The sequence below is a fragment of the Patiria miniata genome, unplaced genomic scaffold, assembly GCF_015706575.1.
Source record: "Patiria miniata isolate m_02_andy unplaced genomic scaffold, ASM1570657v1 HiC_scaffold_24, whole genome shotgun sequence".
NCBI lineage: Eukaryota > Metazoa > Echinodermata > Asteroidea > Valvatida > Asterinidae > Patiria > Patiria miniata.
The window spans coordinates 19,693,422-19,765,510 of NW_024037063.1; the positions used below are offsets into that span (position 1 = coordinate 19,693,422).

Below are 72,089 nucleotides of genomic sequence, written 5' to 3' on the forward strand. Positions count from 1 at the left end.
CAAACATTGGGATCTACAGACTTCCTATTGGCACCATTATTGATCCCCGGTAAAAGGTTGGAAAACATCACCAAATTCATGGCGATCAGCTGAAGCGTTTCGGAGCTATAACAATAACTTTCATGGGGGGAGGGGGGGGGGGACGCATCCCCCCGGCGGTTCTGATGAAGTGGTCTATCCCATATTACATGTACAGGTATAATCCAATGAGTGATATCTGGGAATCGAGTACGACACACGCATTATCCTGGATTTAATTGAGTCTTGTTGTTGAAAGAACTGACCTTTTTCCTCTTTCTTCGGGGAGAGGGAGGGGTTCTCCTTCCTGTTTGATATATTTTCCTTGCTCTTTCAATTAATTGTGTTCATGTCCCGTTCGATACTACAACAGTCGTATACTTAATTTTATACCTGTGGGCTATTAAATAGCACTTGTCCACAACCCTTAAGAGTTTACCGCCCATTTTATACATTCAAGCCACAACAGCTGTTTATTTCACGCGCTATATCTCTAAGCGTAACTGCCATTGGTCATACAGGCTGTGCTGTACAGTCAGCTGACTGCAATCCTCATATTTTTGTCACCGAATTCGTAACTGGCCTTTAATTTGGGTGTTTGTTGTGTCAATATTTTTCTGATCTTTTCCTGATTGAAAAATGGAGTAGGCCTATACTGGTTCAAAATTTTACATTTTGAAAAGAAAAAAATGCGATACTGCGTGGCCCGCTATACTTCCTCAAACCTCATTATTGACAATCGTTTTGTAAAAATTACCACACGCACAAAAAGCAGCAAAATTATAATATTCAGCATATTAATTAATTGTATTGAAAATATTTCTATGCTAAGAACGTTTGTGGTGCTGAATGAGGAAGCCTACCATTCTAAAATGGAATTTGTAGGGTCATTATTCAGTACAGGAAGAATTACAGAGCGTTTTGAATTCAGAATCCAAACGGACTGTATTTTTTCTTTCTATACCAGTTGCTATCAACCCGTGTGTTTTTTTGGTTGTTTGAAAATCCCTCCAAATTTTGGAAATCGTGACGTCATCGAAAGTTGCCAAGAAGAAACTTTTTGGGAAATTGTCTAGCACCTAAACGCTAAGCAGCGACTTACTTACTATTTCCACTATGGGCACCCGACTATTTCTGAACACGGTTCGTCTGCTCACAGAAGTCCGTCATTTTGTGACCGTATTTCGTTATTTTCGGGTATAAAATGTGCGGGTTTTGCCGTATTTTGGATCTCAACCATATTATCTTGATGCTGAGATAAGACAGTTTGAGAGAAAAACTTTGAAAATGGATGAAAAGTAGCGAAACGAGTGGACCAATTTAGAACCAGTGACTCTTGGTACGGACCGAAGACGGGAGAATTTGTGACAAGATTTGCACGTCTGTCACGTGAGTAATTTGGCAATTATGCTACCCTGTTTTGCTTTAGTTAAAGTGTTTTTATCAACCCAAAATGATTTCTGAAACCTTATATCAGCTTTCTTATGACTTTTATTTCTAATTTTGAGCACTAATCTTTTTAGGGCCTACTAAATATAACTTATAATATTAAGAAAAGGCGGTGGATATTTAGCCGGCGCCAGCTTTCTTAAATTGACTAGTAAATGATATTTGAAAAACAAATGTTGCAACCTGACGCCACTTCTGCAATTGTGTATAAAGTCTATGGAGAGTTTAGAATTTTTTTAAAGTATTTCCTAACAAAGTTGGAAAAGTTTCTCAGTCCCAGATTCATGTCATATCATTTTTGCAATGAATGACCTTCATTGAGATGATATGTGAAGAAAAAAGCAGCGTCAGGTTGCAATATTCTTTCCGAACATTTTTTAAGTATTTCCTAACAAAATTGGAAAAGTTTCTCGGTCCCAGATTCATGTCTTATCATCATTTTTGCAATATTTGAATGACCTTCATTGAGATGACATATGAAGAAAAAAGTTGCATCAGGTTGCAAAATTGTTTCCCAATATTTTGCTGGTAGGCATCGAGCATGCGCAGTGACTGGTTATGGGGACTTAGAAATGTTTACCGTGACAACTCTTAGTTTGGTTCCTCACCAACATTGTCTTAGTGACTTCATATTCATGAGATGGAAATCAGACCATTTTACAATTTTTAACTTTATTAGCCTTTAAAAAAAAACACCTCCAGAGCCAAGAATCAGAAAAAGAAAATGTGATACTCTGTAATTAAAAGTTGGAGTCAATTCAAGTTGCTAGGGAAGCCTAAAATCAATTTAAGATCGAAATTATTTTGTCACTTGAAAATCACCCCAGCTATAGTATGACTGCTAAATAGCTAAAAACCCTGAAGAAGCCGGATGCACTACACGGCCATGGGTGAAGAGCGCACACAAGAGGGCGCTGCAGAGAGCTCCAAAGATTTTGAATGACTGGCAACAGCCGCGGTGCACTTTGCCAAAGTTGACGCACGCTCGGTGGATGATTAAAGTTCCAGTCTGGTTCCCTGACCCCATTGGCCTTGTAACTATTTATAGGGGGGCCAGGAAACAGTCTGGTAAACATCAGAGACGCAATATGCTTAATTTTCAAAACCGTCGGAATTCGTTGCCGAATACCATGATTTTTGGATAACTAGACCTCTGAAGGTATGGAACTCTAGCTATTTAGCAGTCATACTATAGCTGGGGTGATTTTCAAGTGACAAAATAATTTCGATCTTAAATTGATTTTTGGCTCCCCTAGCAATGGACCTATCCATGCACAGACCGTAAATTGTGTGACTGTAATGCGGAGGTAGTCCAGTTATTTCAGTCGCATTTATGGGACTAGCCGGGAGTTGAACCAGGGATATCTCTCACTCATGAGATACACCCGCTACCCACACAGCCGCAGGTGTTGCACAGATGATGGTGGTAATACTTTGTAAACTGTAGGCGTCAACGAGGGTGCTGTACAACCCAACCGGCTTAATAACGTTTACTGAAAGAAACCGGCTAAAATATACACTTTCATAAGAAAATGTGATTTAGGTTCGCCTAAAATAAAAGAATTTTGGGGACATTTTTACCGGTCCTAAATTGGGGGGTCGTGTAGTTACGGGCCCCTCTTTAGTTTCGATCAAATTAGAGTCGAGGGTGCTTTTTTTATCATTCAACAATGACCTTTTCAACCTAAGGCAGACTTCTCCCAATCCCATTATGACATGGTAAATGTTGCTGGTATGGGTTTTGGGATGCTGATGTGTTGTGTTGAGATTCAAATGTAGTGTCAAATGTTATCCCGGGGTCAATTGAGGCTGTAACGGAACAAATGTGAAAAATCATGTTTCATAGAATGCTGCTTAGAATTATTGTTTTGGAAGTCTTGAGTTGAGGTGTGGTACATGTTAAGCAGTGACGTCAGAGGTAGTCTAGGGGTCATTAGAGGTCCTTAGATGACCTTTGGCCCAGTGGCGCACCCAGGATTTGACTTTGAGGGGGGGCTCACAATTTTTGTCAAATTTTGTAGAAGTTAAATTTTTTGAAAAAATTTTGCTGAACAATTTTTGGCAGCAGAAAAAACCTTTTTTTTTTTTTTTTTGGGGGGGGGGGGGCCTATTTTGACGTTGGTGGCGCCACTTACCCCCCTATTATATTACTCGAAAATAGGTCACATTCATATCACCAAGGTCAAATCATGGGACTAAAAAAAAATTACAAAAAAACACTGCTTTGGCCCCAACGCAAAACAGATAGGGACCACACAAATAGACAGGCTTGTATTTTTCAGTTGATGCCATGTGAATCAAAAGGATTCTTCTCAAATTTTAAAAACTTGTCACTTTAAATCCACTTGTTTGTTGGTTTTAAATCTTGCTAATTATTTGTGTGAGTCCAGTAACCGGAAAGTGGATTTTTGTTCTCTTATAGGAACAGGGCCCATAACTGCCTGTGATTTAATCATCAAGTCGACTCTCGTCGGACTGCAACAAAGGCACGCCACACATCACAGTCTCCCATGGCCGTCCTGATCTCGGCTGCGGAGGCTAGCCCAGTATCAAGACGCAGCTGGTCTACGTAGGTTAGCGTCTGCCCACCTCGAGAGGCTACTCCATGAGTGGGTTCCCATAAGATGAGTTGGCTGGCAGCTGTCTCTGGATGCCGAATGCAGTGACCAGCCAACCGCAGACGCCTAAGTCTGACAGTTGTAGAGATCCTTGGCAGGTTGCCATAGAGCTCCTCATTCCTGACTTTGTCTCTCCAATTCACGGCTCGAGCCATCCTCAACATGCGAGATTTAAGGTAAGCCCAAACATCAGTTTGTGATGAGAAACTCATAAGTGGCAGATCCAAGCAAGGGGTTGGCAGTGGTTGCTGCGGTGATGCCATGGAAGATTTTCAGACGGGGATAATCTATGAAGCATTGCAGTCAATTAATAAAATGGCACAAGTCCAGAAGCAATAAATCAGAGCAATATCGGGTGATATATCCCAGCGAAACTGAAGGAAATTTGGAATTATTTGTCCATTCAATATATTTTGGGGGGAGGGGGGATTATCCCTTAACCATCTCTTTTATTTGGATCCGCTCATGTAACTCTAGACTGACAAGATTACTGGTGACTGATAGACTCATAAATGTGACGAGAGGGAAGTTACCAATTAAAATGGAGTGGCCTGAATTTGTTCACTTGATATTAACAATGGAAGCTACTTACATGGCAGACCATAAACCCAGACCAGTCGCTACCGTTTTTTATGGTAGTGGGCCCCCCTAGTTTGTAGTATACAAATACAACATGGTTTGTGGAGAAATAGTGAAAACTATTGACCCCGAGGTGTTGGATGATAGTTTTCACTATTTCCCCGAAAATACGTGTTGTATTTGTTTTATTATACCTCATAAATATTTATCAGGCAGCTGCTGTATTTCATTGGTCTATTTCACCACGTTTTTGATCTTGCAGTATTTTTTAAACTAAAACTTTTTTTTTTTTATTTAAGGAGACAAACAGAATAGAAAGTTAACATTCACTTTCACACAAAACACTGGATTTATTATTACATAATTGTTTTGTCCAAAATTTCACGCAGTTCTTCCTCGGTAAAAATCGCAAAGCGAATACCACCGGTCGCATTGCCATAATAGACTGGCACAACTGTCCTCACCGGTGATCTCCACGGTATGCACGAAAGAGCCTGCGTCGTTGGTAAAAAGATAACACAGTACTGGAACAATTCTAAGGCTGCAACCCAAGTGTGTGATAGTACCTCCCTGGTTTTTGCGCGTCACGCGCGCGTACGAAGACACAGGGAAATAGTAAAAACCTTCGCATGGTTGAGTTGCTGGAATAGACCAATGAAATACCGCGGGATAAAAAGTGGCGACTAGTCAGGACAAATCCAGAATAAATTTTTTGGTCCCAAAAAAGTGGGTTAAAAAAATTACCTGCAGATACATTGTATTTCAGACAAACTCCATCCAAATTTCCCTTGAGAATTGCAAGAAAAGTAGACGAAATTCAAATTGTCATGGTTATTTACTAGGTACATGTAAGCACCTTCAATAATGAACATCAAGTGGAAATAAGATAAAGATTTACGGTGGCACCAATGTGACAAATCTCTTTTATGAGTTCCTCACAAACTCATAAAAGAGATTTGTCACATGGTGTTATCGTAAATCATTATCTTATTGCTTCACTATATGCAAACCTTCAAATCTTATATTTAGTGGAAAAACAGTCTAGATTGCAAATTCAAGAAACACACCTTCTCAGACAAAATGTAACGCACATTGCTGTGTGGCTCTAAATACAGAGGAAGTTCAATATTTGAGACACATTTATGGAACTAGTGTCTAGCCCCATTGTGACCCAGGCTGTAGGCCTACAGTATATACTTGTCCACCGCCACCAGTTGGGAAACATTGAAAATTTGCATAATTTTGCTTTGTGTTGCATTAGGCCAAAAAAAAAAGTCTCCGGTTTCTGGTATGGAGCCTGCCCAAAAAGTGGTGCGGCGACACAGCTTTTTTTTTACCGTTTTTTTCTTCAAATGGCGGCTGATGATTGCAAATGGTGCCCGACTAAACTTAGTGCAAATATATGGGAGTCCAGAGAGGCCACATAAAGCTTATTCTCGATCGTAACCCCATCTAAAAACACGTTAAACTTGTGCAGCAGCAGGATTCCAGTCAAACCAGTGAGTTTGGTGATTTTGAGACATCATCTTTCATTGAAAAAAAAAACCTTTTTCATTTTGCCGACGCGCATGGCTACGGCGACGTGTGCGCACACCAGAAACGGGAGACATTTTTTTTTGCCTCAGAGACTACTATACCACCTTATAAAGGTTTAAAAGAACCCTTAACTGATAACTAACACAAGAATATGAAGTTGCTCCGGGAGATCAATTTTCTGAGGAAATTTCCAAGGAAATTTTGATGGTCTTTTTAATTTTCTAAGTTGAACAAAGAGTTGACTGGAGCGGGGTTTGAACCTGCGACCACCGGTGCTCTAAACTGAGGTATCCAGCCCTATGTTGGCCGTTCCCCAATTTGTCGATTCAAGGGGCACTAGTCAGAAGCCATAAACTTAGAAACAGGTTTATGACCTCTGACTAGCACCCCATGATCAAAGACATTGACAAATTGGGGAACCGCCAACAAACCGATAGGTCTGGATAGCTCAGTTGGTAGAGCACCGGAACGGTAGTCTGGAGGTCGCAGGTTCAAACCCCGCTCCAGTCAATTTCTTTGTGCAACTTTGAAAATTATACTAACGAACCTAATCAGTTTGCCTTTAAGGTTTTTTTTTTATCTCAAAAACTACTATCCTTGAGTGACCAAGTAAATAGTCAGTAATAAGTATCAGACCTCAAATAAGGCTGTAAAACAGTCTATTTCAAAGCCCCAAAATGCAAAATTCCCTTATGTACATGTTTGTCCCCATAGATGGCAGTGTAGTGCCAAGTGGGCCTATATACAGAGGCAGCCTAGAATTTGTGCCCATTAATGAGCCATTTCGGTATCACGATGAAGTAGTCCAGGTCAAAGGTCATTCGGGATAAAATGGCTGACGTAATGATACGTGATGTAATGCGGACGCCCATTCTGCTTGTAATTAATAGGCAAGGGTCGTACGCCGTCTCCCTGCGCGTTCATGCGCCTTCGATGAGCCGTTCGATTATCCAAAATTTTACCCATGACCCATATCATTATGTGCATGCGCAGTTGAAATACCGAACTGGCTTATTGTACTAGCTGGCAGTGTGCTAACTCATTAACAACAATAGTTGGCAGGTTAATCAATAGCGGATCTAGAGAGGTACATGTAGTTGGGGGGTTGCACCCCCCCCCCCCCTCCCCCGGGTTCAGCCACTGACTATAAGAAACTATTCATAAATACCTAAGACAGATTACCCATTCCTATTGGTCGAGAGCCCTTCACGTGGCAGGTTTTAAACGGATGATAAAGATATGGCCACTGGCTGGTCTTAAACCCTTTTCCAGTGCCTCATGAAATCTGGACTCCCATGAAATTCGGTGCCTTTCAACGTTTCATTGGTTTAACTTCACATTCCTCACGTAGGCAAGCGCAATGCTACCAGTGGATCAGTATTTCAAATTCCAAAATTCACACTACAAGTGCGAATTTTGAAAAACGCCCAGCTGCGTTTTGCGCGACATCGCGCAGTACGCGCGACGCGCACGCCAATGTCCTTATAAGGTAAGGAATTGTAGAGGGACATTCCATATTATAGTCAGAGGGGTGTTTGATACAGCATGAAATGCATGTTAGCAATGTCTAGTTTTTGACTTGTTTTGATTTTTGGATGGAAACAATTTTTTTTTTGACCGAAAAGGTATTTATGAATGGGAATAAATTTGTATTCGGTCGGTATTAAACATTCTGTTTAAGACCGGTTGGGGTCTGGATGGGTGATAATTACCCATCCAGACTCCCGCCGGTCTTAAACAGAGTGTTATAATACCTTCCGAACACACATTTATTCCTTTAGTAAAATGGGGCCAGAAATAATAAATGGAACTTAAGTTCCCAAATGTATTATTGAATTGCCTTAAAATGCAGAAAAAAATTATCATATATTTCAAAATGACTCAACCCCTACCCTTTATAGCAACCCATCATTTCCTGAAAGCTAGATCCGCCCCTGTTAATTGCATACATTTTCAATTTCTGTCAGTTAACATTTTGTTAACATTCAGTAAGCCTACTCCAGACTTGGGAACCATTAAGTTTCCAAAATAGGATTGGAAAATAGACTTTCTCCTTGGCCCAATTAAATTTGATGTTATACAAATATTGAGTGGCTCAGAGTGAAAAGGGAGGCATATTATCGCAAGGTAAAATCTGGATCTTTCCATTTCACGAGGCGAAGCCGAGTGAACTGGAAAAGTCCAGATTGTACCGAGCGATAATATTCCTCCCATTTCACAATTTAAAGCTCTCAATATTTGTTTTATACAATTACTGACATATAGAAATCCTTGTCATTTGATATATTTGAATTTTTATTTCAATACAAAATTGGTGGAAAATGTATTTCTCTCTCCACGAAAATGTTTGAACCCAACTCTTTAGCGCTGGCTCTTTGGAACAATACGCGCTACGTGTAACGCTGAACGCGCACACCAGCATGCATTTTGCACGCCAATACCGCATCATGGGCAAAGGCGTAGCCAGTGGGGGGGTTGGGGTTGGCAGGGGGGGGGGGGGGGGGGGTAAGGAGGGGGGGGGGGGTAAGGGGGGTTTACCCCCCCCCAATATTTTGTAAAGACTGCCATTTTCCATTCAAATGCCCTTTTTTCAACGGGCTTAACTCCCCCCCCCCAATAATTTGTAAAGAGTGTCCTTTTTTTTACGAAGTGGCCTTTTTTTCTGAACAAGTGCCCTTTTCAGAAAAGAAGTGGTGCCCGTTTTTGTGGCATCTGCCGTTTTGGGTGCCTTTTTCAGAATTTTGCACATGTATCGCCCTGAAAAGCACCATACATTGGCCCTTTCTGTGCATAATTGTCGGTTTTGAACAGCGCCCCCATCGACAGATGGTCCTAGGCCCCCCCGCCCTTTTTGATTTTACGGAGGCCAAGTGTCCAAGTGTCTACATTTCACAACGGATGTGCAAGTGCCCTTTTCAAAAAATTTAACCCCCCCCCCCAATAAAAATGACCGTGCTACGCCCCTGATGGAACAAGAATGATCTTAACTGTATTTTCCATTCCCCATGGGCGAATGGGACTTTTTGAGCCCCGGTGTGAATGGGAGCAATAACGAATGTCACGTGATGAGAGTTCCACCAATTGAATGACAAGAATCTGAATGTCAGTCATAATAATACTGCTTTTTGAAAAATATTGCTTAACAACTTATGTTGCAAGCAAAAACAGCTGAGCACTGCAATGTATAACGTTTTGGCACATTACCCAATTTTGCTCAGCCAATATTTTCTGTTCTTAGCAAAGTCTGTGCAAAAGTTCGAACTTAATAGTCCTATATGTTACCTGAATAGGACCCCGAATTCAGTGGTTGATGTTACTTTGTTAAGATTATGTAATTTGCTATCCAATCTAGTGGTAAGGGCGGATCCAGAACACAATTTTTTTTAGGGGGTTCAAAATTTGTTTTGGCCCCCCCCCCCTCAAAAAGAAAATTGTGTTCTGGATCCGCCCTTGCCACTAGAATGGTGGGTCAAAAAAGGGTAGAAATTTTTTTTTTTATTCTAGATGCTCTTCGGTGCGATCTGAGGCAATTTCTGACCACTTTTACCAATTTTTTTTTGAGGAAAAGATGGTGGTGTACTCATTGCCTGCCTTTATTGCGACGTCACTTAAACAAATTTGGGTTCGTTTATTTTTTTTGGGGGGGGGGAGCATGGCCCTCTATGGTGTCTCTCCCCCCCCCCCCCCCCCCCCCCATCCGCCCTGGACTAGTGGTGGGAGAAATCGGATATTTTAAAATCTGGTTGTCCTACTGGTTTTTTTAAACCGAATAATGGTTATCCGATTTCACCGGAAGTTCCCATTCAGCTTGCAGTCATGCCAACAAAAAGTGACGAGTAGGGTACTGCATGCAATGCCCTCTCAATGATCGGGTACAGTTTGTACGCTTCAATGGCCACTGATTTAAAAATCTCTAACGATGAAGAATGGGTGGGAACTGTTTGATAAGTCAAATGTGCAGGAAATTCATATACCAAGAAGACCACTAGCAAGTGAATGCAGTTACAATCTAGAGACTGGAGCAAACTGGGGGATATTCCAGGTTTGTTTTTAGCCTGCTTCACCAAATATTTTTTGAAGGTTGCTTTTAAATATCCAGTTTCCAAAATCGGAACCAAAATGGTGGAATTCAAGCCAAATCTTGAAAAGAATCCGGATTTATGTCCCACCACTAATCCAAACTACAAAAGCTGAGGAATTGATTGTCAGAAAACAACCCTCCATTCTTGTAAAATAGTTATTCTACATGCGCGAGGGCAATTCAAAGCAAAAGTGGACAAGGCTGAAAAGTGGGAAAATTATGAAATTTTAAAGACTACAAACACCTCAAATGTGTTATCAAATTAAAGGAGGCATAGAGTGGTGTGTCAGTGGGATAGAGTAAGGTGAAGCTAGTTTTGGGGGCTAAAATAATTTTGGATTTTAGCCAGTCACTTTGGCATCTTGTTTATTGGGGTAGTCCAGCCAGTATGAAGACTCATTTACAACAAGAAAGAAGGTTCAACCCCCCCCCCCCCAAACAAAGTATTCCTTGTAGCCATTAAACTCTTGATAAAAAGCTGCAGTGGTTTCGATCAGGTATGGTTTCGCCCTATCAGATCTTCTGTTACTCTAAGTAAGTAATCATGCTAATTCTCGTCACTCCTCCCCATTCGCCTCCATCTTCTTGTCTCCTCACCCATCTCCTCCTCATCCTCTCCGCAGTTTGTCTTCGAGCCATCTTGCATCACCTCTGTCTCTCTAACCTTCTCAAGAGTCGCTGGCACGTGCGTAAATGGCCCATCTGTGTTCCAGGACGCCAGCTTTCCCACTCGACCCATTATACCCCCGGAGCAGAAGAGAGAGTAAAAAAAGGTAAGTTGCCTCACAGCGTCTTTGAACATCTCATCTCACTGGAGTGTATCTCTAGGAAAAGAAGTTGTTTTTCAATCTCTCAAGTTCACTCCTAGCTAGTTATTTTTCGGAGATACATTGTATATATTTGCCTGTTCAGTGAAATCCTACCTCCTGATAAAGGCAAGGTGTAACACAGGAGGACCGGAAATGAAAATGTTTGAACTCGGTCTGGAACTGACATTGCGACGCCCTTCAAGAACCTCTCTGAGAATCTCCCTGGTGTATATTACTTCTTGAACAAAAATGGTTTAGGCCTCAGTGCTTTTGATGTTAACTTCCTCCCTGCCAGGTCACTGTCAGCTACACGACCTCTTTTGTCAATTTCAAGTGATCTTTATATTGCAGTCTCTGATGTTATTTAGCCGGTTGTTCTACTTTTGGCTGCCTATAAACGTGGTGCTTTAAGAATTGCCCTTTTTGGCGAGGAGAGCTTCTGTCAAATTTTAACAGTTTGAAGTGGTCAGTGAAGGAATGCTTCAATACACTGTAGATATCTCAACTCAAAGACGAAATAAAATCGCGCCATTTAAACACACACAGGGCATCCTTATTCAATCATGACAACAGTATTTTGACAAGCTTTCAGGCGCCACTGGTGTTATGCATGTATTGTTACAGTCTTGTTACAACTTTGCCAACTTGTGTGAGAGTTAGCTTGTCTAACCTAAGAAACGATGAACAAATCAGATACTGTATTACTATCTTTGTCAGGTTTCGTCAAAATATTTGGAACTTCCATCATGAGTCGATGTTTGATTTCTGATGCATTGATAAATCATGTTAAGTTTATTGATTCTTGTTTACACATGCAGCCTGTTATGACATCTTGCAAGTTTCAAGATACATTTTTATATCTGTGTTGATAATAAGTGATGTTAAGTAATTCAGACAAATTATTACACAATATGCTGTTAATATTGCTCCGCTTTTACATCTTTTATGGTAAATATCTATCGAGATATATAATTTGTTTTCGCAGACGAGTTTCCTGGTGTATAATATTCTGATTATAAAGCACTTGGCCATAACAAGAATGCAGCTTTCTTCAAAGTACTTGTTTAAGCAAGCCCCAGTATAATATGTTCGATGCGGATGAGACACACCGGTGTCATATGAAACTTAAACTCCTATAAAATCTGGTATCTTTTTATGGACTCTATAACCATCGCTAGTCACCTGTCACTGTCCTAATTATCTTCACATAATCATGCGCAATACAACCCATAGGTCCTTTTTTCATAGTCCAAATTTCACCATTACATGCACCTGCAGTTCAAAATACTCTCCTTTACTTAGTGTAAAAAGGAATGCCGGCAGGTGATCACACACATGAGGCCTCTTCAATGGCGAAAGCAGTGCGCCAGCTATTGTGCAAAGGAACTGCCCCATGACGGATTATCTGTACAGTAGGTAGCACAATGCTTTCGCCATTGAAGGGGGCCTTCGTGATAAAAGTGACAGCGTGCCTGGATTGGTCTAGTGAGGTAGCGCGCAGGTCTTTCTCACGTAATCGTTGCTCCTAAAACCTAAGAATGTAGGCGACATAATGTGAGCGAGATACCAATAATAGTGATGTGGTTGCGGTGGCTGTCGGATCAGTTTTTACCAAGAGGTTCAAACTTTTCTGATAAAAGTGCGTATAACAAGCAGATCGAGCAAAATGAAATGAAATCTAGTGCCTACAATCATCAGACGAAATCTCGCTCTGCGGTATATATCCGATGCAAGCCCATACTAAATCTGTTCCGTAGTTTCTGATTTATTTACAATTATTTGACTTGTCATTATAATCATGCTCAATGTACAGGTTTACTCAATTTACCAGTTTATGCAACGATTATACTCAAATAACTGATTGGTTAGAGTATTAGTATGTCATTTTAATCTGGTTTTACGGTATTTAACATACTATCTTTATTATTTTTTTACATCTACATATCACACTATTACTGAATTTGTTTTCATTATGTAGCCCCATGTCCCAAAACTATGTCGATATAATTATATCAAAGGTATTTGTGTAAACTATTTGATTTATAGACTATTTTAATTAAGGTTGTACAAGTTTCCATTTATAAAGAATAGCGTTTCGCAATCTGAAATATACTGGCATGCACGGTTGACACAGTTGGCACAGTATGCATGCATATTGTTATTCACAGAACGTATCCTATCAGACAACATTTGGTTTAAATCACCGTCTATTAATTAATAAACGGATAATATTTTTTTTAAATACATTATTACTTGTGAAATACTCAAAATAAATCCGTCCTTTTCATATCGCCACTTCAAACATTAATTACAACTAAGAAGTTTACTCTACCTCATATACACACAGAAATTGACTGCGGCTCGTCAGAAAAATGAAACCTTGAATATTTGAAACCATTCTAAGGGTAACACAACACTTCTACATGACATGTCATGTGGTAATCCCTTATTAACATTGCTTTAATGTTTAAACAGTGATCATAGTTTTTGCTGTTTTAAAAGGCTCAGTATCACAGAGCGACGCGCAGCGGTAGCAGTAGTGTTTCGGGGGAAACACTATTATTCATAATTTTCTGTTTGGCTCTTAGAGGAAAATAGATAGAACTATTGGTGGCGATACGCCAGAGTTGATGTAACTGATAAACTTGTCATGTCATACCTGTTACCACATGGCTTTCGCTTTTCTAATTTAATTTACAAAGATAGGCGTCATTTTTCAAATTAAAGAAAATATTTAATTTGCTATACACTACTTATACTTAGTTATTTGTGATTAACCAGTGCCAAGTCCAACGCCTGTCATCTGATCGCAATACAATGTATAACATTCACGATCACTTTATTGTTTAAATGGTTTCTTGGTTTGCAATTCAAATACTCACGGTTTGGGCTGTTCGACCCAATCGCATAATAATTTCCAGTGAGAAATGACTAAACACTTGAATCAACTGCCAATTATAATGTGTTTCATCCAAGTTTGAGCTTAATGCGCTTGAAGATGTTTTAGCTTAGCTTAAAGAAGAATTGTCATGCTGCATACCACCAAATGTTGACTGTATTATTACATAACAGTCGACAGGTGAATGCAGATTTGAATTTGCAAAGAAATACCACACAATGGTACGACCAAAAGAAACATGCAGGTGAAGTATGCAGGTGAAGCATGCGTGCACATCTGCCGCCTACAAAGTGCTGTGCCAGGTACGAGAGCTATGACAAAGTTGTTAGTATAAGACGAACCAATGGTCAAAAAGGAATGGTTTCTTTGGGTGTAAATTTACCTCGCATTGTAAATCGAAGTAAATCCACACGTAAACATCAGGAGAGCAAAAATGATTCGAACAATTTAGACAACTCATACAATATTAAGTCGTATACATATGTATTGTACCATCAAAACGGCTTTGATGCATTGGGTTTAAGAATGTACTTTTGTAAATCTAAGAACAGTTCTCAATTGACCCTCTCGAACTAATGGTGAACTTTTGGACCATTGTAGAATCGTCAATGGAAGTGTTCATAAAGTCAATGGCTTCAACTTATCCTTGTACAGTTTCAAAGTGTAGCGAGCAATGTTTGGAGTTGGTATTGTCTGGGTCTTCTTATCGGCTATCTTTCTTTTCTGGGTCCCTTTTCGCTGCCACGAGGTGACGGAAAGGGCCCCGAAAGAATCCAGTACGCTTGTCTCCGTCTACAAAGCTAGTGCTGAGCGGGTCGTCTGGTCCGTGTAGGAAACCGCGCTTGTCTGTGAAGCCTGCCGAGAGAGGATCGTAGGCGCCACCCTTACCGAACCGCTTGTCTGTGAAGCCTGCTGATAGTGGATCATAAGCCCCACCTTTTCCAAAACGCTTGTCTGTGAAGCCTGCAGAAAGGGGATCGTAGGCGCCGCCCTTTCCGAACCTCTTCTCTGTGAAGCCTGCAGAAAGGGGATCGTAGGCGCCGCCCATGCCGAAACGCTTATCTGTGAAGCCTGCTGAAAGAGGATCGTAGGCGCCACCCTTTCCAAATCGCTTGTCTGTGAATCCTGCAGAAAGGGGATCGTAGGCGCCGCCCATGCCGAAACGCTTATCTGTGAAGCCTGCTGAAAGAGGATCGTAGGCGCCACCCTTTCCAAATCGCTTGTCTGTGAAGCCTGCAGAAAGGGGGTCATAGGCACCGCCCATGCCGAAACGCTTTCGTTTGTCAGTGAAGCCTGCGGAAAGGGGGTCATAGGCACCACCCATTCCGAAACGCTTATCTGTGAAGCCCGCTGATAGAGGATCGTAGGCGCCGCCCTTTCCAAACCTCTTATCTGTGAAGCCCGCTGATAGAGGATCGTAGGCACCGCCCTTTCCAAACCTCTTATCTGTGAAGCCTGCAGAAAGAGGATCGTAGGCGCCGCCCATGCCAAAACGCTTGTCCGTGAAGCCGGCAGAAAGGGGATCGTAGGCGCCACCCTTTCCAAACCGCTTGTCTGTGAAGCCTGCTGATAGTGGATCGTAGGCGCCACCCTTACCAAACCTCTTGTCTGTGAAGCCTGCTGATAGTGGATCATAAGCCCCACCTTTTCCAAACCGCTTGTCTGTGAAGCCTGCTGATAGTGGATCGTAGGCGCCACCCTTACCAAACCTCTTGTCTGTGAAGCCTGCTGATAGTGGATCATAAGCCCCACCTTTTCCAAACCGCTTGTCTGTGAAGCCAGCAGAAAGGGGATCGTAGGCGCCACCCATGCCGAAACGCTTGTCTGTGAAGCCCGCTGATAGAGGATCGTAGGCACCACCCTTTCCAAACCGCTTGTCTTCGTCTGTTAACTCATCGTTTGTAAACTCTTCCAAGAACTTCTCGCCTTCTTTTTCTGCCACCTTCTCATGGCCCTGTAACACATAAAGACAAAATATACTTGTAAACCGTTGTACACTTACATACAGGCTCTGAAGATGGAACGTCACTTCCACAATACTACGAAAAATCATAGTGATTTGTGTGTGTTCCTGTGTAATTCTGATCTTGAGGGTATACTGTGAGAAAAACGCTGTAAAGTTCAAGCAGCAGCTGTTGTTTATCAAGTAGATCACTTCAGTGGTACGCCATAATATTTGTTGGTATGCAAAACGGTTACAGAGGTAGTTTGTCTCACATCTCGACTGGTTCCCGCTCTTTCCTTTCAAAGCTCAGCATTAAAAGGGGAACCGGAACCTGCCCATCCGACCTTTCTTTTTGTACACGGATGAGCAGCGAGACGAACTAGCGAAAGTTACTGAATCCACTTTAAACACCATGTTTATTTTACCTTGAAATCGAAGGTAGGTTTTTTGGCAACGAGCGTGGTAACTGAACCACAGTGTAAACCAAGGTCGGTCACCATGCGTGACTTGTTTAATTATTTTATGTGTCGAGATTATTCCAGCTATGTAGAAGGGTCGCCCGATAGATTTTGTGAATAGATGTGTGATTTTCATTTTTCTATCAAGAAATCAGTGTGTAGCATGTTGATGCCAATGTTACCCGTAACTTTGCTTGGTACTTGTTGGCTGGCAGCGCGTGGACAGTCATACACGGCGATCTCAATTGAAATTGTACCGAGTACAAGACATTTTGAAATACTACTTATTTGGAGAAATGTGTATATAATCAGAAGATAGCTGATTAATCTGGTAATTTAAAGAAAATGTATAAAAGTAATGTAATATTTCCACGATGCAGTGGGCCTATGAGGCACCGTATAGGTACTACAAGTCGTAGGCCATGTGGGCGGGATATGCAGTCGTTAAGAACGTTCGTTTCTAATAAATACCAAAATGTTACGTTAGGGAGACATTGCCATAGACTTGTGCCCAAATAAAAACTGGTAAATCCTTCCCGTAAGTACCTCATTTCTAAATACTCCCCCGTCCACAGACTTTTCAGTTGTACTGTTCTTGACCTAAGAAATCGTTTTATTAAGCAACTTTCGGCACTAAAATGCGATCTAGAAATGGTAGTTAAATTTTCTTTAATGTGGAGACACTAAAATATCTCCCTAACGTTCAGTGTCTCCAAATGTCAAAGAATTTACGACAAAGTGCCTTGTACCGTTGAATAATTTGTCACGGACGCGTGGCTGCTAATAGTATAAGTCGGATTCGCAGGGGCAATGTCGCCCGAGTGCCCTCCACTTTCGGTGCTCTTTGACATTGTCACCGTTGAGGGGTACCTGCGCTCAGAATCCATACCATTCCGTAATTAAAAAATCTTGCCGGAAATCTTGCCGGGAGAGAGATGTGAATGTCATGTTTACCTAGTGCCAACTTTCGCTGTAATTATCGCTGTGTTTGCCCCGTGCCAAGTATCACCTTGATTATCCACCCTTCCGATCAGCGGATCGTGACAAAAGCGTGGAGTATGTTTGTACCTGTGTCCATTTATTAGTAATTCGTATTCCGTGCGTTCGTTATAGGATTGGAGGTGTCTGGAAACCATAGAGTGAGATCATGTGATAGCTGTTTGTGACCTGACACCATGAAATGAGCTTAAAGTCGGTAATTGCCATTTTGCAGTACAGTGGGGCAAAAGTTTGAAGAGGTGGTCGATTTTTTTTCAGGTGAACCTCAATCTGTAAGAACTAATAAGTACCTGTCTCAAACTTCTTTTGTTCTGTCGAACATATTTAAAACCTATTTCATCCTATCTATTTTAAGTGGACTGTTCATTCAGTGTATCACAAACTTAACTGTATGGAGGATTTTTAAATGCCATTTTCTCAAGAACAAGGTTTACCACTTGAAGTAAGTTGGTGGTCTATATTTCCATTACTGAACTAAGTACCCCTGTGTTTATATACCATTGGAAAGCTCTCTGCAGAATCCAGATGATTATATGAATATTTCAATTCTATAAAATTCCGACTTTAAGCTCATTTTGTGATGGCAGCTCACATTTTGTTCTATTGAAAGTCACTTTTAAGCACGAACTCCGTCGGAAGAGAGTATGATTCATTGCTTGATAGAAAGAGAGTGATTTGTTACATTATGCTGAAAATAAAACCATAGAATATTATTTGAGGTAACAGAAGTTTGCATGTTAAGTAGACAGTTAATACCGAAGTAATGGGGCTAGAGTTTTAAGTTAAAATAATATGTATTTGTTTTGTTTTAATGATACCTGAACACGTTTCATTTTCGTTTAATGATTGAAAAAGACAAAGTCCTTCGCAGGACCTGATCAACCTATGTTAATTAAAAAAATACCTACGTTCAAGTGAATAGTTGTAATTGTACTTTGGTTGGTATGTAAGTTTATACTATTCAAGTATTAAAGCAGTTGACGTCATCGTTATTATTGTGGTATTTTTTCAGAAGTACAATTCTAATCAATCCTATCGGATTTGACTCCACCAGCCGACCCCAATAAGCTCAGTGGTCGAACTAGCGATTAAGGCATCTGCACGACGCAGGAGGTCGCGGGTTCGAGTCCAACCCGAGTCACCTTATGATTTGTGTTTTCACATGCTCCTCGACAACAAAACGTCGGTGTGGGGCAGAACAGACCTTTTAAATGTACATCTTTCCAACACGCACAAAAAACAGCGAATCAAACTGCCATTCCGTCATCAAAAATTCATCGTTGGTGAAAAAGAAGTTACCAAACAGCGAGCCTTCAGTACTTCATTACGCGAGTGTACATTACTTTGATATCAAGAGCGCCGCCCGAGTTGCTCACAGTGGGCCGATTGGTATTCATTGTCACGTCCTGCGAGAGTACAACTATACCCCTCTCGTGGTGCAAAGTGGGTATGAATTACACCGATGAGCGGTCGCTATCTCTCATCGTGACACGGTCAAACAGCTGGATCACAAGGCTGATAGAGATTTGATGGGCGTTTGAGAGGGGACTCTCGATCTGGCAATCAATTTTACAGTTATTTATGACCAATTGGGCTATAAAAATGAAGTGCTTTTTGCGCCTCGCTTGCCGTGTTATATTTGTTTTTAATTTCTTTTTCAAGCGCAGTTCTTATTTACCGACTCTGCTGTAAATCTTCCTTTGTGGGAGTAGCTAACGTCACCGAATTTACTCAGTCGTCACAGTAATGAAAGAATTCTCGTCGCATTTTTTTTTACCTTCCGAAATCTATCGCTAATAAATTACGTTTTCTTTTCCCGTCATTGATAGTGTGAGCTTGCAATATTTGATTGATACACTAGCATTATCTGTGATGTGCGGTCCCTTTTTGAAAGACATCACCAGGAAAACAGAATCATACAGGGGTATTTTTTCCTCTCAATGACATTTCTGACATCATTGTAATGCCTTCAAGACATCCATAAACCGATCTTTATTACGATTCCACCAATACACTCAAAAATTTGTTTCATTCGCATCCCCCACTTTCTCCAACGACGAAGTCTATCGCTCAAGCTATTACCCAGCTCGCGCTGAAGGCTTCTATAATTTTAAACCCCACATTAATCCCTCTACGACCGCACTTCAGAATCGCCACAGGAATGTAATTCCGGTTTTATTTCTCAGTCTAGAGTTGTTTGTCAAAGGGGGGGGGGGGGGATTTGTGGGAATACCTCAGATGTTTCTGACGTACATGCTTGTCAGTAACCAAGTTCATCTTTTGATTCAACCTCGCGGCGGGAATATACAAAAAAAAGTGTTACTGGTTCCTTTTGCACTGGTTCCTTTTGCACATTGAAAGGATTCGCCATTTTTTGGAACTTTTTTGGGGGGAGGGGGGTAGCCAAAATAGAGTATAATTTCATAACGTTTGCAATGTAATGGCCATTTTAATTTTAATTGTCTTGGGCAGGTGGGGGCGCTCGTATTTTTTTTTTCTTTGTAGTATGCAATGTTATCGCCTCTAATAATTACTCCATTTTTGTCTCGTCTTTTTGTCATGCCTTTTAATAATATAATCAAGTGGAATAGGGGTTGTCAGTTTCAGTGCAATTCAGTCATTCTAGATTTATTTCTTAATTGTTCTTGAGTAAGATGAATTGTTTTTATTAATTTATCGTTGTTCTTATTGTCAAGGTCTTGTGATTGTTTATATCTTTGTCTTGATGTATTTTCATGTTGCGTGATGGCCCCAAATGATTATTTTTTTATGCTGGATGGGTTACCCTCATTGAAGATGGTTGTAAATAAATAAAACAACAAATATGGCAAACGTGTCTCGGAACACTACACCATAGATTAAGATACTGTTATGCGACACTTGAAATTAGTCGTGCTCACGATGTCATAACATCATTAAATGATATACAATGTTCGCTGAGATCAAATGTTAGCGTCGATACATGTAATTTGGAATCCGATCGTGATAACATAAACTTAAGTTATTTTTCGCCCTTTGTGGTGATTTGTCATCGCTGTTTCTCACTAAAATCACGACCGTAGCAACACTTAGTGGTATGGCGCCTATGGGAATGCAATGCAAACAGGTATTGTTTCTTCGGACCATGCAGCTTGCAAATAACGACTAGTTGTAGTTATCTAGTAGGCGGATCATAAGGTGTTCGTTTTTGGTTGTTTAGGAACTCTACCTCGAGTTCAGCAGAAAGAGAGTCTTGGTCTTTGAAGTTAGACGATGTCATTGTTTATGTGTAGATTAGAATTTGGTTTGGTTAAGGGCCATTTAAATGACTGACAAAATGGCCGGTGTTTGGTTGCTATACGTTTGCATTAGACTGGTACAAGTCCTGTCAGGGTTCGTTCACAAGAACATTCAAAACTAGAGCGATTGTGAAGTAGTCTACAGACTGTATTCACGATTCGGCCATATTAGAATTGGAAGCGAGATAAACTCTTTATTTTTGGAACTTGCGAGTGGAAATGAAAGTAATGAAATAAAGGTTCATTACAAATTACATGTAGTACCAGTTTTCTCTGATGAATAATTTGTAATTTGTGCATAAAATACCCTATTATTTTAAGCCTCAGTTTAAAAAAACCCTGAAAGTGAGGCTTGGAACACACTCCAATCATAAAATAGTCTGGCACCATCCCATTCAACTGTTTGTAATTAACAAAATAGATTCAGAGAATACGATCGAATAATTTCTATAACGTATAAGAATGTTGAATCACCTTACTGCTGTCAATTGACATGTTTGTTCTTGGTGTCTTTGCCATGAGAGTATACGTCAATCTTCTCGGTTTTCATTGTATGGTTTTCAGTGTGTGTGGTCGCCAGCGTTTGCCTGATGTCTTTCCTGTGTTCTTGATCGTTATTGGATTTAAGTACATCATCGTCACGTGTTTCTTTTGCTATTAAGCAGTTTTCTTCTCTAAGAGTAAGCGCCGGAAGAACACGTGGACATTACTCGCCATTTTTTGGCATCCAAACTGATCACAGCGAATCTATCTGAGAGCGCTGCGCCAACATCCACGCAGCCTTTTTTGAGGCTGCAGTTTTCAGGATGTTTCTTTCCTTTCCAATTAATCAAAGGCATTCATCTCGTCTGAAAACATGACCGATCTCGCAGTGCGTCCCTTCCCCCCTACGGCCCGGGGCTCGCGTCGGTCCATCCACCGGCGATATTTAATGCAATTACCCGGGCCCACTGACGGGGCCGGCGTGTACTCGCAAACCTTTTTAACCGTACACCTCCTGTGACAATTAGAGGAGACAATGAGCCGAAATCAAATTGAGAGAGAAAGAGTGCGCCACGGGTGGCGGTCGGCGGTCGGTGTGAACTCAGGAACGCGCGCTCGAGAGAAAAAAGGACGGGGAAATTTCTAAAGAGAAAATTGTAGCGAGCTGGGAAAACGGCTCAATGTGGGTATGCAAGCAATCAATTCAACAATAAAAAAGCCGGGATATTTGTGTGTTTTTGTTCGTCATGCATTTTACGAATTACTGATAATGCATTTGTAAACTAATTTCATTCCTATATACACACACACAAATATGGGGCTATAGAAATGTTGGTGTGTTTCACCTGATTTTTTGTAGCATGTGAATGCAACGCATAGTTAATCCACAACAATGAATCTCATGAAAAACATGAGGAAATGGTCTCTGGAGAAAAGAGGCGTGGTTTGTGATGGAGATGTAAATATCAGTAGAGTCAGCAAGATGTAGTTCAGAAACGAGGGAAATATGCGCTTCTTTGCCTACTCCGCCGCCAATCTCCCGTGGCCAGTTTTTGTTTGTTTGTTGGGGTGTTGGGTTTTGTTTGTTTGTTAGTTGGTTATTGTATTCGTTTTTGCTTTTGTCTGCTTATTTGGGTATAGTTTTGTTTGTGTTTAGTCTTGCAGAAGCACCATGATTAGTGATTTCTTCCAAAATCAGCATTTTTTACTGTGTATCCAACATTGATTTCTAATTCTTCAACTATTTTTTTCTGATCGCATGTTTATGTAAAGCGGGCAAAACACAGTGGCATACATATTAGCTTAAGAATTGGCGCTGAGAAAACGTTCGACGGAACACCCACGGCTATTTTGTCACCAAAATTCGAAACCCCCATATCCCAACTCAAGCCGCTTGCCCTCAAGAATGTCTACGGATGTGGCTCGTGCGTAGGCTATCAACTAGTATATCACTCCTCCCGTTAACATCACTCAGCCACTTGCGTCCGCGAAACTCATCCCAATTGTGTGTGTACAATGTTTTAACCAAACAGACCACATGACATTTCTAGAGTTGATTTGGTGTATGCTATCATACTATCTATAGTTTGTAGTAGGCCATCATTCGGCTCGAGAGAGATATCACAGAATCTTATTACGAGTAAGTCAAATAGCGTATCCGGTTACTCCCGATATCTTGTAGCATTTAAGGAGAAGCATCAGAAATGCGCGCTGAGTGCAATGGACCGCGGGTTATTATGCTCGCCTGCAGAGATAAACCATTCTCCTCTTCCTGTTTTATTAATGGGCGAAAAATGTTGAAATATGAGATAAACTAATACAAACTAGATATCCCAGAGGAGTTTTGTTGGACTTCGTATTATTCACATAATATTTTGAGCCCGAGGAGAACATACAAATCTTGATTTTGCTATATATTTCTTGTTCTGTGGGCCTAGAGTACTATCGCCTGTATCAAATTACATGTAATGCAAGTTCGTAAAAAAAGTTGTTTAAAGGGAATATACAACATTTGCCCCATCCAAAAAAAAAAAAAAACTACCAAGTTATCACGAAATACCTTACTGGACTGTCAGTGAATGACAGTCTAAAACACCCTGTAAAATCATGGCATCTGGTGTGCTGAAATCTTCAAGAAAAGTGGTATTTTTGTATCAACTTCCAACGCTGGTTTTTCTTCTGTTCCCAGTTTATCATATTTAGCTAGTCCGCATTTTCTCTGCAATCGATAACACAACTTCAAGCTAGACTGATTCCCTGACCTTACAATTCCCCGACGTCTATAAATTGCTCCGTTTCATCTTAAGTGGGGTCATGGAACCAGACTACTTTAGTTTAACTCAAACAGTTTTCGTTTGCAAAGCTTCAGTGTAAATATCTTTTAAATAATATTAAGATGTATATTATATTCATATAGATGCATTTTTACATGAAATGTTTTCAGGTTTAACATGTGGCTGTTTCGCAGACGGAACAGTGCAATATTTTCATCACCCGGCGATTTGTGTGTACAAAATTATGGAGTAATTTAAGGTATACACTTATAAATTCCCGGCAACGTGTTCTTTTAGAATATCGCAAATCCGGCCACTTATATACATTTGTAAATGTCATGGAAATGGCGTTCGAGCAGGTGTTTTGGACAAGCAGGTCGCTCACTGACTCCCTGTGATGTAACCGATCGATGTCGCGTACCGCCACTCACGATCTGTAAAGCAAGCAAGTTGTTGAAGCTTGGCGGTGCGGAGTTGGGTCAACGAGCCCCCTCAGAGACCACGAACAGGAAGACGGTGTATCACGCACCGCCTCCGACACTTCACATCTTCCGCAAAATCGTGGAACAAGAAAAAACCCGCTGTGCTTGCTTGCTTCTTTTTTGTCGTCGTAGCCGAAAATATCCCGCCTAGGCCTTCTTTGATATTTTTTTTACATTAAGAGGAAATCTCTTTGCCGTGCTACGTGGGTGAGAGGTTGCAATTAGAGTGGACGGGACGTGGCGCTCCCCCTCAGGGCTTGTTCGATTCTAATTCAGTCTTGATATCGTGTGTAAATGTGGATTGAAATCTCGCACATGGCCGGGAATGCTTAATGTATCGCGGCGGACGAACATCAAACATTTTTGGTTTTCATTCACGGGCTGATACCGCCGATTGGTGTTTCATTCCAATTAACACGGGGGACAGTGTTCGTTTCAGGTCACGACAGTCAATGTTCAAAAGCCCTCGAAATTCATCAGTCAGCACACACACACACACACAGTAATTATTTTCAGTCATTCGTGATATCTATCGAGGTCATTTAATTGCTTATATTTTGTATTGTCTCGTTGTTAATTGACTTTATTGACTGAATTGTAAATATTCTCTCGATATCAGCGAACATGTTATTAATTGATTGGAGAACTGTGTTTTTCACGGAAGCTGAACTTTCTTCCTTAAACACTAAATGTTAAATGACAAAGTAATAATTGCACTTTTCCATTTAATTGCTGCTTTGAAACAGTTTCGTAGACTTGTGGTCAAGTCTTCAAAAGGCTTGGTAGGTCAATCATTATGGTCAACCACATACAGTTACTCCGTTGTCATTGTTCATCCCCTGCTACTCGTCCTTTCCTTGTGATTATAATTACAGAATAATTTATGATTATTTTCACCTGTGACATTTTGTCTACAAGTCTTGTACAAATCAGTCGTAGCCCTTCTAAAGATTAATGAACCGACTTAATTTTAATGCACATTTCTCCGTGAAAAACAAAACAAAGTGTACTGAAGTCGGTCGGGTGAAGCGTTTTGGTTTGCGCGGAAGAGGCTGTTCGTGAAATCCCATCATAAACCTCTGGAATCGAGGTGCGACAATTTAATCTAAGTCATCAATCATGACGGATTCACCCATTCATCATCTTTGTCCTATAAATTCCGTCTCTTAAAAGGAGTCGGACCTGGCCACGCAGTTTAGAGGAGAAATAAACACTGCGTGATCGAGTGTTGTAATCCATTCATTTTAATATTGCATACACCTTTTTCTGTTTACAAATATTAAGGGCTACTGTCTGTGAGTCCCATCTGTGTAAACATTTCATGGTTGAAATTGGTATTATTCACGTCTTCATTATTTAAGAAAGAGATAACTTCAAATTTATTTTCGGTTTTTATTTTTTATTTTTATTTCTCAGTGTTTTCCCATAATTGCGTAATTGCAGTGTTATAGTCGAGTACATTTCCGTGACGAGTGCGAGTATACGAGTACGTATAGTCATGAGAACACGTACGAGTCTATTTTTTTCCATGAGTACAAGTACGAGTACTTCTCACAAGTAGGAACACATTTCAATGGGTAGCGTGTTTCCATAATGCTATCTTTGCAAATGCACTTTTGTGTCCCATTTAACCCTATTTTCAGTTTCGTTTTGCCATTTTCAAGGGTATTTTGGTGCCTTTTTGCTATTTATGCTAATGCAAATTTCCATATTCATGAGCAGAATTGTGGTGTCATTTCAGGCAGAAACCTCAATATTACAGCTATTTCAGCTCCAAAAGTTGCCAGAGTATTGGATATTTCGCTGTCGTAGATTTCTCTTTTCTTTGGTGATTCGTTGTTGTGTTAATACATGTCAATAAGCAAATGAGCAAACTTTTATCACAAATATTTCAATTTTGGTTCACAAGTTGAACAGAAAACCCCTGCACTGAACAGTGTCGTCCTAAAATGACGTCACAGCAACAGCGCCCTCAGTTGTCCAGAAAAGCATGAACAATTTTAAATGTTTTAAGAGGTGCACTTTTCAATAAATTAACCAAAAAGGGATGTCACATATTTTTCATACATTTAAGAGTAGTAAAGTGTTGCACAAAATATCTTCCTCAGAAAAATTCACTTCATTGCCCCTATAAACAAAAATGCAGAAGCCTTCCAAACCGTAGAAAACTGGTTCTTTTTCTGCATGCAAAATGTAGCTCTTACTTCTTTTTTTTTATCTTTCTGGGAGAACAGTTTGCAAACAGTACAAATAATTTGGAATGAGTACTACAGGGTGAGTAAAAAAAACGAAGCTCAAATGTCGGGACAATTGTTTTAGTAAAGTTCTGCATGTAGCGCTTTCAAAATCTAGGATATGAAAGTCCAATTCATAAGCTTTCTATTAGTACAAGAATCATTCAAATCACTCATGTACTTTTTAAGTTGTGGAGTTTTAAACACAACCACCGTTTTAAAGTTCTGTCCACGGATCTCAGAAAATGTGTGTGTTCTTTCAGTAAAACGAAAACAATTCACACTCATCCTTTTGTGATTTGTTTTCGTTTTGCTGAAAGAACACTGAACTTTCTTTGTGATCCGTGGACAGAACCTTAAAACGGCGGTTGTGTTTAAAACTCCGTAACTTAAAAAGTACATAAGTGACTTGAATGATTCTTGTACTAAATTGAAGCTTATGAATTGGGCTTTCATATCCTAGATTTTGAAAGTGCTACGTGTAGAAATTCACTAAAACAATGGTCCCGACATTTGGGTTTCGTTGTTTTTTACTCACCCTGTATAGTACGTGTACGTCAGTATACGTGTATTTTATTTCTTGCGAGTACGGATACGTTTGTGTGAATATACGAGTGCGACTACCAAAACAATGTACTCGATTACGAGCACGAGTACTACAACACTAGTAATTTGTAAATGCGAATTATCCAACAGTAAGGAATTACCCGTACTGATGTCCTCGTACTCGTACTCACGACAAACGGTTTACCTTGCAGAAAGAAGGTCTATGTGATATCAATTTTTTTAAATTACAAGTACGGGTTACTGGCTCGTTTTCGCCCTCTCCTTATCAAGTCACAATTCAATGAACGGCACTCCCACGGAATTGATTATTGGTCAACGGGCAAAGCATTCACCTTTTTTTGCTATTATAGGTTTTTATTGACATTTTCCCATAACCTTCTTGTCGTTGAGTGGAATCTGCCATGGTCGTTTTAGTTTCGCTTTATTGATTGTAAATTAGTAGCAGTCTGGTGGGCGAGGAGACTTTCTCCTAGTCCTTACGTTTACTGTAAGGGTTATAATGAAAATCACGCCTAAACGCCAAAGCTGTTTTGACTGATGAATACTCGAACGAGTTGATATACACACAGCCTGGCATCGGTAGGCAAAAAGTCGAAAATGTGTAACTGCAACATAGGACTCGGATGATGATTCGAGTCTTGTTAATTATACTTTACTCTGATTTTCCAAATACCCTGAGTCCTGTAGTGTACCAATACTCAAACAGCTTGAGCAGGCCATTCGGACCCAAGTGTTTAGGCTTAACTTCTTGGCGATACACCACACTCATATTTGTATCCTTGTTGAGACATGGCTTTGTTCTCGTGTACAAAATCGTGAGAGGGTCGAAAGCTATTTTTAAAATGCTCTTATATTAACCAGAATTACTTTCCTGGGTTGAAATTTCGACCCAATATCCCTAACATAAAATACTTTAATTTGCGACGGATAAGTACACCTTGGAAATTCCTAGATTTTGAGTAAAATCCATATTTCTATTTCATGAAATCCTTGTGGAGACCTATTCACCTTTAGAAATTGCCTTGTGGAGACCTATACAATCATTTGTTCCGTATTGTACTCGGGTCTCACATTATAAGGCATCATTTTTGGAAATACAGTTCTATGGAGCAATGATTCCGATCGTGTAAGACTTGTGTGGCGATTTGTTTTGTACATGTAGGTGTCTATAGAGTAGTGCGTAATGATTTCTCTCCTTTCCAAATTTTGTATTTAGTTTGTAAATAACTTTATAGAGTAGGCTAGAGATTTTTCTATCGTATAGGACTTGTTTAGCAGTTTCTTTTGTACACAAGTATGCGGAGTATAGAGATTTCATGTCCTCTGCAAAGTAGCTGGGTTTTTTGTATGTATATACAGTTCTGTGGAGTTGTGATTTTCTGATTGTGTAGGACATGGGCACACCAGTTGTAAAGGATAGCTTGTTGTGAATTAGGCCTACATTAAACATTGGATGTAGACCAGATAGTGTAAACTTGAAGATACCCTCAAGATACCAAATGTCGCCTTGTACAGTCTGCGTACAATCGTTTGAATGCGTTACCTTAATAGATCTAAACAAACAGGATTCAAAAATGATCGCACAGTGTTTAAGCGAGATCCGATATCCGCGTGCGCGCGCTCACCCTTGTAATTTCCTTCAGAAAGAAAAATCGAAACTTGAATCCATCCGACACAAGGTTCCCAATTACGGATGCCCGTTTACGCGGAGCGCAGTATCGTTTCACGACCGGGCGTTAAATTACCACCAAATTGTCTCCCCGCGTGCTGGAGCACGTAGGATCTCTTGTCTGTCTCTTGTCTGCCGTGAATGAGCGCCCGGCAATTCATGCTTTTCCTTTTCTAATTCGTGCGGCAAATTGTAAATGGAGACGAACTACAATTAGGCGTAAATCACGATACCTCGAGTTCTGGAAAATCCGGAGACTTTTTGCCCTTAAAACAAACCCGGCGACAAACCCGGCGAAAGTTCGAGGTATTCAGACCAAGGTGACTCCACACTAAATGGAAATGGTGGGCATATAGGCTACTGTTAAAGTGATATACCTTGAGCTAAATAAATATGTGTATATTAATATTATCACCATTTCTCTATTGACATTTGTGAGAATGGGTTGCATATTATTTTATAATAGTCCTTTAAATGAAGCAGGCTATGCAGGGCTTCTCTTTTCACTCGCAAAGATTGTCCTGTATTAGTTATTGTTCGAAGAAGGGAAAAGATTCAGCTCGAATTTGATTATTGGGATTGCGTACACGTGATATTAACGAGTATCGGTACATGAACTAAGTAAAGTATGTAAGCCCTACATTGAACACTGAAATTTTAATGGTGGCTTTCGTGAAGGTGAACGTGTACGCTTAAGTCTTGATAAGACATTATTACAACGTCGATATGAACTTTCAACGTAGTGTGAAACTAAGTCATTAAAGACAGATAGTTTATGGTATCAGAAGTGTATGGTACGTATGGTATAGTATGGTATGGTATGGTACGGTATGGTGTGGTAAGGTATGGTATGGTATGGTAAGGTATGGTGTGGAATGGTATGGTACGGTATGGTATATGGTATGGTGTGGTGTGGTGTGGTGTGGTATGGTATGGTGATATGGTATTTTAATCACCACGCCTATAGGGTCTTTCCAAACTTGGTTTTCGTCTCCAGTTTCGGCTTCAGAAGATTTTACACTCCAACCCAATAGGTCTATGTTATACTTCAGAAGCAATATATCTAATAGGAAAACAAGTTGGGAGTGTATTAATTTGGTTTTGAAATCACATACTTAAGATTCTGGAGCCATGAAACCAAACCCGGAGGCGACGCCGCGATTTCGAAAAACCCGTCGTATCACTTGTCAAACAGTGAATGATAGCGTGGGTCGCATTCAAAACATTTTGGATAAAAGAATTCTGAAATAAAAACATTTCAAAGAAAATTAATTTTCGACGACATTTCGCTAGCTATATATAAAACGGATCTTTTCAAATAAAAAAACACATGTCCAGGTGTACTTTTGTTCTGCACCACAATACCACTTTTCCTAATAGCTTGTGTTTGTCCAAGGAGCATTTTGATGAAAAATCAAATTGTGATAGCGCAGTTTTTATTATCGAGGCGATCATGACCGAGCCTTTGTTTCCACCTGTACCGCCGGGCAGAAACAGGTAGTACGGTCTGTAAGGGGATACAAAGAGAATGGAACTTAGTGAATCAAACCCCAAAGGTGCCCTTATCAATATACACATCTCTCCTCATCCTCCGCTCATATACCGCCGTCAAATGCCCCGAGGCTCTCAAACAACTTCCATCTTCTATTCATCCTCCCTCGCATAAAGACGCCAGTCACACACAAAAACCTCGAAATATAACATTGTAATATTATTGTAGCGTCCGAAATGGTCAAAACAAACTCGAGGCTCTTAGCTTTGTACAACGCTCCCTCGTGGATTGTGTAATCTTATTTTAAGGTCGCATATGTTAGCTCAAAAATTCAGTTTTTCTGTTTAACAGTAATGTTATCGGATCTCATTGTCATGTGATGTTTTGAACATTACTCTGAGGTAGCGGAACATGAAGCTTTTTGTTCCACCAAACTAGGTTAAGAAAGACCCGAGGGGATTCGTTTCTATAGCGATGCACGTTAATGTAATACTTTATTTAATGATCCGGTTAAATAAGAACATGGGTTCTTTCTATCTTGCTTTCTTCTCCCAAAGCCGAAGAGACATTAATCATGCGCATTCATCCTGGAGAAATGAAATATGGTTCATTTCCTGGAGTTCAACAAATGAAGGATTTATTTCCGGAGTGATGAATTGGTAATTTAGATTTATTTATATCATCCTCAGTTCTCGGATGATCTGAATTCTTGAGTGGGAACGACGCCGATAGTGGTATGTTTAATGATCACGGCGAAATAGAAAAGAAATCAAGTGAAAATATAAATTACTCAGCGGAAGCATTTTTTTATTTGCAGATTTGTACCAAATGTAGCTTTTAAATTCCATTTATCATTAACTGCTTGTTCTCACTCTGGTGATATTTCAGCTAATTTGAGAAAAAACTCAAAGTTCAAGAGTCTGGTCGGATTTGAAGTGGCGGCACGATCGCCGAAACTGTCGAAGATCTGACAATAAATCGTGCATTCACCCACAATTTAGAAAGAGTATTGTTTTTATAACCTTAATAACCTTTTAATAACTATGCAGTAAGTACTTCATCTGTATTGCTGATTAACGTTTCGTTGTTAGTTTTCTTTTTGATGTCATTAATGCTGTCTCTAGAAAGTAATGTGAACCGTATGGAGTGGAGATGTAACCGTTACACAATTAGTTTTAGTAGTTTTTAACACTTTTTTATAATCAATTTATACGCAAATCTTGAAAGAGTAAGGTTGCAGAATTGTATCGAATTTAAAGGGTCCATGAAATATTTTTTTGTTAGGAACACATTTTGTGCAACTTTCTATTTCTCTTAAAATGTATAAAAACTATTTGACATCCCTTTTTGGTTTATTTTACTGAAAAGTGCACTTCTTTAAATATTCAAAATGTTCAGTGCTTTTCCGAACAACCGAGGGCGCTGTTGCTGTGATGTCATTTCAGGAAGATACAGTTCAGTTCAGGGGTTTTTGATTCAATTATTGTGAACCCAAAAATCTGTGAGAAAAGTTTGCTGATTGGCTTACTGCCATTTCTGCCTGAAATGACATCACACTTTTGCTCATGAATATGGAAATTCGCATTAACATAAAAACCAAAAAGTCATCAAAATACCCTTGAAAACGGCACAACAAAAAGTTAAATTTGAAAGGTTAAATGGGACACAAAGGTGCATTTTCAAGGATTGCATTTAAAAAAAAAAACATTGCATGGGCCCTTTAAAGAATTGAGTTGAAGGTATTATGACGTGTATACATGTAGTTCAAAAGTCTTAAAAAGTGTGATTGGAAAGCTTAGAAATTAAAGGTTGTCTGCATATCATTTTTTTTTTACTTTCCGAAGTTGTTAAAAAATACATCGGGATACGCTGCCCTGTATTATTACATGTATATTAACTAATAAGACGTGGAACATGCTCTCTAAATTGCAAAGAGTGAACATTCACTCCATTCGAGTGAAGATTCACTCCCACAGTCGGAAACTAGACGTTTTAGAGTGAAATTTCTTCAGTCGTAAAGAGCGAGTTTTCACTTGAGCTTCGTCTGAAGTGGTTCATTTTTCAGACTTTTTCAATCAAAAATGAGAGCGATTTTCACTCTAAAACGTCCCTAATTTCACTCTTTGGAATTTAGAGAGTGGCTTTTTTTAAACACCCGATTGACGCATGGCACCTTCCGCTTGGCTTTGGTAAAATATTGGTTCATATTTTCTTCTCTTCAAATGATAACTAATCGTTGCCCCCTCAAAAAAGCTCCCTAGAGGGGAATATTGTTAGCATAATCACCTATATGACCTCATGTAATTGTGGTATTTGGCAAAATAGTCCCGGCGCCAGCTCTTATTCTGGACAAGGGGGAAACAATTTATAAATGGATGCGGTGATTTGTTCTTTACCAAGAGCATTAAGCCCAAAACGACTTCAACAGTAATTGAAATCAATTATAGGGGAAGGGGCTATTTAAGATTCATCCCGTGGGCTCGGAGTCGTAGATATCTTGAAATGGAGATTGGCCTTTTAATAAAAACCCCGGCCCCTTGTCCGTTTGCGATCGCGGGGCATTAGTTTTGTCCGCTTAATATTTCGCCGGGGACCGATGTCTTGATGAAAATTAGAGGGTAATTATTCGGACAGCCCCCGGGGGCCGGAGTGTGTGGGCTTGATGGATCGGAAAGGACAAGGTGTATCCTGACAAAAAGGGAGACATTCGCTGGTCATGACAGATGAACCCTGGAAATCATGTTTATTTTTTTTCTTTCTTGAAGATGGATCGATGGGCTTAATGTCGTGTTTGGAAAATGAGGATGAACAGAAAAGAACATGAAGTATTCATGGTCTGAATACATTGCTGTTAAAAACGTAACCCTGGAAATCATGTATTTTTTTTCTTTGTTGAAGATGGATCGATGTGCCTAATGCCGTGTTTAGGCAATGAGGCTGAACAGAAAAGAACATGAAGCATTCATGGTCTGAATACATTGCTGTTGAAAACGAGTTGATGGTGTTTTCCCTAGAGCCTCGTCTGAAGAAAAAAAATGAGTCTGGTAATAATATTTCGCAAATATTCATTTACAGTTCACAATATAGAAAACGAGCACGAGAAAAGAGCCGAACCTGGGGAGTCATGTTGGCGTCAAGGGCGGATCCAGGGGGGGGGGGGCCAAAGGGGGCCATGGCCCCCCCAAAACGAAACCAATTTTTTTTTTTTTGATGTGACATCGCAATAAAGGCAGGCAATGAGTACACCACCATCTTTTCCTCAAAAAAACATTGGTGAAGGTGGTCAGAAATTGCCTCAGATCGCACCACAGAGCATCTAGAATCCAAAAAATTGTCGGGGCCCTTAAGCGGGCCCCGAACCCCACGCCGTAATTTTAAGACCCACTTTTTTGGGGGGCCAAAATTTTTTTGGCCCCCCCCCCCCCAAAAAAAATTGTGTTCTGGATCCGCCCTTGGTTGGCGTAGTGGTCCTTTCCTCGCCTTCCACCGCTGTGACCCGGGTTCGAGTCGCAACTGGGCCAATATGTGGATTGGGTTTTCAGTCCCTGCCTGATTCCGTGAGTTTTCCCTAGAATATCTTTCTGGGGTTTTCCTCCTACCTCTGTAACTGTAACTTCTTCTCATTGTCTTCTTTCCATAGGTTTCTTCAGGCTTGTGAGCTACAGTGCCTAGGGCGCTTCTGAGGAATCCTTGGTTTCATATAATAATAAAATAATAATGAAATACGCCCGCAGTCATAACACCGTTGCATTCCCTGTGCTAAAACTGAATACTGTAGTAACCAACGGATAATGTTTCACCAACCGATAATGTCACATAAATTTACCGATACTCTATCACTAACTGATAATGTAACACAAAATTGACCGATAGTGTAGTAAAATGTACTACACTATCAGTCAATTATTGTTACATTATCAGTCCTAACCGATAACGTAACAAAAATTGACTGATAGTGTAGTAACATTTACTGCAGTTTACGTCATTTTTTGTTACATTATCGGTTAGTGATACAATATCGTTCAATTTGTGTGACATTATCGGTTGGTGATACGTTATCAGTTGCTTACAACACTATCAGTTGTAACACCCTGCATATCACACTTCGGACTCTGACTGTCCTTGTAGATGATGATAAAGGACATGCGCTGTAGCAACAAAAGACGGCTTTTAATTTAAAAACCGAAGTACATTTGTTGTTTTGTTTGGAAATACCCCACCTTTATTAACCACACCAAATTTCACGACACTAACTTTACTTCCTACTAATCTGTACATTTCCGGTATTGATTTGCACCGAGCATGCGCAGTTGTACCCAAGCGGCCGTCTTTCGCGGGACCGATATGCCATAGTACAACTAACGGGGCGCTGGCAGTATGAGACAACTCCAAGAAATGCCAGAAGCGTCAAATGACTCCCCAATTTGCACCAAGTTTTTCTCTTTTTTTTTCTTCTTCGAGACTGACCGATTACCCGTGAGATTTATTGCGGACAGTTTATGGTTACACAGGGGACACCGTTTGATTACACTTGGCCTCAATGGACTGAAATTTCAGCGGGAATCGCTGCCAAATGATTAGTGTTCGTTTCATTTTTTATTGATTTCTGAAGTACAGCGCAGCAGGTGTCGTTGATCCGCGCAAGGAAACGAAGAAGAAGCGTGCGCAGTCCGTCCTCGTGACGTCAATGTAAATTAAAAAAAAAGGACAGTCGATCACCGTAATAGCTAGTAATCATCGTCTCATTTGGCGACAACTGATACAAAAAAAATCACAGTTTTTACTCCAAATGCTCCAAATGTTTTTTTTCCTCCCGTGCACTTTACTTTTCTAGGACCGAGTTTACTGTCAAGCTTAGTTTACCGGAAATACTAAACTTTCAGTAACATTAATGCTTTTGGAACGCCAGCATGATATTCCATTTGTCACATATGCCGCTGGTTCACGGAAACAGGTTACACGCGGACGTTACTTTTTTTCCGCGGGAAATATTACGCGCCATTTAATCCTCAGACTAACTTAGACAACTACCCTTCAGGCGCAGCTTCCTCTGTAGCACTAGTCAAAGCTTATGTTGGAATAGTAAAGCTTACGTCTTTAAGCCTCGGAAAATTAATTACTACGTCCGTCTGAAGCAGGATTTATCCAAGATAAAGATGGTTTGATACCGGCGTAAAGATAAGATTTGTCCTGGGGTAAATCAAGATCTTTCTGTTGTTGTGTGTAGACCGTTGAAACGTTAACGGCGACCGGCGCTACATCGACGTGCATGTCAAGGTGCTAGCTGTACGCATGACCGGTAATTTCATTATTTCATACGCGCGGCCTCCGTCTATTTGTTCATTGGTGTCATTTGCAGGTTACCGTATAATTCGATTTTCTTGCCCTTCGCCGCTGTCTGTCAAGACTGAGGCGATCTCGAGAAACAAAAAATGACTAGCATGACGTGATTATTTTTTGTCTACATCAATAACCCGGGGCAGTGCAGTGTGGAATGTTGAAATTGTATTTTGCTGGACAAAATCAGAAATCCTGGGGGTTTTCCATGCCGAACAATGGAACAGGTGTTTTGTCCTGTCTTCTACAGAAAGTCACTTCCGCCGGTCAGGGAAGACGTGTGGCCCGAAACATCTACCGGTCAACAAGAGTGTGAGATTGGATTTTTTAACCGATATTCCACACGCACCCACTCACAAGTGTTTGACCTTCCAGATGAATCGTTGAGTGAAAATAAAAATAACATGTTAAACACACAACACCAAGATGGAGATACCATCGCACAGAACACAAACATTATTCATATTCTAACTTCAATTAAGCATTTGTAACCATGCCTAGTTAACTTCGTCAGTACCTTGGCATTTAGCTTAGGTATAGAACTTTAATATTTAATACAATGCTAAATTATTGACATCATCGGATCAGTCATGTTGCGTTGAAGGTTAGTTCAGTACTCACAGAGACGCCAGTAGCTTTTTGCTCCAGGGCCAGGCCAATTGTATACAAAACAATTGCAATACACCATAAACACAATACAATACAAAAGGAAACACAAAGCATTGTCCTAGGGCGTATAAGGTGTACGACTGTATATGTGCTATGTCTACTTAGAACTTACAATTCATACATTCATGTATCAAGATTGTATCATGTATGGCGATTGCCATGGAGCAATACATGCAAATTTTTTTTCTCTGTGCGTGCTACACGATGATTTTTTTTCGGCCTGTTGGGGGGGGGGGGGGTGGAAGCCTGAGTTTGTTTTTTCCAAAACATATAAAAGCCTGAATTCAGGCTCATGAGGCTATACCTGTACTCGGAATCGTTTTTTTTTTTCATTGTTTGAAACATCATTTGTAATGGTTTGAACAATTCCCACCTAAAAGTGTTATTTGCATTTAACCACAACCACTGTTAAGAAAGGCCTACATGTTCATGTCTTCGTCTTACCCTGTTTTGTTTGTCTGATGAATATTTCCCATTGCTCTTCACGATCGTAACAGAATTAGTACGGGTCACGCAAACACCTCGCCCCGTTTATTCTGGGGTTTCCTTTGTAAGAGATTGTCTGCATTCACGGTAGATCTCTCTTAGGATTGCCCTCTTTCTGGGCGCGAAAATTGATTAAAGGGCACATGTAATGTAATTTGTTTAATGCAATACTTGAACATGCACCTTTGTGTCCAATTTAACCTTATTTCAATTGTCATTTTGCTATTTTAAGGGCATTTTGGTGCCTTTTTGGTTTTTATGTTAATGAGAATTCCCATATTCATGAGCAAAAGTGTGATGTCATTTCAGGCAGAAACCTCACTATTAACAGCTATTTCAGTACCAAAATTTGACTGAATTTTGGATATTTTGCGATCTTTAATTTTCTTTTCTTTGGTGATTCTTTGTTATAGCCGGTTGTTGTTATAACCATATTATAACCGGTTGACTTAGACAAATCCAGAGTCTGCTCATTTAAATAGATTCCATTTCATACAGCTGACTTGGACAACTGTAGACTCGGTTCATTCAAAATAGTTTTATCGTCACAACATCTTAATGCTAGAAGTTGGTTTAAATACTTACAATTTCAAAGATCTGCAATGACTGTCATTCTTACAAAGATCTACCACGACTGTTATATAAGAGCTGACTCAGACAACTCTAGGCTCTGTCCATTCAAAATAGTTGGTTTAAAAACTTACAATATTTTACAATCACTGTTGCTCAAGGCATGTCTTGTACAATGTAATTTTTAACTGTGCGTTTTACATTCAAGCATAAAATAAGTGTAGGGCCTATACTTATTGGTTTGGCAAAGAATAGTCTTTCTTTCCTGCATCTCCCTGCACAACACTATAGTCTACTTCGTATTGAGCTTGCTTGCCTTTAGTCGCCAAGCTGGGCGCTGCATATCATGTCATCATGTGCATTAGACGTATGGGCATGACTAAGAAACGGCACATGGCTTCTTAAGGTACATGTTTAATTTACTTCTTTAACATGTTTTTATTAATTGATTTTCTGTGTAGTTAATTTGCTTGTTCAAGATTTTGGAGTAATATTGTGTTTGCATTGTAAGGTTAATGTATTGCCACGCTATAGCCACAGTAGCAATACGTTTCCTTGTTACAATATGTATGTTGGGTAAAGAAAATAATTGTAATGAAATTAACCTAATACCTATACAGCCCAAGAATTTCTATCTTGTTCCCCTTCTAAAATCGGGGTTTACTGTACCTCCCAGATAGTGGGTAATTTGGGTATTTTGGGTACTTTTGTTACTTCGGGTGCTTTGGGTACTTTGGGAACTTTGGGTACTCCGCGTGTCTGGGAACTTTGAGTAATTTGGGTTCTTGGGTACTCTGGGTACTTTGTGAATCTGGGTAATTTAGGTATACTTTGGGTACTTTGGGTACTTCTAGTACTGTGGACAGTTCTAATTGACATTTTGATAAATTCGACACTTAATTAAGTTCATCTAGCATTAACTTCATAACTCATTTCAAATTGTACCAATGTAGAATAAAGGACATTTCATTTTATTCTCTTAAAAAGAATTTGTTCACAAGTGTTTTGTTTTTTGGGGTTTTTTTAAGCCAGAGCAAGTTTGCCTGTCGGCCAGATTTTTTTTATTCACCATTATTTCGCGTTTTAGTTATGAATTATTTTTCTTGCCCTGGTTATGATATATTTGTCATATTTCTGATTAGTTATAAAAAAACATTGCAGAGTTTGTTTATAGCCTCTTGATAATCAGATAACGAATAAAATAATACGTACGAAAAAAATTGATATTAAATCGAAGACAATTTGTGAGTAGACCGCACTTTTTCTTCGTTTCGTAGAAAAAAATACGAAAAATGTACATTTATGTTAAAAACAAACTGAAGTTTAGAGATTGTATTGTACCATGTTTTTATCCCAGGCAAAATACCACGTTAAAATTACTTTACAAAAATGGAAAACAGGTTAAATTTTAATCTTGGTCTTAGTTAAGGCCGAATTGTCTTGAGCTTGTCTGAACTGGCTGAATTTAAACGGACCATATATACAGACCTTCTAATTAAAGAAAAAAAATCGGCTTAAGTCTGTCGCCGAGACGGCGAAGCACAACCCAATTCAAGTCCACATTTTTGGCTAATTTTCCGGCTTTAGATTCGCCTTGACTTTCAATTTACGTTTTCTTGCCCTACCTAAGCCTCATAAAAGAACTCGACAACCACAGCATGAATAGGCTATAGATCACAACAACCGTCCATTGTAGGTGAGAAACAATACCAAACCCGAGCAGCACGGACGAGCTATGAAACCATGCTTCCTAATCTTAGAAGCCAATGACATTTTGATACATCACGTCTTTTCATGGCCTTTTTATAGAACGATTTCAGATTGCATACAAGCTCGTGATAGCACACAAGTCGCTTAATATAACAGCACCGTTCAACCCTTTTGAAGGTAATAAGAAGAAGCCCAAACTATATTACAACGTCTATATATTGTGATGGAATTCGCCAATCAGTCGTTTTGGTGCTAGACTTCTTGTTTTCTTTGATTAGACTTTGTAAGATTGATCGACGAGAATTCCCGAAACGTTTAAACGAATCCCCTCCTGAGCGCAGGAAAAATGGACGAAATTATTAAAAGGGTGATTAGGGGCAGGTGGGGATGGGAGATTCGCGATAAGAATAGATATGGAAGTCATAATATCGTCTCCATTCTGCCACCTGTTTCTTTCAAATTATTAGACTGTCCTCATTTTTTTTCAACTGTCAAGATGTATAGCTGCTATGTTTGTCAAGAATATCTTTCATCCAATGCTTTAATATCTGGCGTGAACTACTTCTGCCTCGTTTTTGTGTTTAATGAATCTCAATTTAATAAAAAAAAAACCTGAAATACTGTCGTTGAAAGCGCATATCCAGTCTTACCACAGAGCATTATGGGTAAACCTCGACACTGTTTATTTTCGTAGGCGGTGCCAAAAGGTATTATTTTTGCTGCAGGCGACAAGTCATTTCTTTTTTCCTAAATTGGATTCTGTTTTCTTATATTTTAGGTGGATTTTTTTTGGCGATGGGTTTTAATCGCGTGGGTTGATTTAGAATACATCGGGGGCACGGATGATTGCAGGAATTTATTTGCAGGAAATCGACCGAGTGCTTGAAAAAGTCTCTCTGAGGAAAACGCTTGAAATCCGGATCACGCTGCGTCTAGAAATGTTTTCAAACAAATCCAGACCTGTATTATTGCTGTAGGGCCTATAATGTTTTTTCTTGGCTTAAAAGTAGAAACTTTTAGAGGTTCGGGTTTCTTTTATTTGTTACCGGTATATTGTCAAATGTTATTTATTAAAATGATATTTGGTTGCCTTATCGCTCCTATACAGGGTGGCCCATAAATAACGGAACGACGTACTTCCACTACCCTGAGACTCAAACAACTTATACCAATACATGGGGGAATTCTGTTCAAAGAAAAATGACACCAAGATCGCCCGATCCGATCCAATAGTTGTTTGTTCTAGAGCCTATTTTGTGAAACAAAGTTGGGAGTCATTTTGTCCCAATGAACTACTAAACCGCGCCCACGAAGCTGACTTAATTGGATAGAGGGATTAAATTGTTTATGTAATAATACCCACATGAAAGATTTGTGCTTCACAAAATAGGCTCTGCAGCAAAAACTACAGAACTGAATCGGGAAATCTTGGTATCGTATTTCTTCTAAAAAAAGATTCTCCATCCATTTGTACAGGTGGTTTGAGTCTCAAGGTAGTGGAAGTATGCCGCCCACACATTTAAGCATACATACTGAAATTGTATCTTGTGGAGACTTTTCTTTGTTCTCGTGTAGTAAAGTTTTCGAGTTTGAAAGTGAAGTTTCAAAATGCTCTTATTTTAACCAGAATTAATTTCCTTGGCTGAAATTCGGACTTAATATCTCTTTTCTGAAACTCTTCCACTTGAGACAAATCAACCCACCTTGGAAATTTCTAGTTTTTGAGTAAAATCCATATATCTATTTTGTGAAAACCTTGTGGAGACGTATTCATCTATAAAAATTGCCCTGTCGAGACGTACAATCTTTTGTTCCCTATTGTGTGCACGTCTGCAGAGGGCACGGTGTATCAGATCATCAGTATGTGTCAACACTTTTAAACCATTCATCTTTCAAGAGATATGCATACAGTGCAGAAGAGAACCCTTTGCTGAAAATTGGCATCACGTGACCACAACATCAACAAATGTCACGTGGTCTATAGTTAGCGTATTCATGTCTGCATAAATCATGTAACTGTCCCACACATATATTTTCTGTGTTGACTGATATCGATTTCCAATTTTGATGGGCTTGGCAGTTTTTTTCACCACCTGTATGTGCATCACACCTTTCCGTCCGTGTGTTGCAAAGCAGGAAATACGATGGATTTCAACCGTAAAAAATGCCTACAGGTTTTGAACCAAATATTGTAACATTACCTGACATATCCTTCCAAATTTGACTGTATTTCCGTTCTTAATCTGACCAATTCTTATCCCTGTGAAAAAAACAACCGTTCTTAATCTGACCAATTTTCTTATCCCTGTGAAAAAACCCAAGTGGTTTAATGAGTGGATATACCCCATGTTTACATCCCCATCTCTGACGTATAGCCCCAAAAATTACTTTACTCAATTTGCTTGACCAACTAGCAATTTAAACATCGTGGATGTGTGGACATACCAACGCCACGAATTGGACACTCTTGGAGGTTGGTTCAGCGCACGGTAACCAAATTATCACGAAAATGAAAATGTGAAATGAAATGGAAAAAAATGAAAATGAAAAATTACTTTACTCAATTTGCTTGATCAACTAGCAATTTAAACACCGTGGATTTGTAAACATACCAGCGCCACGAATTGGACAATCTTGGAGGTTGGTTCAGCGCACGGTAACCAAATTATTGCGATAATGAAAATGTGACAGTCCCCTGTAGCCACACACGCCGCTGTCTGTAAATGTCAGTTCATGTTGCGTGCGTTTATCGGAAGGATAGTTAAAAGCGGCCGACATGAACCGTGTTCGGCGTTCGAGTCCCCCAGGGAGCGCACGGTCAATCACTCGGTGTCTCAATCATCTTAAAACATTAATACCGCACGTCATAATTCTCCTGGATACTCTCTTTTTAATAGCATTTTATCCCTAAGCTTATTGTCATACCTTCGTATTGATAACACCTCCGGTCTTTCCCTGTTGTTAACTTTCCCTGGACCTGTCAAGACGTCTTTAATTTTTCAGCCATCATCCGAAGGACGGTGGGGCACCAATTTTGCGCAGGTCTCATTTAGAGTGCTTTCCACTCCATCAAACGGGTGTGACATACAGCTTTGTTTCGTGTCAGTGACTTGCCAAGCTTTTTTTTTTCTGGTTGGAACCTGTTAGTTGCTCAGTGGATTTTCTGATTTCGCCAACAGGTCTGTATTTATTTTTCCATTTAACAGAAAACCTGGGGTAACGTGGACGGAAACGAGGTAACAAGCTAAGGATTTTGGTAAGTGCAACTTTCGATGTGAACAGTTGAAACCAGTTCTCCAGGCAATTGAAACTTTTTAAGATGTGCCTGAAAACCCTCCACTCCAAGTGTTAACTGCGGTATTGGGACGCAGACTTTAGAATGTGGTGACGCAAGAGAAACTTTTTTAGGTGGATTATCGAACCTCAGATTCCTCTTATTACGCTGCTGCCGGTACTTTCAACATCGTAACGTATTCAACTCACGCCCTCGACTCATCAATTAATTATATTGTTTAGTGTTCTCCAGCTTTGAAATGTTAAGGTCGGTGCCAGGCGTCGGTCGGCCTAACGGGATGACATAATTATTGAGAAGCTAATTGATGTACAAGTTGGAGAACACTCATTGTTTGCTTTGAATGTTTTCATGTGTCATTTATTTGAGAAACGATCCCATTATTCTTATCGAGGTTTTTGTTCCGAATGTGCATTAGCAGATAAACCCGGTAGGGCTGAGTTTTACCAGATAATAATGTTCTTGTGTTTTCTCCGCAATGTTAATATGAGTAGGACCAGTACCCAAGCAATGTGTACTCTCTCACATTAATGAGTGCTGATCAGCAATAGCCAAACCAGACATGACAACTGATTATCAAGAGTACATTACGCTCCAATGCCAAGCCTTCGCCAATATTTGCATAGCCGGTGGCGCATGTCATTCTCAATTAGAGGAAGCACACATTCGGGAGCAGAGTTAGGGAACGATCCGTACAGCGATATCGTTTTTTTTTAATAAACGTAATTTGGTTGGACGTAACACAAACACACGCACTGATTCGTGTAGGGACCTTTGCGATATGTATAGCTGTATAGCCATGCCCTTAAAGGTTAAATTTATGTCAGAATCATTTGTACTCTATGTGCAAGGACAAGAAGATCTAGATTGGTGATTAATCTTATTTTATAGAGATTGAGCTACTCTGAAAATGAATCACTTCAGTAGAAACTCGAGTGAAAAATCGTCTTGTCCTAGTTTCAGTCGGATAGAACGAATGCTCACTCGAATAGAGTGAATGTGCACTACTTGGAAATAGGATAAGAATCGTACCTAGAAAGACTTTACAGTTTTTGCCAACCACTATCTTGTCAGACTAATCCCTGCCGTAATTACAAAAAGGTTGTATGTACAGTTTTTATAAAATGCCATTCAACTTGAGTGAGAATCGACAGCCAACTACCAAAACCTACACTCAATCGACAACCTACTACTCGACAATCTACACTCAATCAGAAGCCTACTACCGCTATTCTCAGTCGACAACCGACTATATCAAAACCAGCACTCAATCGACAACCTTCTACCTAAACCTGCACTCAATCGACAACCAACTATACCAAAACCTGCACTCAATCGATAACCAACTACACCAAAACCTGCACTGAATCGACAACCTACTATAGCAAACCTACACTCAATCGACAACCAACTATACCAAAACCTGCACTCAATCGATAACCAACTACACCAAAACCTGCACTGAATCGACAACCTACTATAGCAAACCTACACTCAATCGACAACCAACTATACCAAAACCTGCACTCAATCGATAACCAACTACACCAAAACCTGCACTGAATCGACAACCTACTATAGCAAACCTACACTCAAACGACAACCAACTATACCAAAACCTACACTTAAACAACAACCAACTATACCAAAACCTACAACAGCCTTCTAACTATGTGGTAACACCAAAGGTTAATGATGCCGTTGTTGGCAAAATCTGTTGGTAATCACGATATTCTTTACGGAACCTATATGGTCACTGTTAAAAATGTCACCCAATAAAAAAGGCCTATTATTTATGCATCAAATCCGATGCAACTGCTCTGTTGTTTTAATCAGGACTTTTTTTAATGAAAAAAACTTATCCAGAAGGTCCCTTCGTTTCACTTTCAGTGTTCGATTGCATTGAAGCGGATGTCGCAAAACTCACCCTTTTTTTATCAAGCCAGTAAATATTGACAATAATGCACACAATTGTTGTTGTTGTTGTGGGGAGTGAATTTCTTTATTACATTACAACGATCTAAAAGTCTTGAGCAGTTATCGACAAAATCGAAATCCACACTGAAAAACAGTCACAGACGGCAGCAAATTTCCAAAACTCAGAGAAGGCTTTTGAGAGATTTTTTTTTCACCGAGCTTTTGCGGCGTTACCGCTGCAAGCATTAGGCCGCCCCATACCAATGCCAATAGAGCCCTGCGTCTCGTTTCATTAGCGGAAATTTCCCATGGTAGCGCACTAATGCATGCAACAAAGCGAATTAGAAACAGGCAGCACAATCATATTACATGTATCGCAAAAATCAGACGTAAACACTTTAGTTAGAATTTCTAGTCAGCGTGGTATTTTCCTCACAGCTGGCATGTTGAAGAAATGTCTCACAGTGTTCTGGCGTTCAAAACTACATGAAATATCTAGTCGAGGATTTTGAAGCCGTAAATGGAATCATCGATAAAATAACCGTAACATGTTTTGTCTCTACAATTTGGGTAAAATCTAATGTTGCTTTACATCACCCCGACGCGAATTCCATAGTTTCACTGCAGTACCCGCTGCTACATCAGATTTGAACCAGCCAACCGATCCCGCAAGCTCGGTGGTCTAGTGGTAAGACGTCTGCACTAGAAAGCAGGAGGTCGTGTGTTCGAGTCCCACCCCAGTGATTTTTTTCTAACTTTCACTCAGGAGGTAATACACTGAGTATACACTTTTAGCATTTAGCTTTGGAATTCGCAAAAAATCAACTCCAAACTTCTAAAAAATCTGTCTGTATTAAAACGTATATTTAAGTTCACTTTCTTGAAATCCTACTGCTAAATGTTTCAATTTGTTTATGTATACCTGTAAATTGCTGACCTGTCGTTGTCGTAGTTGTATCAGTCATATTTGTTTATTCCCATCCGTTGTAAGTTTAATTAAGAGTATTTTGTGTTTAATTTTCATGGTGCTTGTGCATTGAGCCTGGTCATTCATATTCCGGTGTACGGGTCCGATTACGAGTACTCAATTTCTTGCACTCGTTTACTCGCACACTTGTTTTCTACTTTTCTTGTACAATTATTTTCTTCCAAAACTAAACAAAACAACAAATTAACAAAACAAAATCTCATTATTCGGCTCAATGCACATGCATGCTCAGGTGCCCATTTCTTACAAGCTTTGCTTCTTTATGGGTCCCTCCACAGTATCTTTCATACTTATTGTTTCATACTTATTGTTTGCTTATCTTCGACTTTATTCACAATGTTTTTCTGCTATTCTCTATTAGATTCTCATTGTCATTATCATTGATATTTTTTTGATACTGTCGAAATGAACTGAACTGAACTGAACTGATCAGTGTTTAAATACGTTAGTGAAGGGCAAAACCTAATAATGATAAATCAGCCTGACGCAAATTCCATCTTATGAATATTTTTGTCTCTATGCTTAAAATGCAAAAGCATATCCAGGCTGGCCTGAAGTAAGCGAGTATCCACAATCAACGCAACAATCATTGCATCAATACTGATTTTTTTTAACGATAGTAGCTGCAATTATCTCTAACCAAGACAGCTTCCAAGGACAATGGATCGTACCGTTAGTCAGGGATGAATGGTATCTTTTACCTTTGACTTATCTGAATAATTTACTACGGCCTGGTAATGCCAACCATTGTTCACTCACTTGGCATTCCGCGCGCTCACATCTTCTCTCCACTTCATTTCACTTCAATTAGATTTCAGCCTTTTCCCTCTCTATAATACACGAAGTGCTTGAATGGATTTCCCGTGTTATTATCGAATTGTGCTGAGGAATTTTCAGACGGATTCATATTTTTAGTGGGAGGCGAATTCGCTTCGTTGGCCTTTAGGGTAACGACCAACGTCACAGTGAAACGATTGTCGACGTCATGAAATTCACTTCGCGATCGCGAAGAAATATGAGCACGAAATGTCAGACAAGAAATGTCAAACGTATTGGAAAATGTAACATTTATATTTACGGGTTTGTGGCTTCCGACTAGCGCCCCTTGAACAGAATAATATTGACAAAATGGGGAACCACCAACGTAGGGCTGGATAGCTCAGTTGGTAGAGCGCCGGAACGGCAATCCGGCGATCGCCTGTTCAAACCCCGCTCCAGTCAATTTCTTAGTCCAAGTAAAAAAAAAATGTATATTTCAGAAGATTTGGAGCTGTTTGTGCAACTGCTGCCATGAGACTTCCATTCATCTTATGTATTTTTTAAACATGGAATGGAAGTTTTTATTTTAGGACAAATTGTGGAAGAAAAGAAATAGTCATGGAAGCATTTTGTGAAGACAAACAGTAAAAACGGTCTTACCTCAGCTTCCGCACTGATAGGTAGTACGGCGTTCAGGCCAACCACCGCAAGAACCACGATCAGAGACCACACACTAAGCCTCATGTTGACGGTTTGGTGTCTCCTTCAGTCCCGCTGCCTCGTCTCGCTATCTACGGTAGGTGTGTCGGGTCCGTTCAGCTCCCCGCACTCAGTAATCCACGGTCGAGATTTATCTCAGCAGCTTACAAAAAAAATTGTCCCCGCCCGATTTCCAATGTTGATCTCTCAACTTCTCCTCCCAGAAGCACCGCTGGCTCGCTTATAAACCGATTGGGTTCCGCGCTGTCGCGCGCCGATGGTATTCATGTTTGCCACGCGCGGCCAATCAGAGTCGCGGTGCGTGCCTCGTGCATATTGATGACGGCGCGCGTACATGCGCAGTGCTGTTTTGCGCTTACGACGTCAGCTGCCATTCGCAGGAGCACTGGGGAGTGACATTACTTCCGGAAATGTGTAGGAATGCAGTGACGTCATGGCATGGTAGCTTAACAATTAAAAGTTCCCAGGCAATAGGCCCATACTTGACAACAGATCTCTGTTCGTACGTAAGCATCTTCAAGTGACACCCTGAATTCCGGAAAAAGCGTAACCCTGCGCTATTTTTGTTCAGTACTTCACCTTTTTTTTCTTCAATTTTCTTTCTGGGGCGTGTATCAATTTTTGTGGGGAACGGCTGTTATTAAACTAGGTACACCGAATATCTTATGTCTGCTATTATTGAATGAAGTGAAAACTGCTTCAAACTGCTTACTGATTGGATTGACTTGAAATATACAAATCAACAAAATTAAAGGGCCTAACCTTTCGATCCTTAAAAAAAAACATAAAGTCTGCAGCTGCTTTGCACAGGAACACATTCTGGTCGGAGATTTTTAAACGAAGATCCCGTTTCCTCCAATCGATAACTATGGTAAATCTCAAAGTGCATAATAGACCGCACATAACGGGAGGATACTTTTTGTGTTTAATGAAACCCGAACCACAAGTTTTCATTACAGTCCGGCCTGGCAGGACCAATCTCGTAAATTGCCGACGGCACACAGTGGGCAAAGCGTTGTGGCTGTAGTGGACACAAGGTATTAGAGAGGCCAGAGAGGATCTATAAAACACACACGGCGGACCTCCGTTTGTCTACTATTAATGAACGGGCCAACTCTCCCGCCACCATTTACCACCGCCTTTCCTAAACTAGCAGCCGCGCGAACGCACACACGTACACCCCGCCAGCGCGCCATTCGACGGCCCGCGAAATTGTTTCCAATTTGCCGCGGAATATGGTGCCAATTTCCACCTCAATCGCCCCTGTGACGGAGATTGGAAAACAAACGCGGAAGGGGTGAAGGGGCGGCCTGCAATCACAAGAGCCAATATTAACACTGAAATTATTCCCTAGATGGTGAGCGAGCGAATAAGCGGGCGGGCAAAACTCAAGTAAAAAAAAGAGAGAACATTATACTCCGCACTCCATCACGAAAGCGGTATTTTCAATTTGGATTGAAATCACTAGGTATCCGTCGATTGTATTGTTTATTTTTAATTACCGTGACGGGGACAGATACTAGCGTTTCCACGACCCGTAGAAATTGAGATAAATAGAGTACCAGTTCGTCTCTTTGTGCGTGTCAGATTTACAACAAACAAAAAAGTGTTCTAGTAATTCTCTTTTTTCGGCTATACTTTAGACCGTATAGTTTGCTACACAATCCGTCAAGTTGCTGGTTGCTGTGACGCAATAAAATCGCATAGTGATGATCTCTTAAAGATTACCAAGTTGATCATCATACTTGGTCCAATTCAGTTGGAAAAGTGGTTTCTATAGTAAGTGAGGATAGATTCGCATGCAGGTCGTTCACACATTCAGTTATCAAAATGAAGGGGAAATACAAAATTAATTTGTGCGACAGAGAGAAAATAAGGCCGGTGAATGCTAGGGGCCGAGCGGATTATTGGAATGTTTGTTTCACGCCAAATTCTTTCAGAATGCAAGATACGTCTCGACGCACCAGAATGTGGGCAAAATGCAATTTTAATGTTCTAATACAAGTAAAATTCGCTGTTGAACTTAATGTCGTTTGGTATTTCATTATTAGTATTATTTTTGTCGAAAATAAGCATATGTTGCCACGAATGTTGCCGTGAATTATTCTATCGATAATTCAGAGCAGAATTTTATTACGTCTGTGCAAAGACAAAACATTCGTAAAACTTTGCATATCTTAGGAACAAAACATGCTACATTCAAAATTCTTTTTGTATTAGGTTTGGTAGGTCTTAAATAAATGCACAAAATTTCAAAAATGTGTGACGTCATCAAAAGGCAATTCTGTTTTGAAAAACATGCAAGGGAATGTCCTACTGTTGGCAAACTTGGTGGGTAGGTAGTTATTGATACGAGTATTCAAAATCTGAAGTGACTGATTTCTTATGAAATTTTATAAATTTAATATTTTTCCTGTTGCAAAAGTTGACCTGAAATACAATCAGATTGACTTCAAACTACGCACAGACTAAGACCCAAAGGTACAGTTGGTCCCTAACAAGTGACATCATGATGACCTTATCATGGGTCATGTGACGTCATCTTAAAGGTGCATTAGTTCTGTATCTAGAGATCTTCAAGGTCAATTGGGTTGAAATTTTGTAAATACATAGTCAGGTATGTGTTATGGATAAAAATTGAAATAATTTGATGGTTTCATTTGGTTTTTTTAAAAATACATCTGCATATCTTGTGAGCGAAAAATGCTAAATTCTAAACTCCTTCTGTAAGAGGTTTGGAAGGTCAACGATATCTTGCCAAAAATTGGAAAAATGTATCTTGACGTCATCAAAACTGATTTGTTTGTTTTTTACAATATCGAATGAAAATTTCATTTTGAAGTTTCCATGTTTCAGTTTTGATTTTTCTTCGAAGTGTTTTGAATAATTGTGAAATGAGAGAAATGAAACAAATTGATAGGCCTTCCTTCAAAAATCAACCATCAGTAAACAACTTCGCGGAAAAGCCAGTTGCATTGTTCAATGTGGACAATCAATAATTCTGGTTTTACCTTGCTCCTACTTTTCCTAATTTGTGTTACACACTGTCGTATGTAAATTACAAAATGAAGGTCTTGGGAGAAGGAGTACTGCACCTGTACTTCCAAGAGCTTAGTTGAGGATGGAGCACAAGTGTTGTGAGTACAGAGCATGCGAAACGTGGCTTATGATGCTGTGGTCAGGGTGAGTATCTACGAAAATTACTTCTTAAAGCCGCAGAAGTCCTACTTTTATCCTGATTTTGTCCTCCAAACTGTCCAAAGTCCTACTTTTTTCCTGTTTTCTTTTTATTTTGATCCTACCGTTCTCCTACTTTTTCACCTGGTTCTTCTTAAAATCAGATGGATATTAAGCCACATTATTATCCAAGATCAGACACTATACCTTTGTGAGTGGGCGAGTCAGAGATCCAAAAAAAAAATCCTGTTTACGAAGAACGCAGTTCGATGCTCCTTTAAGGTAGACGAGAAATCAATATGAGCACGGAGATAATCTTGAGGGCTTCGCGCTTTGCGACCCTCCGTATCCCGAATCGCAAAATCTGGAACACTTTCGGGTTTTAATATCAAAGAGAGAAATGTCCAATCTTTCGGCGAAACGTGACCAAATTTTTTTTTTCCAGGCTGGACGTTGTTGTCAGGTGAATCTTCTATTTGGCCTGCATACATGTTAGAATTCTGCAGTTCTCAAGCATATGGGAGATGAAGATTTAGTCGCCTTGGAGATAAAGCCTGGATGATTGTGAGAACATATGCCGTTCGGAAATTAGAAAGATTGCTGCACATGGCCGTTCCATTTTAGTTGCGGGATAGCAGCTCGACAAATCATCATGTCTTCCCGTTAGTCCGTTAGTTAGTTAGCAACAAACGTTGACATTCTATTGCTCCTACATATTTTGACCGATTTCAACCAAACTTTGCCAAAAGTATTCGTAGCCAAGCCCCAACATGTCACGTGACCAAACTGTGGTCAAAGGTCATCATGGGGTCACTGGGGTCAAAACCCTGATTTTTTTTTTACTCAAAACACTACTTCCAGAAATTACATGGCACAGAAATTACATGACTCGTGCATGTATACGAATTTGTTGTCCCACAGCTTCCGAGATATTTTCGATTGAGCTTTCTATCAGAGCATACGCATCCTTGATTTTTTTTCTGCTTGCAATAGTGAGTCCACCAAGTTGAAAGATATGTTTTGGTCTCCACCGTATAAACAAATCTACAAGCTGAAAGCTTTTGTTCACCTGCAACAATGGAGAATGTATAAATTGAGTGGACCTTCAGAAATAAGAGGTTTTGTATACTTAGCAGTGCGTTGATACGATATATACGTATGTATAGTTATCATAAAAATGAAGGCCTTGTTGAAAGGGGTGAGAACTCTATTGCAATCGGAAATCTTTGGAATGGATTGAATCTACGTATTTTTTTTATGTATGATAATGAAAATAATAATTACCAGCGATGGGTCATTTAGGGACAGATTCCCATAGACTTGTGCACACAATTGTTCAAACTTAAATGTGCCATAACCAAATACTCCCTTATCTTTTTTTCCCATGAATTTTGGCCTTTTTTTACTAAAAAGACAACGAGCAACAAACCTAATTGCGAAAAGAAAATTTAGCCTCTAAAGGGGGACTGTGACAGTAGGGAGATATCTAAATGTCCGGTGTCTCCTTACTTCTATTAAAAGGTACAAAAACAGGTCTCTCAAACGTACCATTAACATTGGTGCATTTTCGGGTAGGGCACAGTTTCTTTGATCAAAATCCTGGACTTTAATTTCGCCTACTGTTTTTTTTTCACACAGAAAATAACAAAAAAGTATTAATTAACTCAAGATTGTCATCGAGTGCAGGTATTTATATCGGGAGTAATGAATCCGCCAGCTTTTGCCACACACTTTCCTCCGCACTCGAAATGCCCCAATATCATATCCCACGCTTTTTTCTCATCTTATTTTCGCGCCAATCAAAGTTTGCAGCTTTCATATCGTCTGCTCGCATCTTTTTTTTCTCTGCCGCAGTCATCAAGCCCACTCGGCGTTGCACGGTGTGGTCTGCAGCCCCGTATACATTTCTCTTGTAACCTTCACCGTCTTTCATTTCGTCATTTCCCAGAGGCACTTGACAATTGAAGGGAAGTTCCAATGACCATCTTCGCGCGCTCTCACCCATCCGAAGGAAAACCATCCAGAATTCATCTCGAGTGGGGAATCGTTAAACCGTCACCTTCGAATCTTATACGTCCTCGTAAGGAATTCTCAATATGAAATACACTTCCCGTAATTAAGATTTTTTTTCATATGGGAGCGAAACGTGGCTCTGCCTCTATATACGTGAATGTAGCGTATGATTTTTTTTAAAAGGCAGATCAGATGCACAAATGCACCTTCAATGAAAATTTGGAATGTTTTATGTACTTTCCCATGGTCAAGGCAACGGAAGTCATCACGATATGAGTGGAGTAACGCGTTTACACAGTGTTACGAATCTTACGTGCGTCCTGCAAAATCACATACAAAACTGTGGGGTTTTGGGGGTGTAAATTGTTTGCTTTAAAATTGATAGCCGTCGGGTTTTTTTTTTACAGGTAATTGAGAAATTAAACAGTAAAACAGTTAAACAGGGAAAACTCAGTCTTTTTAGTATTTGTTTTAATTTGTTTTATTTAATGATTGCCGCTACTAGAGTATTCATATCTGAACATTAAGTAAAGTCTGTCACGAGCCAATGTGGCTCATCAGGCCGGCATTTATCTCCGGTTTCAGTAGCATGAAACGACTGAGACTATTTATATCCCCCCTGGATGGGATAGCAGTCCATCACAGGTTACTCCCCAGCTAATGCCAGTACCCATTTATACTCCTGGGTGGAGAGAGGCAAGTGGCGTGAAGTGGCTTGCCCTAGGACACAACTTATGGCCAGCGGCTGTATTCGAACCCATGACACTCTGATCACGAGTCACGACGGACCCTAACCACTAGGCCACACTCCCCTGCATATCTAAACAGATACCCTGAAACTCCTTGTAAATTAAAAAAAAGATGTATATCAGTCGGGTCTTCTAGTCCGATTTATTTTCAATTTGCAGTCGCTGCGCTTCATTAATTCCTGGAATTACAAATCAAAACTCTTGGCTTCATGTGTTGCAAAATTTCAAAATCACTATTCATCACGTGAGCAGAACCTTTGTTAGTGTGATCGTCATGCCAGTTATTAGGTAGGAGTGGAAATCGGTTTTCGTCTACTAGGCACGACAGAAAAGGTGCGAGACACGAGCAAAATGTAGGCCTGTCTTGGTATTATGGTGTTATTAGAAGATATGCCTCATTTGGTTTGATCACGGTAACCGGGTTAGCCAACACTTGTGAAATGCAATTGCAACCAAATCAGCCAGGCTGCAGATAACAGAACCCCATGCTCATCTTTCATCGTCACTTATGACTCTTCCCCCAATATCACAAGTACGTGTCGATCTACCTCTCCATCATATTGACAGACCAAGCCAGCTTAATTTGATATATCCCCTCTTTTCTATCTTTCCTGTTAGCTTCTGCAGTCCCTCTTCGCTCATAGAGTCAGTCAGAAGCATCTCCCCATTGTAATTCAGCAAACACAATAAATCCACGATTGTCCTTCCCCCGACGGTAACAAATTCAGTATACGAAACTGCCCCAGCCCCACGGGCCATTAGCTCGATCGCGAGCTAGGCGGTGTTTAAAAGCATTTAGACGGCACTCGTGTTACGGCTGTTTCTGGCCATTTTACGCTCGCTGCCCGGACGCTAGTAATCGGTTGCTTTGCGACACTTGATACACGCCGATTAGGGAAAACCTGGGTCCGTTTAGGGTCCGGGTGACACCGTATATCACATAGAGCGTAGGGCGGGACCCTGGGCCCTGGACTTGGCCGTCATTTGAGACGAACAGGTTATTTGTGCTCCCCGGGAGAAAAGTTTTTACGGGTACATGTTTTTTCCCCTCCTATCGTCAGAAATTTGTCATTCTGGATTTGGCTCGTAAGTGAGTGTTTGTCTGTCGTAATAGGAGACGGTGCAAGACAGTGCTACTGCTTCGGAACGCTGAGCACAGATTGAAATAATGTGTGTATTATTGACGTGTGTGTCATGAGCCAGGCACCAGACTTGGCCTATCTCAATTTCTTGAAGCCGTCATCTTGTCTTATAGACCTCATTTTCCTCATCCAAACATACTATGATATTCAATTAACACCATTTGGTATCTATATAGGACAAAACCAGTACAATTTAACACCAGATGGTACTATATAGGTACCAAAGGTGTTAAATTTAACACCGCTGTATTTGCTGTGTATATATTCCACAGTTCATAGCAAACAGTACACATTTAGATTAAAAAGTAATGTATTTTGTTTTAATTAACCCTCCTATGCAAACAAACATTCTGTGCCAAGTTGTCCTTTCAGTTGAAATCAATCAAGTGACTGTTTTCAACAGTTAAGACCTCCCAGCCTACATAAAGCAGGATTGACTGGCTGTGACTGATTATGTAACTTGATACAGCTAGGCGATTGATAAGCAAGCTGTGCCTACCACTTGCCTGTTTTTGTCTGATGACTGAATTTGACTAGTCACAGTGTTTACTAGAAATATGATCTGACTGTTGGTGACTAGCCTGTGTAAAAGGCATGGCAAGGGAAGAGGATTGATTTTTGAGTGCCTGTGACTGTTAACATAGCCGGAGGGTTTTTCGTAATAATTTAATATGCTATCAGAATTAGATTTGTTTGACGGTATTGTAGCTTCAACGTTAGAAGGCATAAGAAAATGTATCCAATGTTGTATCCCAACGAAGCATTGCATTGTGTTGGGTATTCAGCGCAACACAGGTGCCATGTTTATTGTTCAAGAATCTACCCCTATCTAAGACGGAATATTCTGTTTCTCGTCACATTTTCCCCCAAACCAGGCGGGTGTCAGGTTTGTCTCTGTGACGTTCAGCGATTTTGTCATCCCGTACAAGACCAACTTAAAGGGATCATGCAATGATATTTCTTAGGAACACATTTTGTGCGAATTTCTACTCCTCTTAAATGTATGAAAACTATTTCACACCCCTATTTGGTTGATTTTATTGAAAAGTGCACTTCTGTAAACATTTAATATTTTCCATGCTTTTTTCGGACAACTGAGGGCGCTGTTGATGTGATGTCATTTCGGGGAGACACTGTTCAGTTTATGCGTTTTCTGTTCAAATTGTGAACCCAAATTTTGCTCATTGAAAACATTTGTGAAAATAGTTTGCTCATTGGCTGACTGCTATGTACTCACACAACGACGAATCACCAAAGAAAAGAAAATTTACGACAGCAAAATACCCAAAATTGTGGCAACCTTTGTCGCTGAAATAGCTGTAACATACAGTTTTCTGCCTGAAATGACATCAAACTTTTGCTCATGAATATTGAAATTAGCATTAGCATAAAACAAAAAAGGCACCAAAATACCCCTGAAAATGGCAAAACGAAAACTTAAAATAAGGTGACATGGGACACAGATGCATTTTAAATGATAGCATTTAAAAAGCAATTACACTGCATTGCCCCAATAAGTGACCCTTTTTGAGAAAAAAAAATGGCTTGCGTGTAGGTAGTCTTATACTAACCAAGCACATGGAGCCTATTTATATTCGTAGCAGTATTTTAAAGAAATATAAGGACAAATCTGTCAACAAAATTGGCAATTACTTTGGTGTTTATAATACAAGTATGATAACACCTCGCGCGCAATGAGAATCACGGCCACAGAAACAGATCCTGTGCGTGTACAGATTTTCAAACCAAAAGTCCGGTATTTTCAGTATCCTCAGATAAAAAAACAAACACACACACACACAGGGAACATTTTTGATTGATTAAAGCCAAGCGTACGTCGATACGTAACCTTGATATCAAGCGAGTTGTTCGGATACGGCAAAATGCGCGGCATCAGATAATATACGTCACGCCGGTAAAAGGAGGCGTGTTACCATGGTCACGTTTGGATTATGACGAAAGATTCCCTGACCTAGAATGTCCGGCTTTGGTATAAGGTTGAAAAATATACAGATTCCAGGAAATGTCCCGATACAACCTTCTTTGAATTTTACAAATGGGTTTTAATAAACACCTTCTTTGAATTTTACTAATGGGTTTTCATAAACATGTTCCAATCTTTGTACTGACTGTGTAGTGTCTTATGATATCGGATTCTATTGTAGTTTTGTTACCATGGTAATTAAAATGTTTTTTTTTCGCAGTATTTCATGGGTTATTGGTTTATATCTTCTTTCAGAGGTAATGCTGACATCAGGACAAATCTTGGTGTATAATAAGCGGGAGTCAGGTTGGCGTAGCGGTACTTTGCTCGCCTTCCACCGCTGTGACCTCGATTCCTGCCTGGACCAATATGTGGATTGGGTTTGCAGTTCCTACTTGATTCCGTGTGTTTTCTTTAGAATAAATCTTCTGTGGTCCCCCTCAACATCTTAAACCGTAATTTCTGCACATTTTCTTCACTTTACTGCATGGGCCCCAATGGGAGAGCGGTGCATTCCACTGAATGGGCTACCCAATTATAAAAATTGGTTTTATTATTAATTCTATGGTTGTTTTGTTATTCTTTTTTCTTTTCTTTTCTTTTTTTACTTGAAACCGAAGGCAAGTACACGCGCGCACTAATGTTGGCAATTCAGAGGGAAAATTATACGGGAGTGAAGACCTGAAGAAATGCTCACTTCTGGAGTTTGGAGAAAACCAACGGAATCAGGCCGGGATCTAAAAAGCCAATCCACATGTTGGCCCGGGCGAGATTCGAACCAGCTGTAGTGTGGAATTGTTGACTCTGTGAAACACGGACTTAATGGTTGTATTGCGCATGCCCAGGTGAATATAATTAGGAAAGTAACAGGTCACATGTGAGGGTGCGAGTCCGTATAAGGTAAAAGAGACCAGATTTCAAAAGAGTCCAGATTTCATATGACACCGGTTCGCAGAGGTGGAAGGTGGGGAAAGTACCCCTCGCCAACTGACTCCAAAATGCATTTCTTTATCTTACAAGACATCTATACTCTTTTCTGCTTCTATACCCTATCATTCATACTCCCTGTCGTCTTTTGGAACTTTTAAAAGTTAATTAGAGCTAATTCTCGCCCCGTTATCTTCGTGTCAATCAACCGACCGGCTCTGATGAATGCCGCTCAACCATCTTGGAACTTCGCCGGAGACTTCCTCCAAACCTTAACAACCCCCTTCCCACCTCACCGATTCTTTGCGGCGAAGAGTTTGGCATTCTCCCGCCCCATTAGCAACCGGAAACCTGCCATCTCTAGACGGCATCTCATGGCACGCAGTGATGGTGGTTTTTCCCCGACCATCGAGGTGTTGTCCAGTGGAGCAGTCTTTAATCCAATATGACAGAGATGAGTTTGCTTTTGTGATAAGATCGTTGGTATCGCTACAGGCTCTCGGCTTGTTTAATTAAAACCTCAGTTCTGAGAAGAACTTTCCCTGTAAATCCGCATCTGGTCCGTGGTCTCATGCAAAAGTAGAAACGACGGCAAAGTACAAACAGGTTCACTGTAAAAGCTAGTGAACACATTGTAAACGTTTTGAAACGCTTCTTTGCAAGTTTATAAACGTAATAATGCGTTTAAGGGACTTAAGTTTGAGACGGATTTAATACGCAGGTATCTTTGTACCTATAACAAAGCAGTCAAACAGCCGGTTGAAAGTCTGCAGCTGCTTGTAACTTTCAGAAAAACAAGTTACAAACATTCCGATGACATTATACACGCCTCGTGTTTAACCTATGAACGTGGAAGAACAGTTCCTTTGACATGTGACATTCAAATGTTGTTATTAATATTATGACATTCAAAATTTAACACTGTAAAAACGTTAGACGCGTTTCAGTGGTTAGGAACGGTCGTGTCCCTTAAAAACGTTAAGTTAAACACTAAGCTTTACCTTGTATAACCAGCAACTCGGTTGTCAATTATAAACCTTACTCGCAAGACTGTACTTGTAGACCTTACTCGCAAGACTGTACTTGTATACCTTACTCGCCAGCCTGTACTTGCATACCTTACTCGCCAGCCTGTACTTGCATACCTTACTCGCCAGCCTGTACTTGTAGACCTCACTCGCAAGACTGTACTTGTATACCTTACTAGCAAGACTGTACTTGTATACCATACTAGCAAGACTGTAATTGTATACCTTACTCGCAAGACTGTACTTGTATATCTTATTCGCAAGACTGTACTTGTATACCTTACTCGCAAGACTGTACTTGTATACCTTACTCGCAAGACTGTACTTGTATATCTTACTCGCAAGACTGTACTTGTATACCTTACTCGCAAGACTGTACTTGTATATCTTACTCGCAAGACTGTTGTATACCTTACTCGCAAGACTGTACTTGTATACCATACTCGCAAGACTGTACTTGTATACCATACTAGCAAGACTGTACTTGTATACCTTACTCGCAAGACTGTACTTGTATACCTTACTCGCAAGACTGTACTTGTATACCTTACTCGCAAGACTGTACTTGTATACCATACTCGCAAGACTGTACTTGTATATCTTACTCGCAAGACTGTACTTGTATACCTTACTCGCAAGACTGTACTTGTATACCTTACTTGCAAGACTGTACTTGTATACCTTACTCGCAAGACTGTACTTGTATACCGTACTTGCAAGACTGTACTTGTATCGTAATTGAAAGACTGAACTTGTATACACGTACCCGCAAGACTGTACTTGTTCCCGTGTTATAGGTTGTGCTGATCATGACCTTTCTTTGTCCTCAAAAACTGGTAAAGAATTCCTGCTGGAGCCGCGACCATGAATAAGTCAGTGCTTATCAAAATTTCATTCTTTGATTAGTTTGATATATAGTCTGTTCACCGTCATATTGAATTGGAATCTTACAACCTTCATGAATTTGGTATGCTCCGGCACTTCTGTATACAATCTTCGTGAGGGATTCCGACGGGCCTATACTAGAAGTTGAGTGTGTACGCCACCTCGTCTGTGATGTTAATATGATAAATTTGCAACCAAGTTTCTGAATAAAGATGATTACTTTTCACTTCCGTTGCAGTTCTTCCCTTAGTTTTCTCTCTGTTGTCTTTGCCTGCTCTCCTTTCTTATTTCTTCGTATAGCCTTTTCTTCCTGCAAACAACTGTAACGCTAATTCCGCAAGTTGGAAATCTATGAGTTTCAAAGGATGATGCTTCAGTCGTAATTTGCCAAAAAAAGTTCTCTTTTTTTGCAGAACATTTACTTAGGCTGACGGTTTGAACTACGTTAACTGGTTTTTTTTAATGTCATTTAAAAGTAGCTATATCTAAGCCCACTTAAAACTTATATCTTCACCTTGCATAAGATCACCGTATTCAAATCGAGGCTGTACTTGCACACCGTGTCCGTACTATGGAACCGAACTTTACGTAAGAATCAGTTAAGTTGTGGCTGGCTTTAACCGTTTTAGCTTTTCCGTGCAAAGAGCCGGTGTAGTTGCTCGACCGAAAGCTTTTTCGAGGCAAATATTAGTTGATAATTTTAACCGCGAGGGGTGAATGTATGGTATAGATCTTAATAAGGGAATAAATGTTTGTTTGGGAGGTATTAAAAACTCTGTTTCAGACTGATTGGAGTCTGGATGGGTGAAAGTTACCCGAGGCGAAGCCGAGGGTAATTATCAGCACTCCAGACTCCAACCGGTCTAGTATGTTTAATACCGACCAAGCACATAATATTTATTCCAATTTCCCATTCATAAATACCTTTTCGTTCAAAAATCAAAACAAGTCCAAATGTCCACGTTGCCAACCCTTTTTTTGTTTAACAATTTTACTTCATGTTTTATGAAACACCCCTATTAAAAACGCGGCTGGCTGGTGTAGTGTGAATTTTGGACTATGAAATACTGATTCACTGGTAGTATTGCGCATGCCTACGCGAGAAATGTTAACGTTCAACCAATGAAACGTTAAAAGGCACCGGATTTCATGGGAATTTCACCTGAAAAGTGTTTAAGACCAGCCAGTCATGTCTCTATCATCCGTTTAAGACCGGCCACGTGACGGGCTCTAGCCCAATAGAAATGGATAAACTGTATTGGGTATTTATGAATGTAATTTAGTAAAGAGGAGTACACACGCGATTTGCGTGACATTCGGGCTGCATGGTCTTCTCTTCTACACTTGTTTTGGTTCAGACAAGGAAATGCCATGCTAACTTTTCGATAGGGTTATTGTTGTTGTACATCACCTTAGGGTCTTAGAAATCAAAAACCTTGTCTCTTTAATTTAAACCTTCGGCAAGTAATGCCCTTGTATCCTCCATAAAGATTTCAAGACTACCGCTGCTCAGTGCGTGTTCTCCAGGGAGCGTTCGCTGGACGTGCGTCTCACAACTGCTTGCATCCCGCGAGTCAACGTATCGTGAACCACCAGCGTTTAAACTCGTCCCCGCATCGTATATTAGAAAATTACCCCTCCATCAAAAACCATCAATTAATAAACACCCACCTCTGGGACTGATACTGATACACACGCGGGTGTTATCTCACATTGCACAAGTTGTGTTCTTAATTTAAACCCTGCGTCTTCTTCAATTAAAGCGTAGTGTATTGAGACATCACGCTCGCGCGCATAAACACCTTGAACGCTAACAATATGGCTGGAATAAAAAAATCAATGGCAGACTGCAAAATTGAGAGAGGACAACCTCTAAACTAATCATCTAACCTAGTTACACCAGGCCAATCAACCTATAAATTGATTTTTTTTAGGGGGGGGGGGTTTAAATCGGGGACAATTTACAAAAAGAAAAAAAATCAAATTGCACGAAACCGAATGTAATGTCTTACCTCAGTGCGTGGATGATTAAAGGGAAGATCCAACATTTGCAAAAATCAAAAAACGAAATGATCCAATTATCACAAAATACCTTACTGGATTGTTAAAGAATGACAGCCTAAAGCATCCTGTAACATCGTGGCTCCTGATGTGCTGATATTTTCAAGAAAAATTGTAATTTTCCAACGCTGGTCGGCCGACCAGCGTTGGAGAAAACTGTTTTTTTTTCTTCAAGAACTTCTCCTAATGTTCCATATTTGGTTATTTCGCATTTTCTTAGCAATTGATTACACACCTGTGAAGGGGTACAATCCTGATAGACTGATTCTAAGACCTTACAATTCCCCCAAATCTATAAATTGCTCCGTTTATTCTTAAATGGGGTAAGTGAACCAGACTACAAGAACATGATTGAATTTCTTGGTTTTTCTAGCATCTACAAGCCCAGAACGTGAAACAAGTCAGTTTGACAATATTTGCTATAACATACTAATCCTCAAAATCCATTTATTTCTGAAAAAAATGCAGCCAAAGCAAATGTTGTACACTCCCTTTAATTGAAGCTCATGCGTCGCGCTGTGAGGAGAAAAGGCGGGGAAATTGAACCGAATTCAGACACTTTTGATCTTTTGTTTTTGGATTCCCCGTGCGTACGTTTGGTGATTGGTACGGATAGAATGGGCTTGTTTCGATTCAAAGGCTTTCTATGGAGCTAATTTGCGCTTCTGAAAGTAGATGTGCTACTAGGGCAATCACAATCCCAGCACACTAGCGGGGCAACAATTCAATTATTTCACACCTCGTTATGTTGCTTCACTGCAGTCCTAAATTCTCACTGAGTGTACTATGGGGACAAAGCTAACTTGATTTGCTCTGATTCCAAAAAATTTAGATAGGCTTGGCGTTTCTTTCCAACTGACAAAGTAGATAATTCTGGTAATCGAAAGTGTTAATGTTTCTTGTTAAATTAAAGTGGCAATTATAATTGCTCGCCTGTATTAAACTGTTCCCACCCATAAAAACCTGTAGAACGAAAAACAGGTATTTGTGTTAACCAGTCATATTAAAATGGGCAATTCCATGACAATGGACCAGGCTGAAAAGTGGAAAATTTAATAAAATCTTCCAAATTAAGCCCCATAACAACAAGACCTTTCATTTAAGTGGTGTGCCAGTAACATGAGATATTGTTAAGTGTGTTTTTAGTTGTGTTTGGCTAAAAGTATGGATTTTAGGTAGGCCTAGTCATTTTGGCACCTTGTTTTTACATGCAAAATGCAAGTGTTGTTGTGAGTTTTTGATTTTCAGGCTGAGAGAATGGTTCATGTCACAAGAGTTGTTTGTGATATTATATTATTTTGTTTTATATGTTGTACCAAGGATGGGTGGACAAACTGTAACGCGAGTTATTGTAACGTGAGTTACCGAAATATATTTCTCTAGAAATTACATGATAGATTTAGATTTGGTTTTATAAAATAATTGTTATATGAGCATTTGACTTACACCTTAATGATGTAAGGGTGCTGAAAAAAATTCCAGCAGTAGGCCTGCACAGTATGAGGAAACTTTAAAATGCAAGGTAGGCTTACTTTCATTGTCCAATTTGCGTAGCTTGAGTTAACGATAAAAAGTAATTGCCAACCAACAGAACTTTATTTTGTTTGCCTTTTTTGTAGTTTAGTCGCTCAATTTCAAAGTCTTCTGTGCGACACATCCACCCTAAATACTTTGACTTTATAGAATAACAGCGCAAAGTTGACGGGAGACCCCTTCCAAATGTAACGTGAGTTAGGCCTATCGACTATAACATTTTCATGACAACATTATTGAATAAGGGAATAAAATGTGTGCTTGGCCGGTTTTAAACACAATGTTTCAGACCGGTTGGAGTCTGGATGCTGATACCTTTTAAAATAATCTCTATATGGAGATTGGCGCGCGCGTTGCGCTTACTGCCCGTTGTGAAGCTTAACGCAGCTGTGACGGTGTATTGTGAATTTAAAACTATTAAATACTGACTCACTGGTAGTATTGCGTATGCCTACGCTAGGATTGTGAACGTTCAACCAATAAAACTATAAAAGGCACTGGATTTCATAGAAGTCCAAATTTCATGTGACACTGGAAAAGTGTTTCAGACCAGCCAGCCAGTCTTTATCATCCGTTTAAAACCGGCCATGTGACGGGCTCTCGACCAATAGGAATGACTAAACTGTGTTAGGTATTTATAAATGGGAAATAAAATCCTGTCGGGGTTATTATGAACAGCATGTATAATGTTGTCGCGACTAGACAGAAGAACTAGCAAAACCAGTTCAGTAGTTTGAATACGTTGTTTCAAAAAAGTGGTCCTTGCAAAACACCGATGCTCTTGGTAACACACTTGTTTAACTGTTGGTGGAACACAGAACTCCTCAAGGTGGCTGTTTCAATATGTCTTTAGGACAGCTTTTATGAAAGTCCAATATGGTGCTCATACAAAAATATAGAAACAGAATAGAAATCTTTTTAATGTGAACGGGACTAAAGAAACTGCGCGCCAAAACAACTGGGAAATCTCGCCTAATCTCGTCACGGGAGTCGAGCCAATCAGGTAGGCACCCTGAAAATGCAGTTAGCGCGCGGTCCGGCTTAATCACCTATGTAAAGACTCGTGCGTTTAATTTGGCCAATTTGTCCCGGGCCGACGGTGAGCAGACGACCGCTCCAAAAGCGCGCGAAGGGCTCGCCTGGCGCCCGTCTTGACCAATTTGATTAGCTCGTGTGTGCATGTGCCTGCTTGGTAGCCTTTCACCGCAGGAATGCAGTAACTTCAAAGTTTTGTTTTGTTTGGTCTTTCTTGTATGGTCTTTGTATTCTGTGTCATCATCATTCTTGAGTTGGATAGAGATGAGTCGCCGTTTCTTAATTTCTTTTTCGTGGGATTTATTGCGATGAGATATTGGTGTCTGAAGTTAAGAGTGCCGTAGTTTTAATTACTACACGATTGAGTCGGTGTGTACATGTATGGCTTACGAAAGAGGACAGACACACAAAAAGGAGAACGAAAGATCCTTTCAGTCCTCGAGCGTTGGGTCTTTTGTTGAAAACGGTCCTCGATCGTACGGATCTGTGCTTAGTCTATGGGAGAGTGTTATATTACAGGGACAAAGGGAAGCACAAGGCATGGTCCTCGGGCGTATAGCAATGGAGGAAGCGGGGTAATTTTCGCACGTGGGAGGAATAATTTCAGATTTTTTCAAAAAGTTTTTCCTCATTTCATTTTACTTTCTTCACAGGATTTGCATATTTTATCTCATTGTATCTGCGTCTTTGGTGGGCAAAAGAGACGGTCAAGGATTTTATATTTCAGAGTCAGATTGCTGAGGTCTTCTTGTTTTTTTTCTGTAAACCTTGAGCTGAATCTTAATCAAATAAAAAGGTTAAAGACCCGACCCTGACCTTTCCTGTTTTGCCTTCCATATTGAAATCTGCTTGATGCACTGGCCATATTCTCCTTAGGGAAGCCAAGCAGAACTAATACTTGCCCGGGGCTCGATTCAAAAATGCAAGATATTGTCAAGAACCTCTACACCCCCATGCACGGGCCGTGCCGAATCGGCAACCCAATGTGGGGCCACATTAATATTCATGATGCATTAATATTCGCGATGACTTTAGTGGCTCCCGCAGCAACAACAAGACGAGCCCATTAGCGGTTGTGATCTTGAACCTGGGACACGCCAGATCCAGTTATGGTATTATTTTCTGACAAATTTGCAAAACAGGATTTAGGCGGAAAGGCCGATACAGCGTGCAAATAGATCAGCCGTGTGAAATGCGTTTCGTGAGCGCAAATGGTCATACGTTGCACGGTCAGGCTTGAATTACAATGAATATAGAGAATGAGCAATTCGATACAAATATTGAATATTTTCCCTAAATATTTATTCTGACACGAGATCGTAAAATACATCAGTCATTTCCATATATGTCAATTTAACGTGAAGGTATATTACAAAACACCACCTATGTGTTTTTTCGACGTTTCGGGCGATACACACTGCCCGGAATTCTTTGGGAAACACAATCATGCCCGAAAAAAATCCCACAAAAGAATTGATATTAATCACATGATGTAATTGAAAAACCTCATTCCAGTTTGCATTCGCTATGCAAAGCTTCAAAACATACTCAGTGTGTGGGTGTTTACATCTAGGTCATTGAAACACTCTGAAGCATTTCCCGGACGTTTTAATCGATACTCACGGCCAAACGTTGACCGTGCCACTTATTTGCCACAAATTCGAGCGACATTACCTGTTAAGTAAGTGTGGGTGGCTTATGTCATTGATTCCTATATTGTTCAATGATATGGTCAACCTTAATAAGCAGATTTCATCCTCTTGTCAATAAGGTCGACTTTTTGTATCATAGCTGGCCGTCGACTTGTCAAGGTAATCGTACCATCAGGTTCGGGCCACCTGAATGTTGTGTAATGTCTGAGGTAATCGTGTATGGCGTGGGTGTGGACATTTGCCTCATTGTTTTTGCTATCCCAGAGGACCACTGTGGTGTCTACTTTGTACCGATCTTCCGGACTGACTCACCCACTTGTGGTCACTTGAGAGCAGGTAATGCTATGGTATAGGATTACCCCAAACAACAAAAGGGCAAAATCGGGCCCATTTTGTAGCCAGATTGCGTAAAAAGGCTTCAAACGAATAGCCTCTCTGAATCAATTGAATAGAATTGCGTTTGCTCTGATAGCTCTCTAATGGCTAAAAGTGTAGCTCGAATCAGGTAGAATTTGGGTTATTTGTTGGAATTGCATTGCATGAATTTATAGTCAATTTTATAAATCCACCTTAAGTTGTCTAAAGTTGTCACCACGATAGAAAAAAAATGTTCTGTGCTGCAGCAGACGATTAACTTTTTATCAATAAACAGGCATTTGGAGGGTTTTTAGCTGAGGGATAGCAGCTCAACAAATCACCATGTCTCTCCGTTAGTCCGTACGTTAACAAACGTTGACATTGTCTATTGCTCCTACATATTTTGACCGATTTCAACCAGACTTTGTCAAAAGTATCAGTAGCCCAGCCCCAACATGTCACATGACCAAACTGGGGTCAAAACCCTGATTTTGCTTTTTACTCAAAACACTACTTTCAGAAATTACATGGCCCAATCACGTGACTCATGCATGAACACGCATTCGTTAGCCCGCAGCTTCTGAGATCCGATCGAGCTTGTTTTTATTAAGAAAATAACTCGAGATATTTTGCTGTCTGAAAATGTTTTGTAACGATGAGCTTTCTGAACGAACTTTGCGCTATTGTTCTACTCTTAACAACATTTGTTCAAGTTTTGGTCAAAATACAAACTGTCTATAATTTTGGACGAATTCTTCCTAAAACTTGAACAATTTTTTTCTCGAATAAATGAAAAATTGAGGAAATGTCATACCAACTTTTGAATAGAATAATATCCATTTTTGTCAATAATCTGTTTTCATGGTGCCAATTTATGTTGTTTTTAAAATAGAAATAAATAAACAAATAAGTAAATAAAAGATATATATAGGAAACAGAGAGAATCTATATTTCTTTCCAGCAGAATAATGTCAGAGCTCTATTTTTGATTTTGCGAGGAGGGATTTTTTTCCTCCTGAATTTCAAGGAGTCTAGCCGCGATGGTTTAATAATACATCCAATCGATGCCAACACGGCCGGCCTTGTTATGAAAGCGCTGATTGCATTCAGACATCACTACAGTTGAATAGACATCACTAGGTGAACGGCCGCTTCAAAGCTCCCAGCTTTCTTAAAAGTCCTCGGATTTTTAATTTTCCAGACTGTTTCTTTGGGAAAAAAACAAACATAGAAACAAACAAATACCGGACTTTTTAGACATGTTTGGTTGTCATCAGTGCCAACAGAACTATTTCTGCAAGCGACCGGATTTGCGTTTTCAGGAACGCTACAAATGATCAATAACATTTGACGTCCTAATATTTCTGTAAATATACCCTTAAGGACACTTTTTTTTCATCGCAAAATAAACCTTAGGGAGACAAGGTAGGTTAAGAAGACATTTCAATGTCTCCCTAATGTCACAACTCCATTTTAATGTCGCAAAATAGGCTAGATTGATTGCTCGTGGTCCAAAACATAAATGTAGCAAAATTCGTCGGGTTAGGACAAGGTAAATTTGGGTTTGGGATCATGATAATTTGGACATATTTGTGCACAACCCTATGGGAATATCTCCCTAAGGTAACATTCACGGTAATTATTGTACTGTATAATTATATTACTGTTTGACAATGTTACCGAATGCATACTTGGCGATATGGTCTTTGGGGGTTTAAAGTTTTGCTGGTCCCAGAGGGCCGGCCTAGTGTCCTCTTTGTACCTATCTCACTGACTGACTGTCACGTGTGACTTGCACTGGTTGTAGGCTGGTGAAGATAGCCGGGCAGTGCTATCGTATAGGATTACCCCGTAATGTAAATGGATGGTCTAAATCAGGCACATTGTGTAGACCATAGATGCATGAAAACACTTCCAGATACTTTCCGGCCTTTCAGCTTTACTAGGATTACCAGGGTGAGTCAAAAAGAAAGTGACCTAAAAAAATAATAAGTGGCTCGCTCTATTTCATAAGAATAACATATGCATACATGTTATTGACTAGTACCTGTGAAATTTTCATGTAATTTCCATACTCTATTCCCAAGTTATGTCTATTTTAATAAGAAGATCACAAAATTCAGCTGTCCAACACTGGTCATTTAACATTTTACGCATTGGTGAATACCCATTATAATTATACCATGAAATATGGATGTTACTGCACCTCCATGGATGAACGAGAAATTGCAAAGGAAACAGACAAAAATCGCCGTTAGTAATTCAGAAAAAAAAGAGTTGACTTGTTCCTCGTATTTAAAACACAAAGTCTGACTCTAAAAATGTTTCAGTCTTGATTTAATTGATTAAAATCTAAATTTGTATTTAATGCTTGTGTATAATCTGAAACTCTCACTTTGCTCAATAGCTTCCAATGGCATTCCATGGACAGCTATAACAAATTTAGTAAAACATGCATAACTTCTGCTAGCATTGATCAATTTCAGTAATACTTTTAAGATGAGTGGAAGAACATGCTCTTTTAAGACATACTTCATTTGTGTATCAAACTTAATTGCTTTTTACGGAAAACAAATAATTAATCCGGGTCACTTTCTTCTTGACTCGCTCTGTAGTATTTTGTCATCCTTCAAATGAGTCCAACTCCTTTGAGTTTCCCCGACATTTAAATCATTATTTGGTGTCTTTTTAGTTCAGTTTCAAGTAGTCAAGTTCATCGAATTTCAGATTTTGCTTTGTTCAATTTAATCCAAACCCTTATTTGCTGTCGATGTAATTGTTAAGTGACGTCAGCACTTGTTTACATGACGTCACGTATGTTCAAAACAAAACTGTCACGTGGCTTTGCTTGGAAAGAAATTCACTTCCTCGAATCCGGAATGGTTTTTGTTTTGGTTTCGACGTGTGACTGTGATACGAACATTAATAGCAGGTCGGATGATCTTTGGTCGCCCTGAAGTGCAATGGTTGTTTCCGCATGAAGGTTCTTGAGTCTCATTAGTCAGTTGATAAATCTCCGTTAGTGTCCGAGGGTCATAAAATATTTATTAAAACAATATAGACAGGACGTGATTTATGGACCGAAATGCAATCAAGAAGGTAATGTTCTTTCAGCGTTCGCTTTGAGAAATCGGCATATTAGCAAAGTTTGCCACGCCGAAACAAAAAAGTACGAATTCCAAAATCGTTGGCGTGTCGTGGAAATTAATTCCCCCCCCCCCCCCCCCCGTGGTTCCCCTGTTGTTTTGCCTAGCAAACCCCGCCAAATGAGTAGCCACCGAAATTTGGTCCGAAGTAACGAGCTATTTGACATTTGGTCATGTTTTTTAAGGGGGAGGAAAGTGAAGTTAGACTCGGGGGAATGTTGAGAGAATAAATACGCCGCATTTGGTCTCATTTGTCAGGACTCGCACAACAGGCGAGGGAAGTTATTATTTTTCTTCTTTTCTTTTAGTCTTTTTCTTCGAGGGGCGGATTTGATTGGAATCGAAGGAGAAGTTGGAGTCGAGGGAGACGCAGACGGCGATATTGCTCGCTGGATGAGGAGAAGAATTCACGAGTGGTTCTTGGTTTATAAGAGGTTGTAGGAACCACCGGCTAAATTAAATCAGTGCGTGGTGCCGGTCTTTGCGTAGTCAGTAAGGCTTGTACAATATTTCAACCTCGGTGTGTAGGTGTAGATAAGGGAATAAATATGTGCTTGGCCGGTTTTAAACAGTACGTGTAAAACCGGCTACGGGCCTGTTCGCCGATAATGACGATAATTTTCGGTCAAAAAATCAAAACAAGTCAAAAATTTACCAATTTCCAACGGTTTTGTTCAGCAGTTTTTACTTCATGTTTTGTGAAACACCCCTCTGACCATGTTTATGGTATGTGCCTCTTTCGCGTAGTGCTTAAAATCTCCTTATATGGAAATTAACGCGCGCGCGGCGCGTACTGCGCGATTTGGCGCAGAACGCAGGAATTGTGTTGAAAACCAGCAGATTGTGTTTTATCCGCGGTTTAAACCACTCACGTGATGGGCTCTTGACAAATAAAAATGTGTAAACTGTCTCAGTGCTGTTTGTAGTCCTGTACCAAAATTTCTGCCGTTTAGCAGAACATTTTGCTTAGCAGATTTCTGCTCTAAGCATGTATAAGCTGAATACCAGTCACAAGCAGTATATACATTGCACGACACTTAAGCCGGTAACCTGTTTCTCCTAGGAACATATTTTGTGTGCTTGGTTAGGGCTGTTCTTAGCAGCTCCAGGAAATTGAGCTCTGGATTTAACATTTTAAGATGTAATTCAGGGGCGTATTGCAATAGTCCGATTTTACCAAGCCTGCTTAGAGTATTGATTCACAAACCAACGTCCCACGTAGTTAGGGGCTGTGCTTTAATTACCGGGGAGACTACACGATTTTACGGTTTGTCTGATTCAAATCATGCGAAGTCAAATCTGTCAATTACGGGATTTTATGTTGAGGAAATTGTAATTGCAGCACAACTCAGTGCAGCACAACTCATATATCTCTCGAATGATTTCTTCTATCTTGGTAAATCCTCTCTCCAAGCAGTAGACTTCTATTTAGATTATCAAACACTAAATTATTAACTGGAAAAAAGTATTCCCGGGGAAAAAAATGTCAACACCAATGATAAAAGAAAATCCAAGTGCAGACTATTTCAAGCCAGCCCAACCCAGGCTAACTATAGACTGACTGACAGCCAGAGCGTTAAGAATGGCTAATGCACATAGACAGCTTCAAGACCGGTTATTGCAATCCGCCTAAATTTCAAAATGTTGTGTTTAATATTCTTAGCGAAATGCGAAGTAATTTATGGTCCTGCTATCACTATTAGTGAAAAATTAGAAAACAGTATTCATCTAGCTGTCACCTACTACATTCATCACATTAAACTTCTGTTTTATAGGCAACTCAACAATTCTTGCTGTTGCCGATTTAATAAAATTTGGAAACTTGATTTCAGCAACCATCTCAAGCCTGTATCATTGTCAGATTGGATCACACCCACCTGTAGTATCGTTTAAAATTCGTCCCTATACCAGATCCGTCTGAAATTTACATTGACAGTGTTCCCTTCATTATCAGCAGTAGTCGCGAAATAATTGATGGCCGAAAAGATCGATAATTTTTATTATCAAGGAGTGGATGCCATGGCTCTTTGTTTGTCTTTTTGGTCTCGTGTTTGTACAGTAACTTAATTATTACCCCCGCCTCCTGCGAAAACTGATTTGACCGCGAAGGTCTATTTTCCTCTCAACAATTAGAGGAGTTCATCCTCTGTCCTTAATTGATCCAGCTGCCGGTTTGTTCGTCCGTCAACCTGTCCATGCTACTAATTGTTGTGGATCTTTTCCCGTTTCAAAGTGTTTTAACTGTTACTATTAACCCCAAATATTCCTTCCCTCTGCACTGTTTTTGAAAAAAAATAGTGAAAACAGTTGTATTCTACTTAACAAGATCGATTGGAAATATCTCGGAAGCTGCGGCCAACGAATTCGTGTTCATGCATGGATCACGTGATTGTGCCATGTAATTTCTGGAAGGAGAGTTTTGAGTACAAAAAAAATCAGGTTTTTGACCCCAGTGACTGCATGGTGATCTTTTACCCCAGTTTGGTCATGTGACATGCGGGCTGGGCTACTGATACTTTTGACAAAGTTTGGTTGAAATCGGTCAAAATAGGCCTATGTAGGAGCAATAGACAATGTCAGCGTTTGTTACTAACTAAACAACTAATTAACTAACTAACTAACTAACTTACTAACGGATTAACGGAGAGACATGATGATTTGTTGAGCTGCTATCCCGCAGCTAAAACGATGCCTCAGTTACGGGTTAATCTAGTAAAGTTTATCAGTTTTTAGGAAAAAAGCTCGAAGGTGAAGGGAAGTGATATTTTAACTAAGGTTAGGCAAGAATTTATGCAACAGTTGTAAGCTGCTGTTTAATCAAATAAAGTAATTGGACTGGTTACTTTCGAGCCCTTAATATGAACTTTAGATGCCAGGTACATCAATAAGAAACTGTTTTACTCAAATGATTTGGCCCGTATTTTTGCGATAATCTTCTGTCCACGGCAAGAAAGGGTATGTTTAAGCAGAGCTCAGTGGATAGAGAAATCAAGTTTCACTGACGATTTCTTTTTCTTTTTAGATTTGCTACCTTCCAGGCAATGTGCTTCGTCTTGTTTCCTTCCAATTTGTACCTATACAGTCTCCGTTACAGCACAGAACATTTATTGAAAGTTTATAACAGTTGGGAGTATATTAAACCTCGAAAAGAAGAGCTTCACTTGGTTGTGGGGGGGGGGGGGCGCCAAATCCTCTAGCAGCCTCGGACAAGTTGTTTACTTTCTCTCGTTCATTTGGACACACAAAATCAATTAACGTCAGGGTTATTTTCTGACGATGAGCTCCGGGGCAGATATGGTAGGCCATTTCGCTTGGTGTCGTGTCGCCACTTGCCGAACATTGCGTCGCATCGGGCCCGTTACTCCGAATGCTGGCATGTCCGATATGTCTCCTTACCACCGGTACTTCAAATTTTGCCCCTTTTATTTTTGTGCAGCGGGAATTTGATGTAAAAACGAGCTTGTTTGGAACGCGGTTGGTTCAGAATCGGTCACTCTGCGTATCTCCTTGGTATGACGTCCATAACTTTTTTTTACCAATCGGGTGGGCGTAAAGTAGCGTTTCCTGAATGGTAAAAGAAAACACTTTTAGGTATTGAAATGATTCTGAAGTTGATGTCCAAATGTGCTTTTTTTAGTGAGCTGGCGCCAGCGGGGTCTCAAGAACGAGCCATTGAAAACAATTTCTATTTATTTTTCAAGTTTTCCACGTATGTTGTTAATGTAGCAGGAAAGGCAATGAAACCATTGAGTATGGATTCTTGCCCTAAGGAGTTTCTTCCAGTACAAGTGTGAAATTGAGTGTCTATTTTGCAGGGACTCTTTCAAATTCTATTGCCGAATAATCGTTGGGCAATAGTTCTTGATTTCCATATTTGTTATGGGCTTCTGGCGAAGCGATTGTTGGTCTAGTATGTTTCTAGAAATGACTGTTGGCAGAAAACAGGTGAAAAGGGGAATTTTGTAGAGGGTTTATGAATGGATATATTCATACAGCAATCGTGAGATCGGTTTTTGGTATGTTCAAAGGTAATATACAACATTTGCAAAACAAGCCAAACTACCAAATTAATATGAAATACCC

General features: G+C 40.0%; 1 protein-coding gene across 1 annotated transcript; it reads right to left on the reverse strand.

Annotated features, from left to right (window-relative positions):
* Positions 1-11,989: 11,989 nt before the first annotated feature.
* LOC119732283 (suprabasin-like) lies at positions 11,990-46,526 on the reverse strand. The gene is made up of 2 exons (XM_038205741.1): positions 46,258-46,526; positions 11,990-15,943 (listed from the first exon to the last, which is right to left on the reverse strand). Exons 1-2 carry the CDS (start codon positions 46,339-46,341, stop codon positions 14,693-14,695), a joined length of 1,335 nt encoding a protein of 444 aa, XP_038061669.1. The 5' UTR covers positions 46,342-46,526; the 3' UTR covers positions 11,990-14,692.
* Between the last annotated feature and the right edge of the window lie 25,563 nt (positions 46,527-72,089).

Excerpts from the sequence above, each read along its gene's own strand:
- LOC119732283 (XM_038205741.1), bottom strand. The coding sequence starts at position 46,341 with ATGAGGCTTAGTGTGTGGTCTCTGATCGTGGTTCTTGCGGTGGTTGGC. Across the intron at positions 15,944-46,257 it reads CTATCAGTGCGGAAGCTGAG|GGCCATGAGAAGGTGGCAGA; the intron begins GTAAGACCGTTT and ends TATGTGTTACAG.